The 70,386-nt window shown below is 49.7% G+C and overlaps 4 protein-coding genes across 5 annotated transcripts; 2 read left to right on the top strand and 2 right to left on the bottom strand.

Moving 5' to 3' along the window:
• Nucleotides 1-16,817: 16,817 nt before the first annotated feature.
• LOC119112907 (uncharacterized) lies at nucleotides 16,818-22,823 on the top strand. The gene is made up of 7 exons (XM_037237213.1): nucleotides 16,818-17,611; nucleotides 17,942-18,075; nucleotides 18,502-18,717; nucleotides 19,954-20,186; nucleotides 20,399-20,608; nucleotides 21,028-21,218; nucleotides 22,218-22,823. Exons 1-7 carry the CDS (start codon nucleotides 17,070-17,072, stop codon nucleotides 22,348-22,350), a joined length of 1,659 nt encoding a protein of 552 aa, XP_037093108.1. The 5' UTR covers nucleotides 16,818-17,069; the 3' UTR covers nucleotides 22,351-22,823.
• A 12,481-nt stretch (nucleotides 22,824-35,304) lies between these two features.
• LOC119112080 (histone-arginine methyltransferase CARMER) lies at nucleotides 35,305-50,727 on the top strand. 2 transcript variants are annotated; one of them, XM_037236073.1, is made up of 12 exons: nucleotides 35,305-35,563; nucleotides 42,248-42,370; nucleotides 43,248-43,351; nucleotides 44,442-44,546; nucleotides 44,993-45,103; nucleotides 45,395-45,572; nucleotides 46,404-46,494; nucleotides 46,744-46,916; nucleotides 47,890-48,112; nucleotides 48,736-48,923; nucleotides 49,732-49,815; nucleotides 50,234-50,727. In XM_037236073.1, the coding sequence occupies exons 1-12, from the start codon at nucleotides 35,431-35,433 to the stop codon at nucleotides 50,467-50,469; spliced, it is 1,749 nt and encodes a 582-aa protein (XP_037091968.1). In that variant the 5' UTR covers nucleotides 35,305-35,430; the 3' UTR covers nucleotides 50,470-50,727. The 2 variants fall into 2 exon arrangements, with proteins under 2 accessions (XP_037091968.1, XP_037091966.1); XM_037236071.1 differs by having other exon boundaries at nucleotides 49,729-49,815.
• A 1,684-nt stretch (nucleotides 50,728-52,411) lies between these two features.
• On the bottom strand, nucleotides 52,412-59,178 carry MED8 (mediator complex subunit 8). The gene is made up of 6 exons (XM_037236319.1): nucleotides 59,058-59,178; nucleotides 56,093-56,251; nucleotides 55,268-55,513; nucleotides 54,890-55,043; nucleotides 54,444-54,515; nucleotides 52,412-53,771 (listed from the first exon to the last, which is right to left on the bottom strand). Exons 1-6 carry the CDS (start codon nucleotides 59,067-59,069, stop codon nucleotides 53,695-53,697), a joined length of 720 nt encoding a protein of 239 aa, XP_037092214.1. The 5' UTR covers nucleotides 59,070-59,178; the 3' UTR covers nucleotides 52,412-53,694.
• A 3,362-nt stretch (nucleotides 59,179-62,540) lies between these two features.
• LOC119112903 (uncharacterized) lies at nucleotides 62,541-64,614 on the bottom strand. Its single transcript, XM_037237208.1, has 3 exons — nucleotides 64,533-64,614; nucleotides 63,025-63,497; nucleotides 62,541-62,742 (listed from the first exon to the last, which is right to left on the bottom strand). The coding sequence occupies exons 2-3, from the start codon at nucleotides 63,486-63,488 to the stop codon at nucleotides 62,541-62,543; spliced, it is 666 nt and encodes a 221-aa protein (XP_037093103.1). The 5' UTR covers nucleotides 63,489-63,497; nucleotides 64,533-64,614.
• Nucleotides 64,615-70,386: the final 5,772 nt, after the last annotated feature.

Below are 70,386 nucleotides of genomic sequence, written 5' to 3'. Positions count from 1 at the left end.
TCTCGTCAATCAGAGGCCTTCCACGGATTCTTTCCAGTCACCAGAAAGGCTCTGTGGGCTATAGCAGGGGACCCCCATGTTAACTTGCTCGGGCATTCTCGGTGGCTCGAGGGCCCTTTACGTTGGTTTCGGTTCACCTACCGACACACTTGCGATATGCTCATGGGCCCTCTGCATTGGTCTAGGGCGCTTCCAATTTTATGTCACTTGCTTAGGGCCCTATGCTCTTGTCGGGGGCTCATCTGTTAACCTGCTTATGCACACTCTGTCGGTCGGGGCCCTCGAAACTGGGTCCAGGGTGCTTTCCATTTGAATGGAGGGCTCTGCACACTTGTCGGGGCCCCATCTGTTAACCTGCTCCGGCGCACTGAATTGTTTAGGGGCCCGGCACATTGGGTATTTTAATCTAGGGACCAACGCTCTTGTCAATGCCATCTGATAGTCTACTCGGACACACTCGATCTTTCGGGAGCCCTCTACATTGGGCTTTGGAGAAGCCCTATTTGAATGGAGGCCCTACGCATTTGTCTGGGGTCTCCTCTGTTAACTTCTTTGGCCAAAGTGGATTGTCCGGGACCCTGCACATTGAGTCTTGGCGTTTGAATTTAGGGCCCTGCGCTCATATCGGGGCCATCTGATAACCTGTTCGGGTACACTCCATCTTTCGGGGGCCCTCCGCACTGGATTTTGGGCACTTGTTACTTCAATAGAGGGACCTACGCTCTATGCTCTTGTTGCGGCCCCTCCTGATAAGCTGCTCCGGTGCATCCGATTGTTGGGTGACCTCTACGTCAGGTCTTGGGTACTTGCTTTTTGAGTGGAGGTCTTCACGGAGCCCTATCTGTTAACATTCTCGGGCACCCTCGATCATTCGGAGCTCTCTACATCGTACCGTGGGTATTTCACATTTGAATGGATGGCCCAACACTCTTGTCGGCGGCCCCATCTGTTCACCACCTTTGAATTTAGGGTGCTGCACTCCTGTCCGGGGCCGTCTGGTAATTTGCTAGGGTACACTCCATATTTCGGGAGCCCTCTGCACAGGGTTTCGATACTTCTTATTTGAATGGAGGGCCTAACGCTCTTTTCGGGCCTCTTCTGATAAACTGTTGAGGTGCATTTCATCATTCGGAGGCCATCTGCATTGGGTATTGAGTGGTTCCTATTTGAATGGAGGGCCCTACGCTCTTGTTAGAAGCCCTATCTGTTAAGACGCTCGGACACACTTTATCTTTCGGGGCCCCTCTTTATTGGGTCTTGAGGACTCTATTTGAATGGAGGTCCTTGGGCTCTTGACGGGGGCCCGATGTAATAACCTGCTCGGGAACTGGCCACGCGTTCATGTCGCCCCCCCCCCCCCCCCCATCTGTTACCTCCTCGGGCACACTCGATAAGGAGCTAAATAACTATCTAGTTAAACATATTATCTCGGAGCATTAGTGCCCGGGGTGCGATGGGTGTCATATATGCATGCCTGGGTTTTAAGGGGTTAGCACGTGAAGAAATATGGTTTACGAATTCAAGCGTAAACTGCGCGAAAAACATATGAAGTACATGGGCTATGTTGAGAAGTCCATGCGTCCTACTCGTTTCATTTGTGATGAACACCTGCGAGATGCTCAAAACGAAACAGATAATGAAAGGAACTCTGCGGCGACCATCTTTTTGACAAAACACGCTAAGGTTAAAATCCAAGGATGTACGGACCATTTCCCTATAGAGCTCAAAGGTATCCTCAAAGTAAGGGACCATCCAGACAGGAAAAACGGTGGATCTATTTTTATGAGGTTGGCGATCAGACTTCAGTGTACAGGACTCGTCATGAACGATTATTTGAATGTGACTAGCGTCTTGATGTGTTATGCATGCTGGCTTAAAATCGCGTTCATGTATCAGTGTTGCCTGACGCTTGATACACAATGTCTGTTTAATTGAAATCGTTTGCGTGTAAACGTGATGCGTGATGCGACGTGCCTGTTAACTCGAAATCGTTTGCAGAAGTAAATGATGTGTTATGCGTGACGCCTGTTAACTTGAATTCATTTGCAAATACAGGTATTTTTCGCACATTTTAATTCTCAGTTAGATGTCCACTGTATCGCAGAAATGACTGGCAATTGCTCCTTGTTTAATCCCCTGCATGTTGGTGGTCCGTAAAAACTGTGGCTAGCTGGTTTTTTGGGGGGGAAAAAACTGAAATGTCGGGTAAAATCGGCAGAGAAATTTGAATTTGTTGTTCTTTTTGGTAAACGCACGTAGCCGAAATATCACATTTATCTTTCCATTTTCCTCTATCTTCTTTGAAAAATAAAGTGATTAATGTTGTTTTATCTATACGCATAATGTTCCTCACAAATGCACTTTACAATTTGCGAAGCGCTGCCATCATGTGGATAATGATGGCCGCATGCCTTCTACATAACAGTTTAAACGCAATATCAAGATTTTGTCCGGTCACTGAGGTCAGTCTAGACTAAAGTCATGCCATAACGCCAGGTCGACTTCAGTTACAACTGCGTTGGGAGCTATGGCTAAATGCCTATCCTGTAAATGAATCGTGTGCGGGGTTGATGTGTGGTCGTATATGCAACTCCTGCAACGGGAAGAGCGTTCATTGCAGCTGTCGATGGGCGGGACGGCCAGCATCGTCTCGCATAGGATTACTGTCGCCTGTCGCCTACGCCACCTTTTTTCATTTCTCCTCCCCTTCTTCTTACATTTCCGCCCACTTCTCCTAATCCTTGAGTTCCCCCCCCCCCCCCGCCGAACTCGCCGAATGTGCACCAGCAATACCAATCTCAACAGGAGTGAAAATTCAGCCGCAAATGAGACCAAAGCGAGAGAGCCCTCGATCAAAGTAGAGGGCCTCTGAGCGTCGGGCGTCTCCGTGCCCTATACCTTATAAGAGCCCTAGGAACGGCATAAGGTCCTTCAAGCAAGCAGAAAGTGACTGAAATTTATTTGAAGGGCTCCTGAGCAGCTGAGTGTACTCTGGCACATGCGGCCCAAGAAAAAGTGTATGTGGCCTTTCGGGTCGGTGGGAAGAATCCGTGGAGGAAAACCCGATTGATCAACAGTGCTCAAGCATGGAGGCAGAAAGCGCCCCAACAGCACATTGGACCATACGAAAAAATGGGACGAGATCAAGGGTAACGTGGAAAGCTCCTTAGCGATCAGAATGACGCAGCAAGTGGACATATAGAGACTAGCAGCCAACAGCGTAATGCCTCTAGACAGCGTAATAACCCCCAAAATTTCCCCCAAGCAACATTCTCAGTCAGCGAAGAATGAATTTTGTTAACTTATGAACTCTACTTTTGCTAGCAATGGTTTTTGGTCATCTGTAGGCCCAAATACATCCAATTATGTTGTGCTTTTGTTGTAAGGAAACTGTCTGTCCGGCTGGTTATCGGCCCCTTCGAAGCCTTTAGGTTCCCTCGGCATGGTCCATGGGACATAATCGTGTGCCCCACCCTCTGCATCCGCCATCGGCCCGACCAGCTGAATAAATGGGGTCCGCTAGGAATATGAGGCCATCCATTCAAATAAGAAATACTTACGACGCAATGTGAAGGACTCTGAACGATCGAGTGCGCCAGAACAGGTCAACATATAGGGCCCCGTCAAGAGCTTGGGGCCCTCGATTCAAATAGGAAGTATTCAAGACCCAATGTAGAGGGCTCCCGAATGATCGAGTGTGCCCGAGCAGGTTAACAGATGAGGCTCCTAAAAAGAGCGCGGGACGCTCCACTAAAACAGGAAGTATTCAAGACCCAATGCAGAGGACCCGCGAATGATCCAATGTATCAGAGTAAGTAAACATAGGGCCCGGTCAAAAACGTAGGGCCGTCCATTCAAATAGGAAACACCCAAGACCCAATGTAGAGGGCCCCCGAATGATCGAGTGTGTCCAAGCATGTTAACAAACAGGGCTCCCAACGAGAGCGTAAGGCCCCCCATTCGAATGGGAAGCACTAAAGATCCTAAGTAAATGGCCCCAGAGTGATGCAATGTGTCCGAGTAGCGTATCAGAAGGAGCCTGACAAGAGCGCAGGGCCCTTCATTCAAATAAGAAGTACTCAAAACCAGGGAGCTAGGAATGCTTTTGAACTAGGGTGGGAGTGAAAAATTCCATCGCAAAAAGACCGTGCGGGAGTGAAAAAAACAATTCACAAAAGATGGAGTTTATGAGCTCGTGACTGATGCTTCAGCAAATACAGACATCTATTTCAAGTCGGCGTGGACGTAATATCAGGAGCCTGACAAAACGATTTTGCTTTTTAACACCTTGGACCATTAATGTGAACCAGAATACATTGACACGCGCTCGGGCAACTTGACCCCCCCCCCCCCCGAGGGCTTTTCCCGAATGGTTTCTGAACGGCGCGGGGTAGTTGCGCCAAATTTTGCATAGCTGTAGAAAATTGCATAGCGGATCGTTTGACATACAAATTTTAGATGTACCTTGTAAGGTCGCTGACCTATGACAGGTCAAAGTCAGCCCATGGTTTCAGCGAAGGCAATTTCTAGGGAATCGTTCCATCTGCTACAACAACGGAGTGTTTGACAAAGACATACATCTCTGAGATGCTTTCTTAGGCACCACAAATATTGAATGAGCAAATTACGTTGACCTGAGGTCAGGTATGATGGTCAGACCAAGGTCAAAACCAACCTGATTCATTACTCTAGGGCTTGCCGTATGAAATAGATTCTGGTGCTCATTTCGAATTTATTGACAGCAGGAACCGCACTATGCATCTTCAATTAACTTCTTACAGGTCAGGACAGGTCAATGACCTAAGATGACTCGGGTCGAACGTTTTGTTTTAGAAACATACTGCCTAGCGCAATCTTTGTCGCTTATTCAAATGCAAAACGCAGAGCAGTCTTGTACCATTTTGGTCACCATGACCTTCAAAGGGTTAAACAAGGTCAATGACCTCAAATGGGCTTGTGACCTTTTGCTTAGAGACAGTTGCCTAGGTTCTGGGGGTGCTTTGGAAACCAACCTGGAATTTGACCTTGTTTGACCTTATTCGACCTGAATGTCACGACCTAGGAAGCTGAAACCCTAACCTACGTGAGTTCACGTATAAGTCAAGACACCCTGTAAATTTTGTGTCTCTAGCTTTCTTAGTTCCCGAGATCTCAGAGGGGCGGGCAATGCGACCCCCCCCCCCCCCCCCCGCCCACCCGAGCGAAGGGTATCCAGCCGGCCAACCGGGCGCGTGTTAAAACGTAGTAATGTCATGACAGCATTATGAGCATAACAAATTATTAACACCAATAATTTGATGCTGCACTTTTCAATTCCCTTCCACAGCACTTTTAAAACAAAACGAAGCAAAAAAATTCAATAACAAAATAACAACAGAAAATGCAACAAGCATAAAACACTCAAACAAAAACCTTGGACTCTTACACATCAGCCCATCACCAAGCCAAACACAATAGACATGCTTCTGACTTCTGTTAAGATGGGGCCAGGGAAAACAAACATTTTGTCACCGTTTCTTACGAAATACCAATGCTTATTTCCATGAAAGTAGCCTATGTCTAACCTACAGAGGCCTTACATCATTTTATCCTGTATAACCTGTTTGCATCACAGCAGTAGTTGTGAGTTACTGATTCTTGCACAATTCTTATTCCCACTTGCCATGCACTTGACCAACTTAACCTAGCTTAGAGTAGCCCATATGATGAACATCATCTCAACTCACCTATCTGTTGACAGCAGCACCTGTGATAAAAACATGATATTTAAAGCTAGTTTTTGGCTGGTTTCAACTTGCATTTTTATTCAGTTTATTTGTGTATGCTTGTTGACATCAGACAAAGTTGACAACACACAAATCAAAACACTTGAAATCACTTTGAACAACTTGTTTTTTCATGGTTATTCTATGTCAAGGGCAATAGTGGGTATGCTCGACAAAACAATTTCTCTTCTTCAAAAATAACATAACTTTTACATGACAATGCCGGTATTGCTGCTTGCCTTTTCAGCTGCAGCAAATGCATCCATTTGGGCTTGTTTTTTCATATTTAATGACAAAATTTGAGATGTTGGCTTCATCTTTTATATGGGGTGGTCTGACTATTTGTTGCATATCAATATTTAACTCATGTCATAATTGCTATGCAGCTTAGAGTATCCCTGTGTTAAAAATATAGTGCATACATACATTACAGTCATTTGCCGGTCAGCAAACCATGACAACTATAGAAAACATCTGGTTAAAGCAGCCATGAGGGAACACTTCAAGACATTTGGGGCACATAACCAAGAATATGGAACAAAATAAGCTTGTGACATCATAATTTGTCGTATGGCAAAACTCTATGCATTAAAACAGAAAATAGCTAACTAGTTACCAATCATGTGTTGGAAGCAGGTAAGGTAAGCAATTACTCGGTCCACAGGACTTTCTGGCTTTTTCCTGCTCCCCAAAAACAAAAATTCAGCGCGTTTTGCATGGTCTGCTGGCAGACAGAGTCATCCGACTCACCCCCAAATATAAATTTCAATCATGTCCACCAAACTTTGAGATTACAATGCGAAACAAGTAAGAGGTGTGCAACATAAACATCTCCAGAGCGCAAAATTTTGCCATCAAACACTTCCGCATTAGCTGCGTCAGGTCTGTCCCAAGGCTCTATATGGCAGCCTTGCCTTGCCTTAATAGCCTTGCCAGGTAGCCTGGTGAGTCAGACACTCGAAAGGCTAGGATTTATCATTATTGAGCACCACCGTGAATTAAGAAATCGGTTAACCGAAGGTTTAAGAGGGCAAAAATGTCGGTAAAAATAAGTTCCGTGCTTCAAATAATCTCCTTCATATCCTCTGAATTGTTCACGCTTTGGTGCATATCAAACATGTTTGGGCGGCTGGCGAATTAATCCAATTTATGTATGAAATACCTACAAGTTTGCAGTTGGAGCATCTTGCAGAGAAATTGGTCAAAATTTTAAGCGGCAGATGGTACCACTAAGGACAATCGAAAAGGAAGGAAGAATTAAGTGGTATCACGCTGGTATGCTACCAAGAAAACAAAAGCCGCTAAATAAATATAAAGACTGGTACTTTCTCGCAAAATTTGTAATCAGCTGATTTGACTTAAAATCTATTCATGTAAGTGGTCAAATGGTGATATTCATCTTGTAAGTTTAAATTAGAAGACATTTCTTGAACTGTTCACTCATGCATTTCGGGAGTGATGCAATTTAGTGGTTAAGTTTCCTCGTTGAAAAAATAAATACGTGGATTAAAATTATCTACCAGGCCTTGCTGGCGTTGCACCAGGCTCTGCTTTCGTGGCGTGGTGGTGAGACCCAAAAATAGGGGATGCGTGAAAACCTTGCATTTGGCGCACAGCTGCAGGTTGTGATGCATTTTGTAAACAAACCAAATTTAATGCGTGCAAGCGGCTGGGGTCGCTGGGATTCTTGAGATTGGAGGTACCTGGCGCCCTGGCTCTGTGCATACATAGACATAATTCAGACGTAGGTGAGGCAGGACATAGCCATAGGTGTCCAGGTTCTGCGGAGCCTCGTTTATGTTCGGTGGTTTCAAGTGAGCTCGGTTTTGGATGACATCTGAAAACCTCAGAAAGGAAAATATGTGTTTGGCATATGCGATTAGAAAATGTCAGGCAGGAGTGAAAAATTCACATAAGATATGGGGAAAAGGAGTGAAAAATTTATCCTCATAGGGTTTTGCTTTACACCCAAAGTCGGCAAGTCTAGGACACTGCTCAAAACCCATTGCGGAGGGCCCCTGAAATATGGAGTATACGCGAGCAGATTATCAGGTGAGCCAGACAAGAGTGTAGGGCCCTAAATTCAAACACCAAGACCCAATATATACGGCCCCCGAACAATCCAATGTGGCCGAAGCGGCGAACAGATGGTGTCTCCGACAAGTGCGTAGGTCCCTCCATTCAGACAGAAAGTATCCAAGACACGATCTGGAAAGCCCCCGGATATTCGAGTGTGCCCGAGTGGGTTAACGGATGGGGCTCCGGCAAGAGCGTAGGGCCTTCCGTTCAAATATGAATTACCCACGGCACGATGTAGAAGGCCCCGAATAACCGAGTGCGCCAGAGCAGGTTAACAGATAGGGCCACCGAAAAGAGCGGAGGGCACTCCATTAGAAAAGGAAGTACCCAAAACCAGAGGTCCCCCACGATCGAATGGGCCCGATCATCTTATCAGATGGGAGCCCCGACTGGTGATTAAGGCCCTCCATTTAAATAAGAAGTACCTAAAACCCCATGCGGAGGGCCCCGAAAGATGGAGAGTACCCGAACAGGTTATCAGATGACTCCGATACGGGCAGAGGGCCCTAAATTCAAACACCGAGAACCAATGTGCAGGGCCCACCAGTAATCCAGTGTCGCCGAGGAGGCAAACAGAGGGGGCCCCCGACAAGTGCAAAGGGCCTCATTCAAATGGCACTTGCCTAAGGCCTAATGTAGAGGGCCCCCCGAACGATCGAATGTGCCCGAGCAGGTTATCAGATAGCCCCCCCCCCCCCCCCACAGAAGCGTAGGCTCTCCATTCAGAAAAAAGCACCAATAACCCAGTGTAAACGGTCCCCTAACGACTGAGTGTGCCCAAGCATGCCATTAGATGGGCCCCCGACAAGAGTGTAGGGCCCTAAGCAAGTGACAGAGAATTGGAAACGCCCTAGACCAATGTAGGGGACCCATGGGCATATCGCAAGTGTGTCGGTAGGTTAATCGATAACCACGTAAAGGGCCCCTGGGCAACCGAGAACACCCCGGCAGGTTAAGGTATGGGACTCTGGCTACCGCTCACAGAGCCTTTCTGGCGAATGGAAATAATCCGTGGAAGGGCCCGTGATTGACAAGAGTTTCCCGGCACGTTAACAGGAAGGTCCCCAACAACAGCGCAGGGTCCACTCAGCAAATGCAGGGAAATGAAGGACAACGTGGAATGCCCCGGAAACAACATGGGGTCCCAGACGGTGTCTTGGGACTTTAAATTTCCAGTTCACAACTTTTCCAATCATTGAGTATTTTTTGGGACTTCTCATAGGCGCTTCGCTTTTGCTTGCAACTGTTCTTGGTGGCCTCAAGAGATACTTAGTTTTGTTGCGTTTTGTGTTAAAAAACTGCACCTGTTTGGTCGACTTTGAGCCCCTCGGAGCCAATGGACCCCGAAGGGTCCCAAGGGGGGGGGGCCATGCCCCGTGGCCCCCCTCTCTGCATACGCCTCTGCTTGTTACCATACGTTTTGGGGGGATGCTTTCATTATTTTCCACTTTTTTGCCTCCCTTCCCCCCTCCCCGAACTCAGTTTGTCCTTGATGTCGGACTGTTGTGGGCAGAAAGTGATTAATCCAAGTCTGAAGTGTCATTTAGGTGACCACGACGAAATCTCAAATGGGAGCACCGTAAATCCGATATGGGACTCGAAGGGCTGGCTAAAGGTCCTTGAGGGAGCGCGGGTCGGACCTCAAAACCGGGATTCTGAATGTTTGCACTTGCTTCCCTCTAAGGCTGGCAATCCGCGTATGCTTGACACGCACAACCATCTGAAAGATTTTTGGAGGGCGTATAAGCCAGGTACGTAGCCACCCTCTGTTTTGGAGGATGTATAAGCCCGGTGCGTAACCGCCCTCCGTTTTGGAGGGTGTATACGCGCAGTCTTAAAGTAACCAAGCATGCAAGCTTCCATATCCTAATGTTAGGCACACGGCACGATGACAAGGCTTGTACGAGACATCGATGGCTAGGCTGGAAGATTTCGATGAACTGCATCACAGATCAGGAAGCAGTTTGCTACAGGACATCAGTATTCAAATCAATCAGCAGACAACTATTGCTGGACTTACCTTACCTGAACAATAGCGCCAACAGTTAATGTTTCACGATCGTGCTTGCGAGTTTAACCTCAGTCAAAGTTTACGGATACGCAGCGATTCTTATATCCTTGGTCCGCCTTGTCTTGTGCCGCTGCTGAAATGTGCACTTAAAAGTTTAGGTATGTTATAATGTCTGACATGGGTGCAAGTATGTCGACTGCTTCCTCCCCTAATTGTGAGCGTACGCTCTCCGTTAACATATGTCCCCAAGTGTTCAGTAAACAAGCCTGAGTGCGATGCATTGTTTTTCTTAATGCCATTGCATTGGAAAAAGATCGCAAGACATTTTGTGTACATCCTGTGCGTATAGAACCATACACCGTACATACACAACATACACCGTATATTGTGTATTCTGCTCCATTTTGTGCATTTTACTTTTGGTCCATTGAAGCCATGGGTGTAGGAACAGGGGGGGGGGGGGGACAGAGAGGCCATAGCTCCCCACGCTTCACGCTTTTCAAGGTGGGAGGCCAGCAATGTTGATTGCCATCCCCCCCCCCCCACACACACTTTTCAGATTAAGGTTGCATTTGGCTTACTTTTGCACTACATTAAACATGCATGCCGATTTGCCTAGTTCACCCTTAAGATTCGTCATCTGTTGCAAGAGATGCAACAATAGCCTGCATCGAGGCTGCAGTAATCAGTTATGCCAGGACCTTGAGCATTTTAAGCCGAACATGGGTCAGCCATGTTAATATGAATTAGGAACTCCATTTCATCTACAATCTATGGTCATGGAGAACTCAATATCTCTGAAGCATACAGAAAAAAACACGGAACTGGAGTCTATGTGAGAAATGTTGGACCACATGCGGTGATCAGGGATGTTGCGTCAATGAGGGTTCCTGTGCTGATCCGGGGCTGACTGCGCAGGTCAGAAGGCCTCCTGTGTAAGGGATGGGAACAATGTGATATAATATATTCTTCTAATGGCCTCCGGATCGACCAGGAGATCCCGCCCCGTGTCGCCGGAATGATTGCCAGAAGACACCTTGCGATGGGACGAAATGGCCCTTCAGTCCTTGACCGGAGACGGTAATGTACCTCTGGTGTTCTACTCAAGAGGTCCCTAACCTGGAAGGAAATGAGGAGTCTCATTATTGTTGAGTACAGTGGGGTCTCATTATGTTGAATAAAATGGGTCGAAGTGAGCTTAAAAAACGAGCAAGTTCATGCCATGTTTGCCTGAAAACGTTCATTTTTCCAGAATGTACTAGTGAAGCAAATCACATCAAAAGGCTTGAACACACCCGCCCGCAACCTTGAGAGCAAGGACAAAGATGGTCTGGGTTGCAGCTTCGGCAAAACCGAAAAGTTTCGGTCACTACAAGTTCTACCAGACGTCGGGCGCCATTCTCATCTGTCTTCTGGATAGATAAGTACTTGCAAAACACGGTAAATAGAGATCTTACCTTCACTCTTCCAGTTCAACCACCAGATTCCAGCCCCACTTCGCGGCGCTTTAAGGGTCAATCCGTTCTTTTCATCAATCTAAAAATTGCACACGTGAAATATTCCCTCAGACTGCCTTCTTAATGTAAGATTTGATGTCATCGAGCGTTCAATGATACTTTTTTAGAAGCGTCGTCATTTTTGTTCATTCGTTGGCCACAGCTTAGTATTAGTTGCTAGGTTGACGCTGCGCGGCCCACGGAGACTGCAACGCCTGTGGTCGAGTCTTGTTTCTACGATTTTCGTGCACGCATACTCAAAATTGCATCACATAACTTATCTTACTAGTCGATTACAGTGTTTAAAGGTGATCATTTCAGAAGCGTCATCATTTTCGTCCACTGGTGGGCTCCGGCTAAAAGTTAACTACCGGCTAACGCTCCGCGGACTATGGAGACCGCAACGCCTGGTGTTGAGGTTTTTGCTGCTAAGATTTACGAGTGCGCACGTTAATAAAATCATGCTACATAAATTGTATCACTAATCCATTCTGACTCAATGGCGAGCATTTTCAGGCAAACGTGGCTTGGCCATGTTAATACACATTGTTGACCATTCGGTCTGCAATCAAATTTTCATCTTCAAATTTGGATGAAACACATCGATCTACAATCCACCTTCGCAATGTCCTCAATGCCTGTAGAACCTAGGTAAAAAATCTGACAAAGTTTCTGAACTAAATCGGCTTAGAAAGAGTCAACTAAACCACCGTACATTAAGAGCGCCGGTGATTTATTCCATACAGTCGCTCAACGCTTGATTTCTGCAGTTTATTGACTTCAAAATACAAACAGAATTCAGCTCACGGTAGCTCCTGGTTTCTGTTTGTGTTACAATGTAAAAATAACAATGAAACGAGAAAACCGTGTCCCTTGTTAACATGTAAGCTATATCCGGGATTTTTTTGGGGGGATCACCATAAGATGGGCTTTAATCAACCCTGCGTTCCCTCTTGGCAAGGCTCTGGCTACGCCCCTGCCTTCACACAAAAGCAGATCAAGTATTATACGTTGCATGACGGGCAATGAAGTGTCCGTTGAGGCAACCCATACCCAAGGCGACAGGCTCCCGGATGCTATTTCTCTGCGATGATGTGGTGTGAGAGAAGATAATTCGGAAAAAGGCACTGTTGCCGGTGTCCAACACATGTTTCATACACTATGTAGTAGTAACGCTGATCTAGAAGCATGCAACAAAGCTGCCATACGATCAGTTCGCAGTCAGTCATGTGGGAGACATCCGGGCCAGGGCAGTGGCCACCGACGGCGGGCAGGAGCAGGGCCCAGATAAGAAACATATGACAGATGGGCCTTATGATGTGGCTTGGCTCTTAAGAGAGAATCTGCAATTTTACGGCTTTTTCCACATTGTTTCTGGCAGTTTCAAGCTCCCGATTTTGTTTTCGCCTAAAATACTGTGACAAGTCTTATCTCTTGAAAAGCAGCCAGCAAAGTGAAGGCGTACGAAAAATCTGTCGTGCTGTGAGCCATCCATCCACTTTCAGAATTCTCACTACCCTATGTCCAGGCCGTGTTTTGGCATCTACACTGTGGGGGCAGATGCCTCCTCAATGACTCAAATTGCTTACCGGCTCGTGCAATTTTGCCTGCTCAGGAAAGATAGTGTTAAAATAGACGAATAATCTTGATAAGCTGGATGGCTTTATTTGCCAAATGACAAATGAGTCGAATAGGCAAGATCGTGCACCAATGAGAAACAGCTCTAGAGGCATATTTAACATAGCAAACATGGCATTTGAATAAAGAGCGATAGGAACTTCCATCCCTATCACCCTCCCGCCGGTCATCGGGCTCGCTTTCCAGAAAAAAGCTCCTGAAGTACACCCTGAGGTTAGCCCCCCCCCGCCCCCACTTTTTGAAGCGTTCCCTCGCTTATGATTAAGGTATATATGACAAGTTTGATGAAGGTTTTATGGCAGTCTTTTTTCTATCGATTTCGACAAAAAGCCCTGCATGAGCTAGTTTCATGAACCAAAACGCGCAAATGTCATCGGTATGTCGGATGTGAGATCATGGTTTTATATGGCATATAACTGGAAGAAAAGATTAATTCAGACAGGGCATAGATAATAAAGTCTAACAGGATGACAGTTCAGATACTATCACTAAGCGCAAAAACACTAAACGTGGCAAAGAATACAGCAATTTCTTGCACAACTTCTCCGTTAACAGAAATATGGTCGGTACAGTGAGCAAAATCGAGGAAAACCTGATAGCGTATCATCCTTCGGTATTACACCACCTGAGTGTTCGCTGACGTGGTTTCAAAAACCATCTCGCAGATTTGACAATAGACCGGTACTCTTCGCAAGCTCAGTGCACAACTTGAACGCATAGCTATAGGTAGTAGCTGTGCACCACCCCTAGCTCTAGCATTTGTTTTCATTCAGCAGTCTTTCGAAATGAGGCCTAAATCAAGGTTGTACGTCAGATATATTGACGATTTTTTTTCTAAATCTGAGCCTAGGAGACTGACTAGTTAAATTTATTTGATAAAAATTGAAACGATACCCCCAACATGTCTGTCATACCGGCACAGAGCGCGCAATAAAGTTGGTTGCTTCCTCGACATTTCATTTGAACGCCAGATAGGACCTGAACCACAGGAATACGCTTCAAGCCCATAGTGCCCCGATTATACTACATTTGGCGTCGGCACGCCCATGACTAAACAACCAGCAGCCATGAAATATCAAGCATTAAGAGCGTTGCGCGTTTCTTCTGGCCTTCAGTCGTGTGAGCATAATGTGTTTAAAATCAAATTAAATGGGAAGTGCTCCTCGTTTTCCATGACAATATATACCCGTAAAAACAAGTGTCGGGTGCCGCTTGTATTGCGCCTCCTTGATGTAATTCCTCTTCACGTTAAAAAAGCCGTAAAAAGATGAAGCAAACGCATTCTGCATATGTGGAGCACGTCTTTATAGATGGCGTTATGTGAGAACGGGGATATACTGCGCTACCACTGCACACAGCGGAATGATTACAAACAGGAGCGGATCCAGGATGTCGTGAGGGGGACGCAACATTGTGGGGTACCCTTAAGTTTTGGGCCCCCTCCAAAAAAATAATCTGCCACTGAGTTTTACGATAAAAAGTATATATACGTTACATCGCTAGCTATTCAGCCCAAGTAGCGCTAGCTTTTTTATTTAGTTTTTTAGCTTTTTTGCCCTCGTTTTCTGAGGGCTGAGCAGTGTAACATGAGTTCCAATTCCTATATTATTCCTTATATGTATATATATATATATATATATATATATATATTTCTGTTTTGGGGGTAAAAGTTCGTCATGTATGCGGCAAAGGATAGAAAAATGAGTATTTTTTTTTAAAAACGGGTAAGATATCAAATCTCCGGGTACTTAGTACAGGGACAGTTCATGTGTGATAATCGAAACGTAAGATTTCAGACCGGTTCATTGGACACCACAGTGGCGCACGTATACGGAAGGTGTACGTATCGTTACGAGGAAAGCATGACAAGTAAACATGTTAAGTGTACCTAATGTCAAATTAAGTAACTGGATCGAGTGCGTAGCTTGATCGATGCAGCAATGCACACAAAAAACACTAGCTCTAAAGAAGACATTTTAACGGTAGGAGACAAGTATTCATATATTTAAATCGTTGTGTGCAATCGTCAACTTTGTTCGAGACAACCAGGCATGCAGCATGTTGGGACGTCACGTGAGCAGCGTTTCTCACGTGAAGCACATCTAGAAATGGCGCTTTAGTCATGGCCTTGAATAGCTTGACCTAATACTTGATGTTGACCATCTATGACTTCAAATTTGACCGTTTGTGTTTCGATCAGCTCTCCGCACGTGCTGGATATGGGGTGTTTCTATGATACCATATTGAAGAACATTCACTTCATTCAACTATATTCACTACTAACCACGAAACATTTTGATGATAACTTGCTATTGCTGAAAACCACCCCATAGTAACCACAATGCTGGTGTATGATGCCGGAAACCATTAGTACCCGAACTTATTTGTTATTTAAAATTATTTGAACTTATTAACCATAACTTATTATGTCTGCATGATACTGACAATCGGGCAGTCAAGAGCGGCGATCAGAATTGACCAATGCGAGTGTCGATTTCGACAATTAGATTGTCGGGCATAGCGCGTCTATAATTCCATTTCAAATTCCGCCTGCTCTCAATGTTTTTTAGCAGCCCAAAATGCAGACAAACCTTACCGGGTTCAACTTTGACAATGACTGACTATTTCTCAGGGCGGCACTTTCAGCCGGCTCCATTGCGTCATGTAGCGGACATAGATTTGTCCCTAAGCTAGCAATCCTGTCGGCCAGCCTCACGCGCGTAGTCTTCGTAACGGTGTTGACTGTATGCGCGCGGCCGGCGCTGGGCGGGGCAACGCTGCCTGCCAGTAAGGGTGGTTGTTCATACCCTGGCGGCCGCTCTAGGAACTACTTTGAAAGATTTGGTCTTTGGGCATGTTGTACCTTGGACAATATGTACATTGGACATTCTGTACTTCGGACATTCTATACCTTGGACATTCTGGACATTGAGCATTGTGACACGGACCGCTTCCACTCTGCACCATGTTAGAAGTTATTTCTCCTTTTGGACACTGTGTGCTTTGGGCATTATGAACTTCGGACATTCTCTACCATGGACATTTTGTACTTTGGGCATTCTGTAGCTTTGGTCATTCTGTGCCTTGGACAATATGATACGGACCAAAAAATTGTGGTTAAAAATTTAGATACTCTGAACAGCGTCTCAATACTTTGGTTCATGCGACAACGGAAAAAGTAACGGTCGAATCCTAAAGGCCACCCGCTCGAACACGTTATAGAGTGTACCATATCTACAACAAGTCAAGAGATATTCTCCATTTAGGTTCAAAGCTGTCTGCTTCTTTACACTGACATGTTTTTAATTGTTGAAATAGAAGCATTGCGCTTACAAAGAACTATAGCTTATAATAAGAACGTGGTATTAGGAGCATAAGCAAAAAGGATAGAATAAAATAATAGACCATAGCCCTATGAAACATTGTCGTTGCTGTTGCATTAGCCAGGATGGTAGTATATACGTTTGATTTATCGTTTGTGCAGTGCAGTTTTAGGTGAATGTGTCTTTAATTTCCGGAAATGCTATTGCTACATCAACGCATTATTCTTTCATGGACCATGCACCGTGCATGGCACGTCTTCCGATAGCTTGAATTGTCTCATGAGGTTCAATTCCAGTATTTCTATTCAATGAGAGGTTTGCCTTTTTACTGCTTCAGTTACTGTTTCAATGTTGCTATGGTTGTTTGCAAGGATGGTTGGTATAGATTGCCGCGAGGGTATTCCGCAGCGGAGGTAACGACGTCCTTTGTCCACGTTCGACAAAAATATGAACATTTCGTATAATATCCCTTAAAATCCTTGGAAGAAAGTGGAGGCATGGACAGGTCAATAACGTGGGTACGGCCAGATCCCTGCAGAGACGTCATATAAGTACGCTGTCGATTGCTGCATTGTGAGGTCGGTGTTAATCGTACTAATCAGTATTATTAAGAACTATTTGAATCCTGTCGCAGACGACCGAATCAACGAATTGGCTCGAGTGAGGATTTGAACGACACCGAACCGTACGTGTGAATGTCCGTGGGGTTCAAACGAGATCCGTCAGTGCCTGCTTGGTAATTAAGTGGCTGAAAATCATGGCGGCAACCGCATCACACATGCAAGTCGAAGTAGGCGGCCCCTTCAAGCCGGTGTGGACTGCTTCCCGACAGTTGCGTGAGGGGCGTGACGCTCCCGGTCGTCGTACGGTTCGGAGCATAGTATCCAAGCCCACCATGCATGGTGGCTATATTGATCCGGGCTATAGTGAATTGAAAAGCGTCTTGGTTCGAACGCATGCCGTGATGTTTCGCACCACGGCTGGACAGAACTATGAGAAAGCAGTGGAAGTTGTTGATGATGAGCACCGACCGCGAATGAAAAGCTTTCCTGGAGACTGGTTTCCAGACGCGTCCCAGGTATACGCGTGCATGCGGGACAATGTGGACGCACGAAAAGTCAACCATTTCTTTGACATCCTGGAAAGAATGCCGTTTCTTTTCAAGGCACTGGACAGGATCAAGCTCAGCTGGTTGAAAAACAATTATCCGTTACCGCAACGGATAATGCGAGCACTGGACCGAGACGACTTCGAACTGATCAGCGCTAACTTTACCTCTCCCATCGCGGATGTTAACAGGTTGGTCAGACTCCGAGGCATTAAAACATCCAGCGTACTCGTGGACGTTTTATTTTCCAAAGTCTGATGCGTCGACGTTCTACATTTGTTTGCACCCTTTTTGGGATAAGAACAACTAAGGTCGCAGCATTGGCATTCGGCCTTGCAACATTTGGACAGCCTGGTTGTCTGAGTGGTACCTGTGACGAAACTGACGAACGTGGACCGTTACGCGGAACAGTTGATGTGCATTGATAACCGTCGCATTTGTGTATTTCTCCACGCAGCCTCGTGCAATCACCGGGGATGTAGCAAAGGCGCTAACTTGGAGCCGCGCTCTTATCTGGACAGGTACCCCGGAGCCATGTGGGTTATGAAGTACGGGGACCAGAATTCAGACGAGTACATGCAGCTGTCACGCAGTCGGGACCGGAGGGAAAGCGGACGACATTACAGCAGATGTTTGAGCCGCCCACTCTTTGAAAGTAAAGTCCGGAAAGAACGCATGACTTCCGTGGACATTAAGCATCTATAAGGAAACGTTTAGAAACACGTATTTGATTGTCGTCTTGCTGACTGAGTTATTGTGCGTGTCATTATTTTGATCCATTTGAAAGTATACTATAGTGACGACGAAGGAGCTAAAGACACCGCACCATGTCAGATAACTTTTACTTGGGGTGTTGGCATATGCAAATCATGAAATGGGCAATGGTCTCTTACCTACAGTCTGATCCGATGTCATGAATGAAAACTCTCTGGTGGTTTAAATGCAGTTAGTGCTAGTGTGCACAAGCCTTTACCTTCACTGACGCGCTTGGTTCTCACGAACCTTTCGACACCTAACTGGCGCTCCTGCTTTAGGGCGGGTGTTAACGTCCACGGACGGCTCGCGTCGCCCCCGTCCGCAGGGGGAGTACTGGCCCAGGCGCAGGAGCCGTGGGCCATCTCCAAGAGCGTCATCCCGCACCGCCGCGAGTGGAACCAGCTGGTGCGCCGCTACATGGACGACTGCGCGGCCGGTGGGGGGCGCCAGTGGCAGCGCCGCTCCACCGGCCTGGCCCGCTCGTCCGAGCTCGGACGAGCCCTGTTCAGGCCGCGTCGCCAGTCGACCGCCACCTCCGCAGGTGGGGCGGGCTCGCCGGTGGCGCGCCCACCGGTCGGTGGTCTCGCCGGAACCACTTCAACACTCCGGGATGCCCGCCAGCTCCGCGGTCCACACGCTCGTTGTCTTGAGAACGCTCGGAACAGTTGGGCGACACGCTGTTCTGTAGTTTCTGTGATAATTCAGGTCCTGTCACTGAAATCCTCCGTCCATTGTAGGCACACGCCACAACCCTCAACCTTAAAGGCATGCTTAAAGGCAGGATTATCTATACACATGGTGCTTCTGCAATCCTTCCTTCGTCATACCAAGCGCCAGCTTTCCAACATTCTCCTGGTTTGATGAAATCTGATGAGAAGCATGTGAACATTAGTTTATGCCAACAGCTTTCTGGCTCCCCAGCGGACCTTACACCTACTTGTTGGCTGCAAATTCGATGCTCTTGAACGCCAAACTCTGACATATGACCTGTCGGCCGATTTACCCAATCCAAGGCGCCGAGACCCCGGGTTGACCACCGCCCAGCCCGATTTTGATGAGCTGATCCTGAGCGTGGGTAGGAGTAACAGGCAGTAATCCCCGAGCCGGGGTGGAATGGCATGAACAAATATCCAACCCCCTGCCAACAGTCCACCAAATGTTGTCCCACTGTCCACCCCCAAGATGACCCTGGCTAGTCATCAAAGAAAACATTAGATGATGATGGCCGCTACACTGCATTCCGTTTGGTAAAGACGGCGTTGTACCGCGGCCTGTTGTACCGCGGTCTTTTGACGATGCAGCCCGGCGACGTAGGATGTCTGATCATACGTAGATGACGATGTCACTGCACCCCGCAGGCGGCATGTGACACAGTGCCCTTTATGAGTGCAGGCGGCATGTGAGTCCGCATACCGACATGCGATCCTGCACCCCGGCAGGCGTCTCGGTGTCTTTAACAGTGACACTCTACCGCGGTAGGTGATCCTATTCTCCGGCAGGTGGCGTCGTACCCCTGCACGTCGTCCTGTACCCCGGCGGATGACTTTCTTTACTGGCACGCGGCCCGTACCACGGCAAAGTGATCTTGTACCCCGGCAGGTGACCATGTACGTCATCAGGGGACTCTGCATCTAGGAAACCCTTCACCAAAGGTAACATCTTACCTTTGCTGGTGACCATGTGCCCCGGCAAGGCGCGCTGCATACCGGCAAGTGACCCTTACCTTGAGAGGTGGTTCCGTGAATCCGTACTCCGTTCCTTCACTGACCACCGGTAGGTGGCAGTGACGTCACCTCGGAGGCCGAGCGACCACGGGTGGAGCGGCCGGTCGTCTGGCTGATGGAGACGCTGCACCCGCCGTGGCAGACGGTCGAGGAGTCGGAACTGGGCGAACGGCGTATCTCCGATCTGCACACCAGCTCGGCCGAGGACGCCAAACTCATCATGAAACGCTGCCGCCAGATCAAGCAGACGACGCTCAACCAGATGAACGAGCAGTACATCGCCAAGGTATGTGGTGCAGGGAGGCGTGCTGGGCCGGGTCGCTGCCGGAATGTTTGTCCTGTCGGCCTCTCATCTAATGGTCTGACTAGTCAGAGACGCCCGCACGTCCGCCCGCCCGCTTTGGCCTGTGCTCGCCTAATAGTCTGCCGTCCCACCTGGCGTAAATTGGATGACCGCTGGAGCAGCCGGAGCAGAACGGGCTAACCACTGCCGAGCAGATTCACAAGCTGGAGGACAACCGAGCGAAGCGGTACCGGCGTAAAGTGGAGTACCTGGTGCCGCCGTACCGCACGGCCGGCGCCGACATGCCGGCCATCCGGCGGCGCGTGCAGCGGCGCAGCCAGCAGGAGGACGTGGTGGTGCGCAACGCCGCATGGTTCAACCGGCTGGAGCAGATGGCCTCGCTTATCGGAGCCGCGGAGCAGCCGGTGGGTGAAACGCGGAGCCAGGACACAGTCGGTGGGTGTTGTGTACAGCGGGAACACAGTAGGCGGCGGGTGTTACGTGCAGCCGGGACACAGCTGGTGGGTGTCGCGTGCAGCCAGGACACAGCCGGTGGGTGTTACGTGGAGCCGGGACGCAGTCGGTGGGTGTTACGTGGAGCCGGGACGCAGTCGGTGCGTGTGGCGTGTAGCCGGGGCACAGTCGGTGGGTGTTGTTTGGAGCCGGGACGCAGTCGGTGGGTGTTGTGTGAAGACGGGACACAGTCCGTGAATGTTACGTGGAGCAGGGACGCAGTTCGCACTTAAAATGTACCTTGGCGTGCGGCCTGACTACCGCCTGACTCGTACAGCCCGAAGCCGTCCCGCGGCCTACGCCTCACACGGAGGGGCGTGGGCTGCTGCAGCGCTGCCACCAACTGTTGGAGAGGCTGCAGCCGTTCAGTAGGCTGGAGGGCGCGCAGACGACCTACGGCAAAGAGAAGCTCTGTCTGGTGCTGATGTCCGTGCCGATCTACGAGGCGCTGCAGGACAGTCTCCAGATGGCCGTCCTCTTCGTCCATGTGCATTTCCTTGGCGGCAGCGAGAACGTCTTCAAGTAAGCGTTTGCCGCGTGAAATATCTGATGCTAACAAGGCGCCGCGGCTCAGTCAGAGGCAGCAGTCCTGTGTGGAGACAGTGTGAGTGTGCGAAATGTGATTCCGTTGAGGTCAAAGACCACACAATGTTCTAGAAGCTGGTCAATAGAATCGCTAAGCCATTCCTGGAAACATTGTGAGCTGAAATCTTCGGTAGATAATTTTATGATATATCCAAATTATTTTCCGATACTTTCGTTTCATCAATATTTCCTGTAACTTCGCGGTTTTTTATATAAAAGCTGATAACACCGAAAAGCCGGAAGCTTGAGGCCATTCTTGCTTACATTACTCTCCTGGAGCCGAGCCGACAGAAATTATTCCTGGATGGTCCAGCGTTAGCAGGGGTGTAAGCCGCCTCAATATTTGCGCTGCACTACTCCACATTCGAGTCTGAATGAAATCGCATGCTGTTCTTCAGAAAGCGAATCAAGTTTAATGAACACACAGCCAGGTAGGGCTTGCAAATGTTTTTAGAGAAGAGAAAATCCGGTGAAATATACCAATCTACGTCAGTTTGCTTCTCTGGTGTAGGCTTGGGTGGCATGACCAGCCGATATCCCGGCTGTGAACCTCAGGGTTAGCGAATGAGATAAGCTTCACAAAGAGGGAGTTTCCATCACGTTCATACTCAATGTTACGGTCAGGTGTGTCAGTGGAATGGGTGTTTGCGCGCATGGCAATTGCAGGTCGTAGGAATGCGATTCCCCTCACCCCTGTCTCATTGAGATTTTACGCTGTTACTGCGGTGGTGCATGGAAGGGATTGTTGCCCCCCAAGAGTGTTTGGGCTCACTTTCCAAGAAGTAGCTAGGCTGTTGGCTCCCCGGTGGCGCCTGGCGGCGCTTTCCGGCGCGCCTGGTGCTCTTCTGCCGCATGTTTCGAGACACAATGCAACAGATTGCATCGCATGCCGCGTGCACCAAGTGCAATGCAAAATAAGCCCGTCACCTATTTCAGGCGATGGCTCAAGGCGAGAAATATCAATGATGCAACGGAAGGCAGCCCACTGATCAGCACGTTACGGAGCGCGGATCTTGACTCGCCTTCTGAACAGGACGAATTCGATTCTGAGCATGATCTGAGTTCATGAGAGCTCCAGTGAGTCGGCATATCGCGTCATAGCACTGGTTCGTCGTAATGTTCAGCTCTCATTGCACTATGATGCTTTATCGGGGAGGGCGGTATTCCGAGGTCGTGGATGAATGAATTGTCGTTGGGGTATTGCACGTGGAGGTGGATCATCCCAGCCTCCAGCGAGCCAGAAAGCGGCCAGCGCCGCAGCATGGAAAGAGCGGAGCAACGGGTGGACACAGATGTGAGGGAGCCAATGGTGACATGCTAGCCAACCGTGTGACCTGTTCTCACTTCGCGAATTGAAACGCAAGACCATTTTATCCTTATGGAAGACCGGAGCAAAGGGCGAGTGCGAACGCCAAGGAGCCGCTCGCAGAACGCGATACAAGTGCGCAGGCCGTTTTTCTTACTAGACTGTGTCACTATGCCACGATGCCATCACGAACGATTATGTGGTCTTGTCTCGCTCTGTACGATGAAAACGAAATAAACTCGATGGAAATAATTAAGTTCATAACATGCCAAACAGTCGTTGGTGAAATACTGCAGGTCTTTGCATTATATGTTACGGCTCCTTATCTGTATAAGTTGGAATACATCCCACACAAAGCACGATCATACCAGGAAACGGCAGAACAAAACGGCGCTCGCCGCTTCACCGTATATTGCCAGCCGTGCGCGCGCCATAAAATGAATACTGAGCGTTGAAATCAGCTGGTATGGTAGTAAGAAGGGGGAACATAACCCCACTGAACATAACACACCCTGAACATCGTATCTCCAATCTTTTCTTGACATGCCCTCAATGCGCATACACTGGCGATGCGATTGCAATGCAGATCCATTGCGCGACAGTGCCTTATCCCAAGCGATGGCAGCATAGGCATATTAACACGCGCTCGGAGGGGGGTCAAATTGACCCCTCCCGAAGCTTTTTCCAGAATGCTTTCCAAACAGCGTGGCGGGCTGTAGAAAACTGAATAGCGGATCGTTTGGTGAACAAAATTTAGATGTACCTGGAAAGGTCGTTAACCTAAGGCAGGTCAAAGCCATGCCATGGTTTCAGCGAAGCCAATTTCTAGGGAATCGTTCAATCTGATCCAACAACAGAGTGTTAGGCAAAGCCATACATCTCTGAAATGCTTTCTCAGACAACAAAACAACTGAATGAGCAAATCGCACTGGTGTAAGGTCAGGTATGAAGGTCATACCAAGGTCAAAACCAACCTGTTTTATTCCTCCAGGGCTTGCTGTATGGGATGGTTCCCAGTGTTCATTTCGAATTAATTGATAGCAGGAACCGCATTATGCATCTTCCATGGACTTCTTAGAGGTCAGAATAGGTCATTGACTTAACATGACCCAGGTCAACATTTGGCTTTTAGGAGCGCACTGCCTAGCGTAATCTTTGTCGCTTATTCAAATACAAACTCAAAGCAGTCTTGTATGAATTTGGTCACCATGACCTTCTTAAGGTCAGACAAAGTCACTTATATCAAATGAGCATGTGGCCTTTTGCTTAGAATCAGTTACCTATGTTCTGGGAGCATTTTGGAGACCAACCAGGAGTTTAACCTTGTTTGACTTTATTGGATCCGAAGGTCATAACCTAGGAATCTCAAAATTTGACCTATGTGAGTTCACGTACGGGTCAACATACCCTGTGAATTTAGTGTCTCTAGCTCGACGTTAGTCCTCGACGAGATTTCAGGGGGTCAACTTGACTCCCCCCCCCACCCCACCCGAGCGAAGGGTATCCAGCCGACCACTCGGGCGCGTGTTAATATACATCTGCCTTACGGGATTATTTTAAAAGTAATGGAAAGCTCTCAACTCACTGCATCAGGCAGGTGGTATCTGAACAATTGGGAATCTGGTCTTTTACAGGTCAAACCAGGTCAAATTGGTCACATTTACGCTTAAAAGACACATGCTGGGCATCTCAAGAACTAAGCGCACTACGGGAACGAGCAATGTGGCGTTGAGTAGCTCCTGGAAACAAAAATATATCAGGTAGGCACCGGCGGAAATCGGCACTTGTGAACTGCGATAAGCCATGTTAGGCCCAAGGGATGAAAGTGGTTTTTCATTCGTTAATTTGTCCGTCAGGAACAACTGAATTCACATCAATGACGAGAACAGCATTAGAATGGCCTCCGAAAGGTTTAAGGTATGTGCCATCAATGTCTAAATCGTTATGTGATTTAAGTTCTCCAAAGAGAAAATATTGTCAATAACTTACAGTTCTTAACTTAGATTGACCTTAACCTAAGCTTGAAAAGGTCATGAGAACAACAGTAATGCACGGCAGGGTGATATAGATAAGATGATGGGTCTATATAAACACCTTCTAATGCATTTCCGGCTATAAATAAGCGTTAAATGTCTTTTTTAGTTGCCCTTCTGTGGGCAAACTAAAGTAGGCTATCAAAGGGCCGGGACGTCACTACTTAGGGCGAGCGTGCATTCGCAACGGCCTTGTATCAAAAATGTATGGGGAAAGTAATGGATGTGCACCCTCCCCCAAACCTTTTCAAAAATGGTTAGAAAACGGCTTGAACTAACTTTTTGACAGCTTTGTTTTCTTTGCATGCATCATTACACGCATACGGGTAGTTGTAGGTCCATTTGTTTCAACTCCATAAGACGTCAGTAAAGTCAATGATTGATTCGCGTGTTTTTAGCGACGAGTTCTGATTTCTTTAAAAAATGCGTCGGAAGTTCAAGAGCAGTGGACCTATCGTCTATTTGTGAATAGTCAGTGACCTTGGAAGTAAATGTAATGTCAGATGACGGGGAGCTCCATGTCAACCAAACGTTACCGCCAAATTTTGAATTTTTAGCCATCAGAATAGTTTCAGCCCATAAAATAGCGTCAGTCAAGAATTCCTGGTCCTTCAAGATCAGTCTTCAAGATCAAATTCAAGGTGAAATGATGAGAAGTTTCATATAACTCAAAGGTCACAGGCCGATTTAGGATTTTTAAGCATAGGAAGAGCCTCTAGCACCTAAAACAGCGTCCATAAAAAGACCTGACATTTCAAGATCACTCCTCAGGGTCAAATTCCTCCTCAAGCGAAGGAGAACTCTTTATCACCTAAAAGCTATCGATCGATCAAGATTTTTAAGCATCAGAGTTCGTCCATCAAAGGGGTCCGCCAAAACCACTAGCGTCCGTCAAAAGATTCATATTATTCAAGGTCATCATTTTAGGTTAAGTGACGGGAATTTCCTATCCGTTAAACGATGCCGGTCGATTTCAGATTTTTCAGCACTAGAATGGTCTTCAGCGCATAGGCTAGCGTCAGTCAAAAAGTTCTGACCTCTCAAAATTACCCTTCAAGATGCTTGGTTTTTGCGTTGAAGATAATTCAGCCGCTTGAAAATCCGAATTTGATCGGCATCTTTTGGTTGATGAGGAACTCTGCGTCATTTGACTTTAAATTTCATCTTAAAGGGTGACCGAGGGAGGTCAGGATGTTTTGAAAAACGCTATTTGGTGCGCTGAAGATATATCTGATTCATAAAATTGAGAAATCGAATGGAAACGTTTTGATGAGGTACATTCCTGATTATCTGGACTTGAATTTTGTTTTGAAGGTCACGTGATGTTGAAAAATAGACGTTAGGTTTGGTGTTTTCGTGCAGTAATTGATCATCTAACACGCGTCCATCGAAACTGGATCTCGCCGCCGAACAAAAATCATACGAGAAATCGCTAACCTCACGGAGGTGGGGCGAGGAGACCATTTGTGGTGCGACCACGGAGCCACGTTTGAATTATTCGCGGCCGATGAGTCAAAAACTTTAAGTGAGCAGGCGTAGTGGCATCGCTTGCCTGACTCGCCGTAACAAATCTCCGTCACCTGATTCGCCTGTGATGTCAGGTGCAACGAATTAAAACGAAACCGTTCGACGGCGGTAACATAAACATGTGCACTAAGCACAGCGTCGCAAAGAAATGCAGGTTGGCAACTGAACTCGGCAGTGCGTACCCAACGCGAAGAGTCACCCAAAGAAGCGAGCTGGGCGCTGCAGTTGTTTCGTGCCATTCAATAGACTGACAATGTAAAAAATCAGGAAAGGACCTGGCTGGAAAGGGAGTGACTTGACTTGTTCTCGGAGACCAGTTGCATCACGTAACCTAGTACTGACATTAAGTGACCTAACATTAACTCACCTACGAAGTGGTTAACTCGCACTTTGCATATAAGTGTCGGGTGCGATTGACACGCGACTTGGTTGCAACAAGCTGAGATCGCTTTATGTCAGTCTCATTTAACTTCGCCTAACCGCTATGTGAAGTGATTTAGAGTGTCGATTGTCAATCTGGTTGTCAGTGTTAACCAAAAGCCATATATTTTGGGTGTCTCACAATGAGTCAGGAGCTGTCTGAATCATCTCGAATGTTCTACACCCGCAGAAATTTACATGTTACAGAATGAGTTGGGATTTTCCGTATCTTAGAGCTTATTGATAAAGTCGACGAGGCTGCTTTCTGAGAGAATACGACTAAACTGTTCTTTGATCGGTTTCCACACTTTGATAAAGCCCACTTTCGAGGTATTTCGACCCCTTTACTTGGTGTGTTTTGTACTGTCTGAAACGGTGTCATTTATCGTTGTTCAAGCAAAGTCATATGATTAACATGACCGCACCCCTGGGTCGGTCGCTTACTTCTTCCACCTGTAATCCAACCGGTATGCATATTCAATGAAAACATGTATAGATGTGCATAGAACTTGTACTTCATGCATATCGCAAAACTGATTATCTAGCATCGCGTACGATGTTTGCCTGTTCCAAACATCGATGCTATCTTTTTTACCTGTAGAGGTCGCAGCTTCTGATGCCACAGAAAAGACCGATGATGTCCATGTTATCCTGCATTTTCCACATTACTAGCATTTGGAAACAAAAATCAAAGCGGTGGGGATTTTCCAGGCCATGGGGTTCATTGTAAAAATCAATGAAAAGCTGTATCGGGCTGGAAAATGACTATTTCCAAACATTTATGAGTTTATCGTTTTAACCAAGCGTCATTTCATCATACAATTAATACTATTTGGCTTAGCATTGCATATGCACCCTGGAAAGGTGTTATTGATGTTCGCTTTCGCGTGGTTACCATGTGACCTGACGTGAATCAACCCGAGTTTCAATTAAGCATTTAGCACATAATATTTCAATCTAGCGTTCAGTCTGTGATGCAAGTGGCTCAAATATGATGTTATGATAAGTTTCGATCTACTTTCAATATTTCTCTGCATTCTGCTCTTGTGACGTCGTGTGTTATATTTGAACAAGAGGAATAGCTATCTGGGATTCGGTGATCCCTAGAAGTCGCAGTTTCTGATCCCCAAGAAAAGTCGACAGGTGTCCTCGTTATCTTTTATTTTGATATTTTTCCAGCCTTTAGAAAACAGAAGGGGTCGGGATTTGTCAGTTCGTTGCGCAAGCGCGCAAAACCAAGCATTTTCTAACCATATTAGCAAAGTCTTTCGATTTGTTTGGGTTATTGCTATTTTTAGGACATTTTTGGAATATGTGTAATATCCTCCGCCCCGCCCCAACAGAGAAAACCGCAGTAACAGGTGTGGAGTGAGTGCGGTAAGAATGGTCAGCTATATCCCAGATTCACAAGATCTAACATAAGCACTACGTATTCCATGGAAAGAGCCGGCGGACGCCTTGCGTTTGTGTCCAGAACCCCTCAAAGGAGTTATCATTACCGGAAGCAATTTGGCCCAAGGCTGACAAACCCCAGGGTAAAATGGAAGATCTTATTTGTAATTGGACGTCACTTGCGGGATGTCATGTTCGTCATGTTCGGAACTATTATACATATTGCGTTGACCCGCCGGTATGATTGGTCACTTTTTACGTAGTCTATTTTCTCTAGCTCGCATTGGCAACTGTTCATGTAATTGACTTGATCAGAGTGTAACCCAGAAGAACTGTCTCAAGCATGAATGCAATTTATTCCTCGTTTTCTTGACAACATTTCGGAACATATCTACGTTAGCAAAATTTCAACTCACGGACGTGGACATGAAAAAAAAAGATTGGAAGCATGCTTTGTTATTTTACGGTGTGCAATGCATTTTGTTTATTTGTCTGTTATTTTATCGTCATTAGAGAAGCATTCCAATAACAGGCAAAGGCGTTTCAGTAAAATACAATAGATGCACAGCGCACAGTAGTGTGAGGATAATGAAAGAATAACCCTCAAATCTTAGTGGATATGCTACAGAGTTAAAACAAGACTGATCACTTGAACTCTAAAAAATTTCAAAACTGTTATGAAAAATATCCGCGCTGGTGTTGCTCGCTGAGAAAGTGCTCCCAACGCTTAGCAGTCTGCAGAACAGACCGTTCTGTGCTGTTTCCACACAAGCGCGAGGCACAGCGAGCAGAGTGCGAGTGCGGATCGATCGAGGCGGCACAAGCAAGGGGAAACAGATTAGCAATATTTGAGAGTCCAGTTTACCTGGGACGATGTTTCTCAGAAGGAGTAAATCGTGCTGCACTCTTTGTGCTGATGGATATGGATTTTGAAATAAAGCAGAAAGCTGTCATAAAAAAGAGAAGCTGTTTGCCCGGAGAAGGTTTGAGTAAGTAACCAAATAAGAAACTTATGCTGCACTCGATCGACCCGCACTGAGTGGGAGTTGGTCGCCCCCGTCCAGACCTAGCTGCAATATTCTAAAACCAATTACACGTTTGCAAAATACGTGGCCATCAAAGCGCTTCGGTTGAATTTTGACCAGCTGGTACCCACTTGGAAGGATCGGATAAGGAGACCGAGTGCTCAATTGCCCCTATTGACTTTGGCGGAGACATGTGCAGCAAATATCAGTTTGGTATCTGGCGTTACGCCAAGGTACCTGATTTTACACACATGTTCAAGCTCAATTCTTTTGAAATAATATTTGGTCTGGACGAGAGCACGTCTGAAGGTTATTATGAGCGTTTTACATTTTATAAGGTTTAGGGTCATCCCCACCTGACCGATTACGCTACCAGATGATCGAATTATTCCGCGGCAGCAGTCCATCAGCTGGGGAAGTAATTTTGCGAAATTGTTTACGCCATCGGCGTACCAAAGACAGCCGGAATGAGTGACACACAGAAGGTCGTAAATGAACAATAAAAAGATATGAGGGAAGCCAACAGTGATCTTTACAGGACATCTGAGGTCACCAGCTTCCAGTCGGAAGTTTTTCCGTTGGAGACAACCCTCTGACGTCTGTCAGACAGATACGAGACAAACTATTGTAACACAGATTTCCTATAGTGGTATGATTGCTTTACCTTGTGCATCAGGAGCTCATGGTTAACGTTCTGAAAAGCAGGCGAACAATCAGTGTAAATGGCATCCGTCTGGTATCCGTTCGATATGACCTCTCAAGCCGATTTCATGTAATGCTTAAGTTAGTGTCGCACGAACGCTTAGGAATAAAAACCGTGCTGATGATGGCACAACGCAGGGAAGACGCGGCGGAACAGCTCATCAAACGCAACTCGTTCTAGTTTCTTTCTGAAGAGAGAAAGCAGGGATTTCATGCTGTAATTTGCCGGCTCCTTTGGCGCATTTCTTAAAAATTGGTATGTTTGTCTGCTTCAACCTCCCGGGAAGACACCAAAACTCAGAGAGAGAGGTTGCAAATCCTGGTGAGCGGAGCAACTAACTCGTCCGCGCACTCGGTGATTATGCGGGCACTGATATCGTTAGTACCACAGACCTTGTTGGGACCGACCATATTAATCGTGGATCGCACGGCTACATCTGAGACTCGCAGCTGGCTCAGCGACTCGACTGGGTAGCACGACACATCTGGAAGATTTTGCACACGGATGTTATCAAATTTCAGGGCGAAGACGTCATTCAACGCGGCAGCGCGAGCCATGTCATCCAGCACGAGAGTGCGCTCAGAGTTATACAAGACTGGTGATATGCATGCCTTCTTCGTGACACAGTTTAAACACAACCAGCACTGCTTCGGGTTGGTCTTGAAGTCATCGGTGAGTTTATTGAAATATTGAGAATACTTGGATTTTGACACGGAATTAAAATCACGCCTTACGTCCGCAAACTCAGTGGCGGTCGCCGCACCGGGGTTTCCCCGCAGTCGTCGGAGAGCTGCCTCTTTCAACCGAAGAGCAGCTCGCACCGCGCAGTCGAACCAGGGGACAGTCGGCGCCGGAGCATCACCATGGGGGCGTGGTCGGCGATGGCCGACGCAAGCAGTGTGTAGGATGTGTCCACCGCTTGGTCGACTCCGACGGCATCCAGCAGCCCCCACGGGAACAGGGAGAGACTTCATCGCAGACCGTCAAAGTCAGCTTTCTTATAGTTGAACGCAGTGCGCCGATTGACCACAGGCCGGCTGCTTGCCTGCACATTGAGGGTGGCGATGGTCTCTTGGTGATTTGAGTTCAGAAGATCGTCTTGAACATGGACCTGTGACGATATGCGTCGGGCAGTACTAGGTCCGGAATGTTCTCACCTCTACTGGGTTGGCAGATACACTGACCCACCTGAAGTTTCAAAACCGGCTCCCCGCTAGTTTTCTTTCATCTTATTTAATTCAAGACAGGTGCCTCGCTTTTGAACGCTCGGTCCCGTACAGAATGCATACACCCGCCGCGACTCCGATCTCTGCCTGAACCGTTTCAAAGGCCTCATCGAGCGTGAGCTGTCGGTGAAGCAAGGTTTGCACTGTGTGTGAGGAGAGGGGGGCGGCGGATTTCGCTGTTAACTGGGGGAATGGGCAGTCACTGGTGATGATTACAGCCCAAACCCCCTCCAGTTGACATGTTAAACTAAGACCGCCTGTGGGTAGCTATTGCTTTTGTGATGTTGCGATGCCATCACCTTCATATGGTAGGCCAGTCTGCAACCATGTGGCAAACAATTTGAACAGGATGACACCTGGATTTAGATTTAAAAACAATTGACTGCAATATGTGGTAGCTTTTTAAAGTACAGGGTGGACCAAATAAAAGATATAAGTCGTGTTTCCCCCAACAGTGGCATGTGTGATTGTCACACAATCGTCATAATGGTGGTATTCGACTGCCCATTGAATGGCAAAACACGATCAGCGACAGTGAGAGTCAGCAGTGGTTCCACATCCGTCAAGCTCAAGATGGGGGTCAAGCTCATACGTAACCTTTTGGCTCGTTAACTTTCCGGCCATCTTCAGGAGTCATTGTGGTTTGAAAGAGCTTGGATGGCATTCAGATTGCAGCCATTATGCGTTACAATGCGAATATCTCCTTGGATTTGCTGAGGTTCGAACCGGGATCTTTTGTTTGCGAGTCGGCAGCGCTCTTCCATTGAGCCGAGCACGTACATGAAACATTGTGCACATACCGACGCATCAAACGAGTACAGAAGTCTGAACAATTTGTCCGTCGGCAACACTAATATCTGGTCTCAATCATCCGTAAACAAAAACAGGCCAGTATTGTGCTGCTTGTTTTTTACCACATCAAACGACTACTGCATTTGCTGTAATTCAAGTTGTGTTACGAATATGACTTTAGCCATGCATAGCACATGCGGGTGTTACCGATGGAAATTAAATACACCGCGTTGCCGGTGCGTAAAATTGTCCTGGACACTTGCATGCAAGACTTCATGTAATCATATGTCTGCGTCCAAGCCGTCCAGAAAAATCGGTTTCTGCATGACAAATTTCGAATTTGTGTCTGAATGAATATATATATATATATATATATATATATATATATATATATATATATATAGGAGTGAAGAGTCCTCCACAAATGAGACCAAAGGGTAAGAGCTCTCGATCAGAGTAGAGGGTCCCTGAGCATCGAGTATCTCCGTGCCTTACCTTATAAGAGCCCTGGCAACAGCACAAGGCCCTCCAAGTAAGTGGAAAGAACCCGAGACTTATATCAAGGGCCTCTGAGCAACTGCGTGTACCCTGGCGTATGGAACCCCGGAAAAAGTGTAAAGAGCCTTTCGGGAGAATGGGAAGAATCTGTGGAGGAAAACCTGATCGATCAAGAGTGCTCAGGCATGGAGGCAGATGGCGTCCCAACAGCACATTGGGCCCTACGAGAAAATGCAGATTAAGGACAGCGTGGAAAGCTCCTTAGCGATCAGAGTGTGATTGATATCCGGCAAGTGGACGTATAGGGCCAAACAACCAAGCATGCCTCTAGACAGCGTAATGAACCACAAAATTTCCCCAAAGCAAAACTTTCTCAACCAGTGAAAATTAACCTGGTTTACTTATGAATGCTTTACTTTTGCTAACAATGGTTCTTGGTCGTCTGTAGGCCCAAATGGATCCAATTTTGTTGAGTTTGTATTATAAAAAGCTGCCTTCGTCCGGCCGGTTATGGGCCCCTTCGAAGCCTATAGGTCCCTTCGGCATGGTCCATGGGGCATGATCCTGTGCCTCCCCTCCTCTCTCCTCTCTGCATCCGCCACCGGCTGGAGCAGCTGAATAGACGGGGCCCGCCAAGCATACAGGACCATCCATTCAAATAAGAAATACGACACAAGGTGTAGGGCTCCGAACGATCGGGCGCGCCCGGGCACGTTAACATATAGGGCCTCCGTCAGGAGCGTGGCGCCCTTCATCCGTATGGGAAGCACCGAAGTCCCCGTGTAAATGCCCCCAGAATGATGGAATGTGCCCGGGCAGCTTATCAGAAAGGGCCCGACAAGAGCGTAGGGTCCTCCATTGAAACAAGAAGTAGCCAAAACCCAGTGCGGAGGGCCCCCGAAAGATGGAGTACACCCGAGCAGATTATCAGGTGGCCCAGACAGGAATGTAGAGCCCTAAATTCAAACACCAAGACCCAATAAGTGGGGCCACGAACAGCCCAGTTTGGCCGAAGCGGCGAACAGATAAGGTCCTGACAAGTGCGTAAGGCCTTCCATTCAGAAAGGAGGTACCCAAGACGCGATGTAAAGGGCCCTGAATAATCGGGTGCACCAGAGCAGGTTAACAGATAGGGACCCTGAAAAAGTGGAGGGCCCTCCATTCAAAAAGGAAGTACCCAATACCCGATGCAAAGGGCCCCCCGAAAGATGGAGTGTACCCGAACAGGTTATCAGATGACTCCGATGGGAGCAGAGGGCCCTAAATTAAAACACCAAGAACTAATGCGCAGGGCCTCCCGAGCAATCCAGTGTGGCCGAGGAGGCAAACAGAGGGGGCGCCGACAAGTGCGTAGGGCCCCATTCAAATAGCATGCGCCCAATGCCCAATGCAGAGAGCCCCGAACGATCGAATGTGCCCGAGCAGGTTGTCAGATCCCCCTCCCCCCCCCCCTACAACAACGCAGCCCCCCCCCATTCAGAAACGAGGTACCAAAGACCCAGTGTGGAGGGTCCCCCGAACGACTGAGTGTGCCCAAGCAGGCTATCAGATGAGCCCCCGACAAGAGTGCAGGGTCCTAAGCAAGAGACAGGGCATTGGAAACGCCCTAGACCAATGCAGAGGGCTTTTGGGGGCATATCACAAATGTGTCGTTAGGTTAACCGATACCCACGTAAAGGGCTCCTAAGCAAACGAGAATACCCGACAGGTTGAGATATGGGACCCCGGCTGTAGCTCCCAGAGCCTTTCTGGCGAATGGAGAGAATACGTGGAAGGACCCGTGATTGACAAGAGTGCCCCGGCACGCTAACAGGAAGGACTCCAACAACGGCGTAGTACCCTCCGAACAAATGCAAAGAAATGAAAAGCAACGTGGGATACTCCTTAACCATAGTAATGATCCTGAAAGTGGGCATAAAGGTCCCCCGGAAACAACATGGGCTTCTAGACAGTGTAATAAGGCTTAAGATTTCCATTTCACAACTATTCCAATCATTGAATAATTTTTGACTTCTCATAGGCCCTTTACTTCCGCTTATAACCGTTCTTGGTCGCCAGGAAATCCAGACGTACCCAGTTTTGTTGTGTTTTGTGTTCTAAAAAAACTGCACCTGTTTGATCGGCTGTGCCCTCTCCCCCCCCCCCCCCCCCCGGAGCCAATGGGCCTCTTCGAGTACCAAAGGGGGCCATGGCCCCATGCCCTCCCTTTCTGGATCCGCCACTACAAGTGACGATTGCGTTCATTTTGTGATGAAAATTTGTGAACATTTTGTGATGAAAAGAAATTGAAGTCATGAGCGAACCCTAGTACGAAGCACTGCAGGCATTGGGGCGAGGGTCGCTGCTCGAGTTTTAACCTTTTGGATATTGTGAATGCCGCTGAGGGTAATCGAATAGTCATGGCGTCACTCGTGGAATATCCGTGCTGCCGGCAGAAAGATGTGGCAGACACAGTCAAACGCCGGTTAAGCTGAGCTATTCATATCCAGCGCTATTTGGCCAACATTCATGGATGCCGGCTGAAACAAGTTATCTGAGATGCTCAGGATTACCGTCTCATTTAAATGACTCCTACGAAGCCCGTGCCGGCTCAAGGTATCAGGGAGTGTGGTGTCAAATGCGTCGCAAGCTGCTTGCACACCAGTTATTCGTGATATCTTGAGTATTGTGATATCTTGGTTACGCAGTTCCTGCCGACGCCTGGATAGGGACCAGTCAAGTGAAAACCTACCAACATTGGCAAACCCATTAACCAACTGCACCACCGAAGAGGTCAGGGCGAAATACAATATACGCTTGGGATTTGTCATCAGGGTATAGACTCTAGTGGTGCATCTCCAGTTTCAAGGGCATTGAGCCGTATTACTGTATGGAACCCGAACATCTTATGCCGTTAGATGGGAAAATTATGCCGTGTAATTTTACTTTTAAAATTATTTGAGAACCCCAGTTAAGTTTTGAGGTTTTGGAAGCGCCAAAATCGCTCAGAGGAGTAGAAATGACGTCACGGGCAAATTTCTCAACGATATCGACCATTTCGACGTGTCAACAAATTGCAAACCTTGATTTGTCGTGCGTGGCGGCGGCGTCTAGCTGCGACATTGCGGCGCGGCGCTCCCGCTTGGTGCTGCAGTGAGGGGGCATCGCGAAGTGTGTCGGTGTTAGACAAAGAGCGTTTCAAAAGTTGTACTCAAGTCTGGGTTTGCGACGGAATATAGCGCGCAAATATGGACGCTGTGTACGAAAACGTGTCTGTGCATTTAGTCTTAGATACTGGAGTTACAAAACGACACATTGAAGATAAAGCGAAGTTGTGCCTCAGCTATGATCCAGCCGGTCTCAGCGCAAAGATCCACCAAGGTTCGTACATTTGTTAACGTAGGCACTAACGGCATGTGTCATAAAATGTGAGACAAAAGTGTGGGCTGCAATTAGAATATTTCACAGGCCAGATTGCAACTAATCCGTCGACTGTGCCGGTCGTTTATGTGGCAGCGGCGCGCTGCGCCCGGGGCATGTGTGCGTTGAGCTGGAGTCAAGCCAGAGTACGCCGAAGTTGTAAATTGTTTTTGTTTGGGACAATTTTTTAGATATTTTGTGCAATGGTTTTGAGCAACATCATAGTTTTTGAAACATTGGAGTTCATGAGCTGTAATTGGTGATGACCAAGCATCAACTTCAGGGCTCTTGGTCATGCATGTGCTTGCACTGAAATTGTTACAGAGCTGTTGCTGTGCCTGTCAGTTAACATGTATTTTAGTCAGTATTGGAAATTTGAAAAATGCCTGGTAGCAGATTACAAATTTTATATAATTGAGTACAAGATTATCCAAGTGCTGCAGATCATTACATCTTTATTTAGGTGATCTTTGAGAGCCAATGGTACAATGGGTGGCACTCAACAGAAGTGCCACTTTTCATATGCAGCAATTCAGGTAAAAACACTTGAAATGAAAAAAATATCAGTGGTCAGGGTATACATTGCTACCTCATGTTAAAAGAGAGCATTGTACATCAATTGTCAGTTTTAAGGCAGAACATATCATAATGAATCGTAAAACAGGTCATCTAAACTCTTACCTTGGGACTTAAATAACTATGCTAGTAAACAACTGAGTGCTGCAAACATGGCAATTGCAGCCCTGGGGCCATTGCTATGCATGATCACAACATTACTGCCACAACATTACTGTGCATCAAGAATCATAAAAATGTAGGGGGACAAGCTAGCAAGAATCCAATGAAATACGTCTCTTGTGTATCCAAGCAGTCTGCCTCATCATTTGTAGATTGGTTGACATTGTGGGCAAATATGGCATTTTTGGGTGGGAATGAAAAGCCAAATGAGAATATGGTGGCTACACAAAACTTCTTAATATGGTACATATATATGGCATGGAACATGGATGCCAATGGGACACTGGTTGGAAGGGATAGGGTGGGGAGGTTAGGCTAAGTTAAGTTAGGTTATGTTAGGTCGGGTTGGGTTAGTTAAGCTTAGTTTAGGCTATGTTCTGGACTTTTCTGGCTTGTCTGTTTCATAAACGTACCTACATGCGATAAGAAGAGTTTTTCATTGCATTATTATTGTTACCTTGGCCCCATACATTTTTATGGTTCTTGATATGCAGAAATATTGTAACCACACAGTGATAAAGCAGAAACGGCGCTGGGGAGTCGAGGCGGTGGGGTGTGTGCGGCTCTGGGGAGCTCGCTATCGTAGTCATGAAAATTTGAAGGTAGGAGTAAGAACCTACCTGTTTGATAATTATTTATGATATGTTTTTCCTCAAACATGGCAAATGATGTACAATGATTTTTCTAACATTAGGTACCAATGTGTACCTACACCACATCAGTATTAAACATGGTACACTGAAACAGCACAGTCTCATACTCTGTACTATGAAACACATGTGCATTTACATTGGTTTGCAATTAATGAAAGGTTCTGTGGGTACACACTCCAAAGCAGAGGATAATTACGCATCAGGCTTATACACTCCAAAATGGAGGGTGGCTACACACTAGGCTTCTACACCATCCAAAACAGAGGGTGGGTACCATACACTCAGTCAGACAAAAATGGTACAAGAAAATGCAAATGAGCATGCCGCAGACGGCCACCTACTCACGCTCCACCACGGTCACGCTACTCACGTTCCGTCAGTTAACTGGTTTTAAAAACAGTTAAACATTCATGCCCTCCACCTTCCCATGCGGGGTCAACACGCAAGGCCCTGCACATCCCAGCCGAACCATAGATAGGCAGTACTCTTAATGGATTTACGGAGCCAGTGTAAGTACAGTGCCTGACAGACCCGTGCGGGCCGGCCAAAAGGGATCGGAGTCAGTCACTCCGCTGACTTTGGCGGCGGATAATGCAAGGTATTTATGGATTTTAATGCGCTCTAACCGATATCATTGCGAAATATGATACTTTATGTTGCAAGTTATTTATGTTTTTGTCCTAATAAACCCCCCTGCTTAGTTTGCCGGGTCAATGTTATGGGTTCACGTTACTCTGGTGTCCTAATGTTTTTGCCAGAGTGAGATGACTGTTTCCGAACAGTTTTTTTGGCCATTTATAGCAACGTTTTATGACTTCAGAGGGCATTTTTGTAAAGCCCGAATTGCCAGCTTTACTTTGACACCCTTAAGTGACAAGTTTAATGTGGTTTAAATCTACAGGTGCCATAACATTTTAGTACTCTGGATACCAGGAAGTGGCCAAAGTCCAACCACGTGGCGGTTCTGGATGAGCACAAATAAGTCCTTCATAATCATGATGCCCATCGCTATACAGCTTCCCTACAAATGTTAACAAATTTGTTCAAGGCATGATCGCGAGCAGAATATTTATGCTCTTGAATCAGCCATGAGGAGGCAAAGCATTAAAACCAATTGGAGAGTTTTGCTGTTTTCAACCTCCAACCTTAGCTGGAAGGCAGGTGCAAGCCGCTGAATAGTTAGACGTTTCGGACGCTGAATTGCGAGTGATTCTCTTATTTGCATTGCCCATGACACAGTGTTGGCACATGGGTAGGCGGCCGTCTGCGGTAGGTGATTGGGTGTGCGGTTTTCTATGGATGTTTTTGGCATCCTGGGCAAATAATGCTGTTCGTCGTCAATGGTTGGTTAAGTCTTGTCCAGTCTTGAGTTAGTCTGTGTAGGGCATAGGAAGTGAGAGCATTGCTAATCTACAGACCGGTGTGATTTTGGTACTTGTTTCTCATTTCCCAGTATTGTTTGAAGGTTGATTCCATTCAACCATCATATGCTTTATTTTTCACATTTCCATACACGGTTTATCATACACCTAGGTGGCAACACAGGCTGCTTGCTGTTGGGCATCTTGGTCTGGTGGGTGCAAGATTTGTGCTCTTGCAGATATTAATACATGGCTCCTGATGTAAGCAGCATGGTTTCAAGCTGTTGCACCCTCTGGTTTCATTTTGTCCTGACACAAATAGGCAGAATGAGTATTTCCAAAAGCTGTTCTTGTTGCATCATGATGGAGTACAAAATATTTCATTTTACATAGTCACAGTCCTGGAGTATAAAATCTTGTGGTATACATTATACCAGGAAACATCAAGTTTTCCGACACCATTAACAGTAGTTCTTGTTTGATCATAATAATTTATCAGGTACTCAGCTCTTACATGGTTAGCCAGAGATTGGAGAGAAGATTGGCAAATGTGATAAAAGAGTAGTACTCGTGCAAATAACGTTCAGATGCAAAGGAATCATTGTACAAAAATACTAAACACTGAAAGATTACTGGGGTAGCAGCACAAACTCAGGAAGAGAATCATTGTATTTTCCTTTAAATGTTTACTTTATGTACATACAGCTACTCAACTCTGGTCATATTGATTAGTCTCTTGCATCAGAAAACTGTTCTCCTTTACACTCACAGAGGCATGGAGGCATGGTTTTGTCTGAATTTCAGCAGTGAGAACAGCAGCGGTGTGTGATTGGCCTGACATTATGAAACATAAAGTGGAGCCCACCTCTATTATCAGCTTGCATATGATATTTAGGCATGCAATCCATCACCTTCAAAGTGCATATGAGCATATCTTAGCAGTGCATTGTGACATGTTATCACATTACATTATCAGTGTTATATCAGTGCTTTCCTCCTGTCAGCAGGAACAGGTGTGCTGCTGTTGCACCTGTGTTTTGTGTGTGCTGTTTTTCATAATACTGGCGTTCACCCGTAATGGATATGCATCAGATGCATGCACAAGATATAATGCCTGACATGCCAATAAGTCACATTTCCATCTTTGGACATTTTGGTGGTGTTGAAATGACGTCCATAGAACAGCTGATTGAAGAGAGATGCTCCAAACATTGTGCTTCCAGCATTATGTGTAATGCATAATACCATTGCGAGATGTGAATGCATGTGAATGCCGGCAAACGTGTATCGGTGTGCGGAGCCGGTCTTGCGCTCCGAGTGCAACACAGGTTTGGTCGTCTTTAAGACTCGGTGTTCGGCCTCAACAGTCAGAGCACAAAAAGATATTTCAAACCACCTACACCGCGTAGGCGAAACTGCCATCTTCGTCACTTTGTAATATAAACACTAGGGATTATCCGGCGGAGGGGTGTGCTTCGAAAGCAATTTCGATCTTGGTTTGCAGATTGGTGAAAGATACCCGAGGAGGATAACTGTTTTTTTTCTAACTTCAAAAATACGAATGTACTGTCCAGAAATCCCCAAGTGGTGTCAACACTATCAGACCCATGCGTGCGCCGGTCACTAATTAAAAAGCAGTCGTTGTCGCTCATCGTTGGAAATTCTAAAGAAATCCTGGTAGCAGAGTACAACTTTTTCAAAGTGGAGCACACAATTCGCGAAGTGGTGTCAATCATTTACTTTTATTTAGTTTGTCATTAGATTACAGTACAATGGGTGGTACTTAACAGAATGGCCGCATTACATATACAGTAGTTCAGGTAAAACCACTTGAAATGAAAGAAAGCGTCAGAATTTAACACGATACCCGGAAATGACAATCTCAGGCTCGGTGACGTGAAACTTATGTACATATAATAAGGGGTAATCTGTGAAACAAAGCTCACCATCCCCTGGATCTAGGCGTCTACTTCTCCCAAACTATTGCTGTGAATAATAAACATGACATGCGACTCTCCCACAGCTACCAACAAGTCGCTTAGTGGGGGGCGTATTTCGCAAAATAAGTTGGGAACTGACTGGGGGAAAATGGCACAACAAAATGCCGATGAAGAATGTACCACAGACGGCCAACTACAGACGCTCCACTACAAACACGCTACTCAAGCTCCACGATGATCACGCCACTCACGCTCCACCATAATCCCGTCACTTACGATCCACCATGATCCCGTTACTTACCATCCACCATGATCACGCTACTCACGCTCCACCATGATCACGCCACTCACGCTCCACCATGACCACGCCGCTCACGCTCCACAATGATCACGTTACTTGCGCTCCACCATGATCCCATCACTCACGCTCCACCATGATCGCGTCACTCACGCTCCAGCATGATCACGCCACTCACGCTCCACCACGGTGGGCGTGGGTCACTGAATGGTTGAGACTTCCGACACTGAATTGCGGGTGATTCTCCTATTTGCATTGCCATGGCACAGTGGTGGAGCGTGAGTAGGTGGCCGTCTATGGTAGGTGCTGGGGTGTGCGGCTGTTTGTCACCGTTCGTTGCATCCTTGGCGATTAGTGCGGTTCATCTAAAATGGTGGGCTAAATCATATCCAATTTTGAGTTGGTCTGCACAAGGCGTAGGAAGAATGAGCTCTGTTAATTTGTAGACCGGCACGATTCTGCTTCTCGTTGCTCATTTCCCGGCATTATTAAAAAACGACTCCATTCAGCATTCACACGCCTTATTTGCCTCATTTCCATATTTGATTTGTCATATAGCCGGGTCGCAATACAGGCTGCTTGCTATTTGTCATTCAAGTCTGGTGGGTGCAGGATTTGTGATCTTGCAGATGCCAATGCATGGCTGATGATGGAAGTAGTAAGTGCCAAGCTGTTGCACCTTCTTGTTTCATTTGGTTCTGAAACGGAGGCAAAATGAGTTTTTCCAAAAGCCGTTTTTGTTGTGTTATGGCGGAGTACAAAATATTGACGTTTTTCTAATCATAATTCTGGAGTACAAAGTCTCCTGGTATGTATGATGTCAGGAAACATAAATTTTTCAAACACCGTGGCACTTCTCTGAAACTGGCTTCGAATATACCCTGGTATGGGTTAAGGCGAGGGAGGTCGGATATGAAAGGTGTTCAAGTGTCACGCAAGTGGTGCTGTTATTTGTAACCTGCAGCCAACCAAATCTTCATGATTTTTGCAATGTTTTGGTCGCAGCCGCCAGGGCCAAGTCACTGCGGTGTACCGGTTTCATCGTCGGGAATCACCAGGTCTGGTCGGACTCACGGTCTGTCAGTTTGCCGGTTCTGGTCGGACTCGGTTAGCAGGTCTGGCCGTACTCACTGTCTTCCAGTTTGCTGGGTCTGGCCGGACTCACGTTTCGCCAGTTTGTCGGTTCTGGCCGGACTCACGTTCTGCCAGTTTGCCGGTTCTGGCCGGAGTCACGGTCTGCCAGTTAGCCGAGTCTGTCCGGACTCACGTTCTGCCAGTTTGCCGGTTCTGGCCGGAGTCACGGTCTGCCAGTTAGCCGAGTCTGTCCGGACTCACGGTCTGCCAGTTTGCCGGTTCTGGCCGGACTCACGGTCTGCCAAGTTGCCAGTAGCATTACTTGTGAATGAGCGCGTGAATGCTGCATGGGTGATCCCCTACTGCTGGGCTGCCATGAAAGACGTAAATTCCTGGCGCCACGATGAATAACTTCACGTCTATTGACGGTCTCGCTTGTCCCACGCCGTCGGCTTATTTTGGGTTAATGACACTGTGGGATAGACTATTTCATTTGCATGTGAGAACTTGGCACCTCTGTGACATGTATGCCGTGCGTAACATTTACTGAAATGAGCAATTGCGCTAAATATGTTTTTCAGGTGGGCAGGTGCGGCTGGAATTCCCCATTTCGAGGACGACGGATTTCTGCAAAGTGGGGAGAACATCGTACATGTTCTCCCTGAGCAGTGACGCCTTTCTGATCGTCTTCTCCAGCACACCAGGTAGGCAGTTGACGCGATCGTCAACAGCTTTAAGGCCACTTGCTGGGTGCCTTAGTCGTAACTTTAAAAAAAAATTGTGGAATATATTATGCTTTCTGATATTCTGCAGTGCATTGGTGGAATGGATTTCGCTGAATGTATCACGTTATGCCAGCCCTTTGTGGCACGTTTCTACAGTTTCAGTTGCTATTGTCTGGACAGATAGCACAGGATGGCCTGGGCAGGTCCCTCCCGTGTCATGTTGATCATGTTTCGCTGTAACCCTTCGTCTCTCCCCTCCCCTGACCCGCAGTTTGTCGACGTTTCCCGTCGTTTCCCTGCCTATCCGAGGTGCCTCGGTAGTGCATGTGGTTGTCAGCACTTGTCCGACGCCATGTCGGGGTCAGGATTTTAAGACAAATTATTCTCAGTGGTTTGTATGTGAATAGAATCGTTTGTGGAGAAATTAAAAAATTGGAGGAGTTATCAATGGTAAGGAGGGTCCAGTTATCAGTCTGGTTTGGTCCAAGCCATCATGGTGTTTTGATTTGGTTGTTGTTGATGAAGTCTAGATAATGTGATATTTATATGCTGGGCTAATGAAGGCTTAGAGTACAGAAGTGAATGGAAGGTTACAAAAAAGGCAGTCTAAAGGTGGAAAATTATGATGCTGGGTGGTATTCACTGTGCACCATTTTCAATTGTCCAGATGATGCGGCGCTAATTCTAACGGTCGCCTTTGGTAGCATTCTTCTGAAGGTACAGACAACATATGATTTCCGATTTTGCTTGCAGCATTACGTGCAACCTGATTATTACCTGCAGTATCTTTGAGACGGCAACCATCGGAGCTGGAATCTTTGACCGCTGTTATTCACAGTTGCATTGTGTTCCACAGACTGTCAGAGGTTTCACTCCTACATGCAAAAGTTCAAAGCCGGTCAGGCCGTCTCCGTCTTCTCGGAAAGAACTGAGGAAGCGTCGGCTACGCAATACTTCCAGGTAAGTCTGGGTAATAACCCGTCTCATGCTCGTCTCATGCACGCTCGTCAACGCCCGACCATCTTGATCTGTCCAGGTGCGGCTCTTGGTGCTGCACGCTCGCGGTCAGGAGCCGCGCTGCAGCCATGAACCAAACGCGCCGGGTGGTTTGAGCTAGTCGGCTTGTCACTGATCATCGCCGCGAGCATCCCATGTTAATGACTAGCGGCGTTCGTGTGTACTACCAAAGCGATGATTTGCGTATGACGGCGGCTGTCCAACTGGTCATCGTCATCGCATTTCTCACGTCTGTAGATCGCTCACAGACCGTATTTTTGTACTGGAATGCGGGTTGACCGGACGAGGATCCTGAACGGGTCGTCTGGGACTCTCCTCTGACTCACTCAGTGAGCGACTGCCAAGAGCCTCATGCCGCGCAGCAAGAATATCCCCGACCGCGAGCCGCCATCTTGTTTGTTCCATCCCTCGATCCCGAATGGATATTGTATGATCGTTGAACCGGAGAACGTTCGGTGATGAACGGGAAAATGTTCACTGGAAATGAACTGTCGGTGACGCTGCAACGCCAGACTCATGTAAACTGATGATATCGCATGGGGCTTTAACGAGTGTAGCAGTTGTTTGCACCGACAAATAATCGCAGGCCGATTACCCAGTGATATTCGCCGTAGGTATCCTGGTTGACTATTTGCGAAACCTCAGGTCTTTGCTGGCTGCCACTGGAGGGCGCAGTATAGACCTGTATGTTAAATTGATGTGTGCTTTGCAATGCTGTATGGGTGTTTGGCATATGCTTGTGACTCGTATGATTTTAATGGAAACAGGGCATGTCATTCTGAAGTTCATTCGAGAAGGTGGACGGTTCTCGACAGTGACGTGGCTAGTGTTGGACAAGAGAAAACCTATTTCGTCAACAAACCTTTTTATCGCTGTCGGTGCCGAACTGGACGATGTTTATTCGTCCCCCATCCCCCCCCCCCGGAGTTTACCCGATCCTCGCCCTGTCGTACTGACCGGCTGGCTGGATGTTTGCTGGCGGCTGGACAGGACCGTCCATGAGGTCAGCTGACTTCGGTCGCCCTGGTGGCAGTTTTACAGCTACCTGTCGCAGCAGCAGAATATGATGCAGGACTACATCCGGACGGGCACGTACCAGCGGGCGATCCTGTCCAACGGCGCCGACTTCCTCGGCAAGGTATGGCTTGGCTCGACGGTTTGGCCAGGCCCTGCCAGCGGCAGACGTGACCGCAGAGACTGCCGCACGCAGGCCATGCCATATCTAGTGCTAAGCTTGTCGAGCTATTTCGCACGCACGTTCCGTTCGTTTTCTGTGCACGTGGCCATTCTGCGCGGCAGCATGTCCGATGTTGGGTACACGTAACGTCGGCCAGTGGAATCATAGTGTACCCGCCTGATGGCCCGGTTGGCTCTTCGAGCCGGATCGGAACAGAACGGACCTGACGAGGGAATCGCTGGATTTGCCGCCCGGTTTCTCCCACCTCGGCCGGGCTGGGCTTGGGCTGCCGTTAACCAACGGCGTCGTGTGACCGTAGCCGCCTGCTGCCACCCCGGCGCCCGTCTTGGCTGTGACCCTCCGGAGCCGCCGCTGACCTGACGGTGACCTTCCCTCCCCTCTCCCAGGTGGTACTGGACGTGGGCGCCGGCTCTGGCATCCTCTCGTTCTTCGCGGCCCAAGCCGGTGCCAGGAAGGTGTATGCCGTGGAGGCCAGCTCCATGGCTGAGCACGCCACCGTGAGTCCCGTCTCCGCCGCCGCGGTGGCAAGCGCCGCGCGCCATTTCCCTTACCCCTTGCGGTTGGCCGGGCTAGTCGGCAAAGGTCACCGTGATCTTTCGAGTTAGCGCGAACATTTAATTCCGGCCGCGTGCTCGCTGTAGCTGACTGCCCAGCGGGCGGGCTGTGAACGCAGTGCCCGGCTCACGTCCGGGCCCGCACCGGCGTGACATGTGCAGCTGATGGCCCGGCCGCCCCGCCGCCCGCTGACCGACGCGTAACCGCCCGCCCGGCTGTCTCTTCGTCCCCAGAGGCTGGTCGAGTCTAACAACCTGCAGCACGTGATTCACGTGATCTCCGGCAAGATCGAAGAGATCGACCTGCCCGAGAAAGTCGACATGATCATTTCAGAGCCCATGGGTTACATGCTCTACAACGAGCGCATGCTGGAGACGTACCTACACGGCAAGAAGTGGCTCAAGCCCGGAGGTGGGTCGCATCGGCCTTGCGTATATCTGTGTACCTTATTGCTCATTGTTTTGCGTCGCTGTTCTTGCTGACTGCAGTGATGTCCACGCGGGCAGCGCCGGTGCGTCGGAGGGATCCGTTAGTAGCATGGCTTCCGACCTAGCGTGCGGGGTTGTGGGGCCCGATGTAAGTGGAGTAATGGGTTAGGAGTACGTCATTACTGAAAATCACGTAGTGAAATCCCAGGTTTAAACATAAGCCAACAAGTCGCAGCGGTTCAATGCGAAATTCCATGAATGTCAAGCCACCTGGTGTGTTCCACGCGGAGTCTTGGTGCCCCATTTATTCAGTGGTACCTACGCTGTTATCTTGGTACCTAAATTAATGTAATGATCCAAGTCATAGTTCGCGCGGAGCCCATCACATCGCGGTCCCGAGGCTGTGAACTGGTTCGGGAGCGACTTCTCATCTGTTGAGTGTCATCACTGGATGGCGGGTTTCCTCGAGAACCGACAGCGATCAGACGGGTTAATGTCTCTCTCGGGGCTCGGTTTGATGAGTCTAACCAGAATCGGCCTCTGTGCGCGGTGCCGGACCGGAATGAGCTGATCTCAGATGGCACCGACTTGGCATTTTCCACTCCCGCAGAGCAACAGTCGCGGCGCGTGCGCGCGCGCGCGCGTGCGTGCGTGCTTGCGTGCGTGCGTGCGTGCGTGCGTGCGTGCGTGTGTATGTGTGTGTGTGGTGCATATCAATCAGTTCTCGGCTGGGTTTGTGGCCTAGACGGGAGCCATCTGGCAGGACAGGCCCGGACGGACCGCGTGACTCATCCCATGCCGTGACGGGTTGCAGGCAAAATGTTCCCGGGCCGCGGAGACTTGCACATAGCGCCCTTCCAGGACGACGCGCTCTTCATGGAGCAGTTCGGGAAGTCCAATTTCTGGTAGGAAATCCCGAGACTGGTTTTACGAGCTACGTCGTCTGGTCGCGTGACGTCCGTGTGTTCTTGTGTCCTTGCGACCTTCGATCATTAACCCGATCATTGATTGTGATTTGCCCTGGTGCACGTAAGGATATCCGGTAGGTGAATGTCATCGGTGCACGTGCGGCGCGTTAAGCCGCTTCAGGACCTATGTTCTATGGTGGAACCGCTTCCCCTCCGCCATCCATGATCACCGGCTGACCGCCGCAGGTACCAAAACAACTTCCACGGCGTGAACCTGACGGCGCTGCAGGAGAAGGCCGCAGAGGAGTACTTCCGCCAGCCGATCGTCGACACGTTCGACGTGCGCATCTGCATGGCCAAATCCGTGCGACACGTGCTGGACTTCGAGCAGGCCGAGGAGCGCGAGCTTCACCAGCTCGGTACGTGGCCCGCCGGCACCGGCTCAGACGGGCGGCCCGCCGGCACCGCGTGGCGGACCGCCTGTCGCCTGTGAACTGCGGTGGCCCTCAGACGGGCGCGCGGCTCGAGCGGGTCCGCTCCTGGTGCCGCCTCTAGGGCAGGCACCGGGCGGACGGGCGCTGCTCGAGGGGGACGTGGGGTGGCCGGCCGGCGGCGGTCGATACGGTCCGGCGCCCCCGCTCACGGCGCCGCTCTGTCGGCCGGCACGACCCCTGGGACTGCCGGCGCCGCTGCCGGCCGCCCACCCGCCCACCGCCGGAGCAGGGAGGGTGGCGGTGGCCGCAGCCGCCCGTGCGGTGTCCCCGGGGCCGCCAGACAGGAGCATTTGGGCGAGCCGCTTGGAGAAGCATTGGGCTGTGGACTGCTCTGCTACGAGCTCTCCGAAGACCTGTTGAATGTGAAACGGGCCGGATGATCTGGGATTAAGTGCTACTATCCGCATGCTGGCATCTGGCCAGATGGCTAACTGGCCGTCACTGCAACCGGTTCCAGCAAATGAGAAGCAGAACCGGCGGTCGGTGTATTGGCCATGCAGGAGTTGTTGAGTGCGCAGTAGCGTGACCACAGGTCTCGTCACGTAAATACGAGCTGGTGGTCAGTGCGCAAATGGCTGCATACACCGGCAGTATTGTGTGTGGCCGGAACTTGTCCCGCTATCCACCGTAAACCCAAGTGTTTCGCCCCCTAAACGTGGTTGCATTCGTTCAGGCGCACGTACCGATTCGGGTTTTGTGTTTCTGATTGTTTAAACTGACCGCTCCACTTCATTGAGTCACGTTGTTACGTCTACAAGCGCTGTCATCGAAGCAACATGGCGCAAGAATCGGCCATGCCCACGAACATTTCCGTTAGCCTACTTCCAGCGGTCTCTTCCGTGTGGCCGGGCCCTGGTGCGAGGGGTACACGTGTTAACCCCCTCCCCCCTTCCCATAGACATCCCGGTGGAGTTTCACATGCTGGAGACGGGCACGGTGCACGGCCTGGCGTTCTGGTTCGACGTGTCGTTCTGCGGATCTCAGACCACAGTGTGGCTGAGCACGGCCCCGACCGAGCCGCTGACGCACTGGTATCAGGTGCGCTGCCTGCTGCGCGACCCGCTGCCCGCCAAGGAGGGACAGATGCTCACCGGCCGCGTCGTCATGAACGCCAACCAGAGGTGTGTCAACGGCACGGTCACGGTTACCGACCAGGGGACGGGTCTCGATCGTTGACCTGGGGTGAGGTTTGATCACTGCCCTGGGGACGGCGTCGCGATCACTGACCTGAGGGCAGGATCACGGTCACTGACTGGAGAAGGGATTGTCAATGACACCAGCTGATGGGTCACGAGCACGGGTTCGCTGATGAATGCAGGCCAATCTCACTGATGGGTGGATGTGGGTCACTTTAGGGCTGTGACTAGCCGGAGGGAGCGGTTACGCTTCCCGGAAAGCGAGAGAAGGTGGGGCGCAATGTCCAGAGGGCAGGGAAGGTTGCGTCACGTCCTGTGACCGACAGAGGGGCGCACGGTCGCTGACGGCGTGGGTGTAGCCGTCGGCCAGGAGCCGTCCTGACTGCCCCAGGTGTGGGGCTTCTCGGACCGGGTGACGTGGAGGGACCGGAGGACCAGACCCCGGCCGCGCACCACGATACAGCCATGGTGTCGGGCCGTTGTCCACTCCTCCCTCCGCGGCCGTCGTCTCCTCAGCGCCCGCGCCAGCCTTGACAGCTACAAGGCTGGCGCTGGCGCCGAGCCGCTCCGGGCCGGTCGACTGACCGCGCCGCTTCCCTTGTCCGCAGACAGAGCTACGACGTGACCATCACACTGCAGGTCGAGGGCACCGGCGTCTGGAGCACGGTCACGCTGGACCTGAAGAACCCGTACTTCCGGTACACGGGCGGCCAGCCGCCGCCGCCACCCGGGCACAGCTCGGCCAGCCCCAGCGAGCTGTACTGGTCGCAGCTGGACGCCCAGGGCGCCAGGCAAGGTCCGTGCCGGCCGGCCCCGGTCAGGGCCCCGGGACGGTCCGCTGTGCTGAGCCGGCGGCTCGCACGGCCCGAGTGGTGGTCTGTGGCGCAGACCGTCCTCGACACCGGTAGGTTCAAGGCGTCCAGGTGGGCCGGCGCGGGTGTACCGTGCTGGGCTCTCAGGAATCTGGCAGTTGGTTTGTGTAGTAAATTCCTGATGGGCCGTAGTGTAGCAATGGAAGGAACGCGGCCTGCGAAAAAAGAGAGCCCATCATAGTTAGTAAGTTAGTTATTTGGGCTTTCGGGCGCTCCGACCACGCGGTCGTATAGCGCCCACCCATCATTCATGCCCAATGTTCGTTCGTGTGTACGAGTGTACTGCGAAGAGAAAGATCCTGTCGCGTTGTGTACAGGATCCTAGATGGTGATGGTGAGCATGTTGGCGCGGAGTATACGGCAAATTGTGTCCTCCACAGCATGACTTGGCGGGAATTTATGAGATCATTGAAATTTTCCGATGTGCGCTGTGATTAAGAACGCCACGCTACGAGTGCATGGTGTGTGTGTTTGTGAAGTTTCGACACATCGGCGACGTTGCGCTAGCATACAACTTCGCCCCAAGGATTTTCTGGTGTTCACTTTGGACCTCTCGCTAGCATACAACTGTTTCCTAGCGTGTTTGTGGTGTTCACTCAGATTTACGTCGGCTGAAGTACGGCGCCTGTGCACCACTGGGCCCGCGTCCGGCTGGCGGCGCTCCGGTGTCTCCCGCCGCGAGGCCGGCCGGGTGCTCTTCGGCTGGCACTGACCTCTGTTGTCCCGCAGCAGTGAACATGCTGAACGGAATGACGGTGAACGGCCTGGGCGAGGTGGCCATGGACATGACGGGCGCACCGCACGCTCTGGTGGCAGGTCAGTCCGCCTCTCCTGCTCCCTCACCGCCGACGCCGGTGGGCCGCCTATTGCTCGTGATCTGCTATGCGTGGTTGTAACCTGGTACTGAATATGAGTACCATGCGCCACCCTCATTGTGGCTGAAGGGCGATTTTGTTCTGTCCGTGATACTTGCCGTCGGCGCGCTGTCCTTCGCCCTTACATGCACTGTGTGCCTCGTCCCTTCTATTTGGTATCACGACACAGGCGTGAGGATGTTCAGTATCAGAACCGTGCTTTTCGCACCTTGCTGCCGATTCATTAAACCGAAATTGCATGCTGATCGTACGTCTAAGCTCCTGAATTACTGAAGCCGCACTAGCCTGTCGTCGCCATGTGCCTCCGCCGCCCCCCGGCGCCGACCGTCGGGTCACCCTGCGTCGTCTCCGTCCGGCAGATGGCCTGGTGAACCAGGCGGCCATCCACCCGGGCTCCATCCCGACGGCGCAGGTGAACGCCGCCAAACGCTCTGTGGCGCCCACCATGTCGTCGGCCAGCCAGCTGATCGGCGGTGCCATCAGCCCGGCGCTGATGACGCAGAGCCAGCCGTACCCGGTCAGCACGTCCTTCATGATCGGCGACTACATGACGCCGGCCGGACCCTTCACCACCGCGCCGGCCTACAAGCCATGAAGGCCGCGTGTCGCGAGCGCGCTTCTGTGAAGCCGCCATCGTCGCGTCCCTGTCTCGCTCGCGCCCCGCTGCACTCATTGGACGCTTACGATGTGTTTGCCTGCTCTCATACGGTCGTCGGTTGCATTCGTCTCCTGTACAATTCTCATCGTTTCAGCGGGTAGAGTACGCTAACGTGCATGTGCTGTGTGCGCATAGGGGCACACGCGTCGTAATCTGGTGACTTGGCTCGAATACAGGCTGTCTGTAGACCCGGCAGACCGGTCGACCTCCGCGGGCGGACGACGGTGGGCACCGTCACGCGGCCTCCCGACCGGGGGCGCGGCCGACGTAGTGGAGAGGCTTGCGTCTCACGAGGCCGAGCCGCGCGACGGAGGACCCGACAGAGGGCTCAGTAGGTCCGGCGCATACAAACCGCAGAGCGGTGCTGGCGCCGGTCCACACTTCTGGGCGCGAGTGGCACTGGGACGGCAGTGGATAAGGTGGCACATATATATCCCCGGAACTCGGCACGGCTGTGTGGGGGGCACGCGAAGGGCGGTGGTAATCCAATGCCCTGCCGCCGGGGGGCGTGGGCGCGCCCTCGACACCAGCTTCGCTTCTCGCAGCGAGGATCATTGCCGTGGCGTGATGCTGTTGCTGGTTACGACCCGTTCTCACACGCAACGGAATTGCCGGGTCATTGCCATCCAGCCGAGTAATCAGCATATCGGTTTGGAAGCCTGGCACGCGACGAAATTCGGCAGAGCTCGGGTCCCGCTTCTTACCACGCCTACGTTATCGGCGGGATTAACTGGCCGCTCCAGGCTACACCGAAAAACAACTGACGGACGTAATCCAGCGCGTCCGTTAACGCCAACGGTTTTGGTCTGTCTGGGTGGCGGCCTCATCCTTGGTCCATCCATAATGGCCCGAGTTCGAGACCCACGTGGGAGAATAATATTCGGTATATGCGGAAGTGGCGGGGCGAGCCCATGCGAGCCAGTGCGTGGCTCGTGTTCCGCCCTGTAACAAACGGAATTGACACGGAGTGAAACGCAGCCAGATGTCTGTGCCTGGAATCCGCACGGCCGGCAACCGGCTCACTCCAATTTACGAACCTATCAGGCCAAATGGTGTTGTCAGGTACACGGATGATGTATCATGACCATCCATTGCAGAACTGACAGTAATATGTGATGTGATTGGTGGATCTGCGCTGCTGAACATCTCACGGCACCGCAAAGGCTGATGCTCATGAGCTGGTGACACCTGGCGCACAATTATGATGTATACCATGTGACGCAGGCGTCCTGCACATTTGTAGGCGGAACTATGTGGCGCGACCCATAATTCCTTCCTATGACATACTGAGAACATTGATCCACGGAACTATTCAGAAGCGTGCGCGAAGCACGATGACGGTGCAGAGAGAGTACCCACAAGTAGTGAACCGGAAGTCTCATACGAAGCAACCCGATTTCTATCACGGGGCTCGTAGCTCCGCAGAATCCGAAGGTTGTCATCGCAAAACCGCCAATGCTTCGCTGACGGCGTGCATCGCGCGAGGCGTGGCAGGCCACGCATGCCGGAGACGCAACAGCACGCATGTTACTTCACTGCATTACCAGCGACATTGATCCCCATTGATAGCAGCTTACCTCGGTGCATCACGGGCAGGCGTACGGCCGGCATTTGACTGGCGGCGGCGTCTAGTTCGGCGAAATTCAGAAAACGAGACGCTTAAATATTTGTCCGATTACGAAATTCTCCACATAGGCCGCGCTCGACCTGCCGGCAGCACGTTTGTCAGCACCAATCGCGGTCCAGTATTCGCCCTCCGCCACGTCTTGTGACCACGAAGTCACATCGCCTTTGGCGTCACGCGCCAGCTGGCGATGAAGCCCGGATTTTTATCAGCCCGTGAGCAAGGATGGAAACCGCTACCAGATTAAAAAGTCACTGAAGCGGGCGTTTTATTTGGCGAGTACGTTGGGTGGAGTGGTGGCAATGTCCAATTCGGGGGGAAATGCGACACGACATAGATGAGGTAATTAAAATCCCGAGAGCAGCAATGAAAAGGTGAGTGGCAATGATTGGTGTGGCGTTTGGTTGCATTCCCCAGAAAATTAATAGCGTTAGAAGTAAACACTGAAAATGGGAGGGAAGAAATTGAAAGGAATTGGAAATGGGAAGAAGCACTCAACAAAAGGATGGAATGGATAATGGTAATACCGGAGAAGCCACACTTCCCAACACCACTTTGCTCGTGTGTCGGCGGTAAGCCAGAGTTAGTGTGTGGTCTGAAGTGAAAGGTAAAGGAAGAAGGACAAGTAAAGTTTAAAAAACTTCACAACCCGTCAGCCCACAAATCGAGAAAAAAACGTCAGCCCACACATCGAACGCACATTCAGCACGTATGACGGCACGCATTCCAGCTGACAATCGTGCTGACGGCAGATCGAACGGTGCCCTAAGCACATGAATCCGCTGACGGCAAAGCGAGACAGGCCTAATTTACGGTCAGATTATCCTTCCGCGTGCCATATTGTCTCGTCGGTTGAGGACAGGCCTAACCAACAACGCAAGCTGATCATAACGGAAAAGATGACATGATCATGTTCTAGCCGCACAATTATTGTCGCTAGCCCTGGTACCTAAATCACGTTGGCAAAATAAACATTGGCTAAGTACCATCACGTATGTATGTGAAGAGCTGATCATGTTGCTCGTAGCTGGAATCCCACTAGAAACACGTGAAAATCGCTTGCAAACATTGTGCATCAGTGATGACTCGGCCGAGTTTCCAAGAGATGCATGAGTCTTCCTCCATCAAGGGCACAATACGCAGCCAAAGGCTGTTACGATATACAGCAAGACGATACCGAGGCACACGGATTCAACACAGCAGCGATCGGCACCATACAGGACGGGACAAAACTTGTGCAGTCAACGGTCGAACGGCACTCCCCTCCGAAACTACACGTGTTCAAAATTTCGAATGATAAAAAGGTCGGCCACTGAACGACAACGGTCACGGGGCCATATAGGGTCAAACTGGTATTTGAAGCCTCTTACTGAAGATGCAATTCTGAAATTATTTTAGCAAATCTAAATGACTTGTGCCGAGTCACCGTCTTATTGCGAAAATTGGGGACTGGCCCATAGGCCGCCTCTCAGCCCTCTCTCGCAGAAGCCCACAGGAAGGAGAGTCCTCATTCAGTAGGGGATCGCCTTCTGACGGGGCTACTTGTACGGGTGCACTTGAATGTTGGCCTTGATGTTGGTCTTGATAGAGCTGGGCGCCTTGTTCACATTGGGCACTGAGGGAGACATCAATCGTTATAACAGTAGAAAATGATGTTTGCATGCTTGCTTAAATGGTTGGCCGCAGGCTTATACATACGATAACCAGCGACTCACACTTGACTTGGGAGCACGTCAAAACGTGAAAACAAAACGATGGATAGTGTGGTGAAACACATGCCAGGGTAGGTAATTCCGCGACCCCCTGCATCGCTGTCGCTGTAAAAGAACATTACTGCAGTTATAATGCAAGATCTAAGGTTACCAGCAGGCCTTAGCTCATGATGAGATTACACATGCGTTCCAGCATGCGTAATCATCATGAAGATCGCTAATCTGTCATTCGTCATAGTTCCCACAGCTTTCCAGGACAATTTGAGTGTCAAGATGGAGTTCCTCGATCGATTGTTAGCCTTTCTCCGCTACCGGCAGGACTGGCATAACGAAACCTCCATCACAAGCCTTTTTTGGTTTAGGATGCCACAGGATGGAGCCACTCAGCCCGCCATGCTGGCGGGCGATCACCAACCACTGCTGCCCACTCCAGCGGCACGCCACGCACGCTGTCATACACAAACCCCCCATTGCCGCAGCCATATCCTCCACAACCGGCACCCATCCCAGCTGAGCCGTCTGGGCCGACGGGCGGGGGCGGCGGCGGCGGCAGGACACGGCCGGTGCGTACTCACTCTGCACGGGCGCCGGGGCTGACATGGAGGCCGGGGCGGACCTGCTGGGCGGGCCGCTCTTCAGGCCCTTCCCTGCGGTGCGGAGGGCTCCGGTCAAGCGTGCCGCCAGCACGACAACGTGGAGGGGCACGGGAGAGGCAGGCTCAGGCCGGTTCCTACCGCACCACACGTACCGTGGCCAAACACTGCCTACTACACGAAATGGTATTACGATAACGAGCTGAGTATGGCCAGATCATACTGGTGAATGCTGTGCATGCTCAAGCTATTTGCAAGCCCGATGCTCGGCTGGCGGCCGGTGTCAGCCACCTCTGAACTCCGCGACGTATTCGACGTTCGGAGGGCCAGTAGATGCACCACATCCCGCAAGTCGAACGATCGCGCCGGGACTGACACCGTCCCGCTCGGAGGCAGTCCCGTGCCGCGCGGGCCGGGCCGCCCCTTACCGGTGCCGACGGCGGCGATCAGTGCCTGGGTGTCGGCCACAGACGACGTCTGGCCCAGCTGGGCGCGCGCCGATTCGCTCTCCCAGTCGTCGCGCGCCTGCGTGATCGAGTCCAGCAGATTGTTCACCACCTTGTTCATTGCCGTCACCTGTTTCTGTGAATATGAGCGGTCGGCGTTCAGTAACGCGCACCACTTCCAGTGTTGTAACGGCTCGCATCTGATGGCACTATCCAAATTCAAGTGTGAACGCTCCTCAGCACAGCCGGAAAACTCGCCACAGGAAACAAAGCCAGCAGCCTGCTTCGCATGCCACTGCAGTCCATCCCCTTCACCACGACCATCACCGGCTTCCTAGCCACACCGTTCGCACCCCTCACCTGCGAGGCGTCGGCGCTGACCGTGGAGGCCTTGGTCTCGACCTGCTGCAAGCGCAGCTCCACGTGTGGGTCGTGCTTGGTACGCAGGTAGTGTGGCACCAGGTCGTGCGCGAAGGCCGGCACGCGGCCCTCGGTCAGCCGCACCAGCTCCTCATCACGCTCCGGCGACAGCAGCAGCGGCAGCGTCACGCGGTTGCGCAGAAGTGGCGTCTTCTCGTGCTTCAGCACGCGTAGTAGGTTGTTCAGCTGGCGGCCCGGCGGAAGGTCAGGTCGTCACGTCACGTCACGTCACGTCACGTCACGTCAGGTTGGGTCAGGAGTGGTGGCCGGCGACCGACAGGCGACGACACTATGGCGGGTTATGGAGGGTTTCTGGGCAGTTAAAGTGACCAGGATTGCGGTCACGGCTGCAACACGCAGGCTCGGTCCTCAGATCCCGCCGCCTCAGCGTCCCTAACCCACGAGCAAACCTGTTGCCAGCCATGTGCCAAATAATGTCTGCAATTGGCTTTGGGGCCCTGAGGCTTCGAGGCTTCATAAATTGTCGGTTTTAGGTGGTTTCACTACCAATAACGTAAAATGGCTCCCGATAAGCTCGGGAAATTCGTACGTTTTTGGTGGGAACGTCTCTGAACATTCGTCTCACACGTGTAACACCAGCTTAAGCTGCACCATGAAACTAGCAGTCTTCATAAACCGCTGTCGATCCGGCGAAATCTACGCCGTTGTGGGTGCGTCTCAGCACTGCAATATAGCAGGAAGGGAGCACCAAACAGAGCAAAAGTCATACACTGTCATCCTACTGACAAACTGTCATGAACACACCTGGCCGGAGAGGAGCGCAAAGCTGTCCAGGAGGGAGGGCCAGCTCATGTGCTCGTGCCCTGTCTCCAGCTTCTGCAGGGTCTGGCCGATTGACTGCTTCAGGTCGGTCAGACGCTGTGAGAAGGCATCCAGTGCGGCGTCCAGCGCCTTCTCCTCACGCTGCCATCAAGACGCTTGTGTGTCATTGCGGCCCTTTTTCAACTAACCATTTGCAAGGAGAGCATAACACTAAGATCATATACCACATGGGATTGCAGTCATATAAAACCCACAATGCAGCATTTAATTTTGCTCCAGCTCATTGATGACTCCCAGGTGGCAGCCAGACAATGGTTAAGAGGTCTTATCTGATCATTGCTGTGTAACGATTTGTTCACCCAGTAACACTGGTTTCTGACCAAGCCCCAGCCAGTCAAGATGCTGGCTGGATCACACAATTGAAATACTATAGGAAAAGACCCTGACATCAAAGATTTCCTAATCAATATTTATTGAATCCCTGAAAGCATTAATCAGTTAATGGAGCAGCAAACAATCTTGTACAAAACAGGATATAAACAATCATGTTCACACAGAACAGCTTGAGAATGTCATTTGAAAAATGGAAAGCATGGTTAAAATAGGCCAAGAATGGACCCATCAGGCAAGGATCATGAAAAATTGTTGGCCATTTCAACTGGTGTTGTACTTGCAATCAGTGTGGTCTAGGAACTAACGATACAGGCCTCCATCCCCATACTCAGCAGCTGAACATGCCATTATTTGCAGCATATTAGCAAATGTAGGTCATTCTGGAATTTGGAGAAGTGTGTTTGTGTTGAGAGCTGTCATTGAGATATGTTGCCAGGCCCATGAACACAGAATATAAAAAATAAAATTATCCAAATGTTTAACTATCTGTGAGATAAAGAAACATCTGGCTTCATGTTGTTTACATATCCCAGCTTTCTAAGGACCCATTTCAAAGTGAACCATTTGCAGCACAGAACTAATTCCAATCTGGTACAGAAACTTGCCAACCAAATGCAAAAACACCTGAGTGCTGTCAGATAAAATAGCAATCAGGCCTTTTTGCCTTTGAATGGCAGAAATGTGGGCAAATCTGAAAGGAATAATATGGTGCTCTGGTCAACATGGCATTATAGAGTTGAGTTACCAATGCTAATGAAAATGGAAAATAGAAATAAATACTCCCAGCAGTAATTCTATAGCCTTTCATGCCTAGCCTGCTCCATGAGAACATAAAATCGGGTCACATATTTGTGAAGCTGCTTTTCTTACATGATACTCCTATACTGAATTTTGTCAACAGAAGAACATGAGATCATGCAGACAGCACAGATGTTACTAAAAATGGTGATATAAGTAAACACACTATTACTTTTTCTCACCATGCAGCTTATATTCTGATGACATTTTGAATAACTAGGAAAAGTGCAGATTTCATGCTCACAACTCCCAGGTATAATAGAATGAAGATGATACCTATGCCACATAAAAACACAGCAGCCTAGCCACATAAAAAGCAGCTTCATCAATACAACTAAGCAAATCAGCCTCAGGTAATAAATGGTCCTGAAAGATCATAAACATCTTTTTTAGCTGAAAATAGCATAACCATTACACAGCCACCAAGAAAATTGTTGGCAATGCCCACACCATGCAAGCCCCCACACAGGTGTGGGTATACATTCCTGCCTAACATTAGAAAAATCATCGTACACCATTTGTCGTGTTTAAGGCGGAACATGTCATAAATAATCTTAAAACAGGTAGATTCATACTCCTACCTTCAAATTTTAATTTTTTTACTTTTTACGATATTTACGATAATTTTATTACTTACGAGAGCGAGCTCCCAAGAGCCGCACGGACCCCACCGCCTTAACTTCCCAGCGCCGTTTCTGCGTTGCCATTGTGTAATTACAGTATTTTTGCTTATTAAGAACCATGAAAAATTATGAGACAAAGGTAACAATAATGCAATGAAAAACGTTTCTTATAGTGTCTGGGTACGTTTATGAAACGGACAGGCCAGAATAGCCCAGAACATAGCCTAACATATTCTCATTTTGCTTTCCATTCCCATGCAAAAGCATCACATTTCCCCACCATGTTGATCAATCCACAAACAATATGGAAGACTGCTTGGATATGCAAGAAATACATTTTAATGAATTCTTGTTACCTTGGCCTTGTACATTTTTCTGGTTCTTGATAGGCAGTAATGTCGTGATCACACAGTAATGCTGGGATCACGCATAGAAATGGCGCTGGGGTTGCAGTTGCTGCGTGCTTGCCCTTGGGTGTGCGCTATGGCAGTTACATAAGTTCCAAGGTAAGAGCTTAGATGACCTGTTTTATTATTAATTATGATACATTCTGCCTTAAAAACAGCAATTGATGTACACTGCTCTTTCTTAACATGAGGTAGGAATGTATACCCTGACCCCCACACATGATGTCAAGCACAAAATGTTTATCACATCTTTCTAAATGCTTTGCACTGGCCCCAAACATAATTCCTGGAAACATAACCAGAAATTGTTATCACCCCTACCCAAATAAATAATGTTGACCTTGTACCCTAGCAATACAATGCGGTTGACATGGAAGGAATTCAGGGTTACCTTATTAAGTTTTAAACTACATTAGCACAGATGTAACATGTTCCTGGAAAGTTGTAAATGCTGAGGGAAGGGATGCACATCTCAAAAAGCTTACCATTTAAGCATCATATGTTGACCTGACTTCTGTGCTGCTTAAATGGGACTTTTTGATAGCTGAAGTCAAAAGACTTTGCTACCAATCAAAATGAAGTGGAAATTGGGGCCAAGCGCCAAGTGGCAAATAACGTTACCATTCCTTTGGCACGTCCCCCCACCACCCCCACCACCATCAACTGCAGAAAGTGAAGCTCCTGGTACACGTTCATATTCTGCCTCCCACCAGTGTAAAAACTGACCTGCATACTCATTATCCGGTTACTCAGCAGTCAACACTTCAGCCAACAACGCCCCGACTTCCTCTAGCAGTCTGTACGCCCGCAGGTTAACACAAGGCCTCCTGGTCTGTCCCAGGACATTGGCCGCTCACAAGGCTATCTGCGGTAGACCAGTAGAGACTACCCGGCTGGCGCCACAAGTGTATCCGTGCATCAAGCAGAAAGTGTGACATTTGTGACTTGTCATGAGCTGTGACAAGTACTATGTTACGAAAGCAAGCTGTGTCAAAGCTGCAGATGTTTGAAGCGTAAATTTGAGAGGAAAAGGCATTCACAATAGCCTGAAATGCCCTCCTCACAGCGCCCTCCAGAGGGCTCGCTCCCTAACATTGGCACAGGTAGGGGGGGGGGGGGGGGGATTGTCAGGTGTGCGTGCCTCTCGTGGGTCCCGATTCGAGTGCTGGAAGGGACCAAAAGGTAGCCTGGAAGTCGTATTTAGGCGCCAGGTCCGCTGAGCCGGGCACTCCGATGCCAGCCGGGTAGTGTTTTGCGCATATCGGGGCCCCCTGAATCGATAAGGGCCTTAAGGTTGGTCAGACACCACCAGTACCGCACAGTTAGCTCCTTGTTGGTATGGGCCTGAGGTATCATTTTCCATCCAGGGACAAATCCGGGGCCAGCAATTTACATCGGTCGGGCCTCAGTGCGCGTCAGAGGCCCACAGCGCCACGCAAGTGGTCCTGTGTTGGCAAGGGACCCCCAGGCGGCAAGAGGTAGTGTTCGAGGAGGTCCGAAGAGAGCTTGGGGAGCAGTGGTTAATGGTCTGATTGAAGGGTCTAAGGGCACGAAGGACTGATCGAGGGGGCTCGGCCTACGGGAACAAGCCCTCAAAAAAGCAGTTAGAGGGCCATTTGCACCAACCAGGGACAGCCTGAGCCCGTATGGGTCTGCGTGTCGGTCAGGCGTCACCAGTACCGCACAGTCGGCTCCGTGTTAATATGGACCTAAGGGCTCGCTTTCCAAGCAGTGACAAAACTGGGACCAGCGATTTACGCTGGAAGGGGCCCCTCTATCCGAACCTGTCAGCGGCCCACAGGGAGTAACAGGGTTGGCAAAGGGTCCCGAAGAGCCGAAGAGGAGCTGGGAGGGACCTTAAGACCCCTCGGGACCAAAGATGAACGGTCCGATGGAAAGGCTGAAGGGTCCGAAGTGACCGAAGCACTGGCAGTAGGTCACATTAAAAGCTGCCCCCCGGCCCGGGGGCCGTGACCTTGAATGTCAATCAGAGGGTCTCTTGCATCGCTTTCGGATCCCTGAGGCAGTGCGTTCTTCTATTTTGGCTAGAGATCGCCAGCACCGAACAGTCGGGCCCGTGTTCCGTGTCTGAGCTCAGGGGGCCATCTCCCAAGCAGGGACAAGGCCTGGCCGCGATTTGCATTGGTCGGGGACCCTGTAACATTGCGGTGCTCCTTTGTCGGTCAGGAGCTCACAGTGCCGCCCCAGCACAAGATCAGATGGCCTGACAAATGCTAACCTCTCTGATCCCCTTCAAAATTTCACAGGTGTGAGACATGCTAGGTTGCGTAGGCAACTCCCGACTTCGCGCTGGGCTTTGAGAGCCGTGACCTCTGGAGGTCATCGGAAAACAGATCAAAATCAGACACGGCCAATTAAACCATGTGAAAGCCGAGTTAGCAAGGTGCGCTTGACATACCGAAGCCCGTCTTAACTTGTTCTAATAGAATTCGTTTATCCATCGCATCAGGGTATCGAATTCCAAGACGTTAGATGACCAGATGCCTTTAGAATTCCCTGATGATCGACTAACCAAAGACGATGACCGACCTGATGATCAACCTGATGACCGACCAAAGAAGCGAGGTCAGATCAGGTCATTTGATGCAGTTGAACTCCTAGAGCAGCCCCGGATACTCCTCTCCTAGCCTGCCCCTGTGCGCCGCCCAGCTCGTACCCTTGCGTGGGTCTCCGCGCTGAGCACTGAGCTGAGCTGAGCGCTGAGCTGAGCTCAGCGCTGAGCTGACCTGAACGCTGAGCTGGGTGCTGAGCACACCCTACCCAGTTGGGTGGCCACCTTGCGTCTCCGTTCGGTGTGCTCGACCCTTCAGCTGGCGTATGTCTTACCGCCGTCGAACGATGTCGTATTTGTGCCTCTCGCCTGATAGCTGAAGTGGATTAGGTGGCCTGAGTGTGTTGGCTTGAGCCAGGTCTATCATGGCACTACGCCGATTCTGTCGTAGATCTACGACTCCTCGGAAGTACTTACGGCTGGGTATTGTTGCCGTGTAAGCGGATCGGGCTCGGTTGTCTCATGGGGTATCATATTTTTGGCCCCAGTGACTAGCATTCGGAGACGTGTTTGCCCAAGTGAGATGCTTCCACCTCTGTCGGTGCATGACAAGACCGTGAGTCAGATATTGTCCAACTGTTTTACGCAATTGAAAGAGGAAATATTGGCATATGCTTTAAAACACAATAACCTAATGCTTTCCCGTTCGCTGGGTGCTGGGACATGTCTGAAAATGGAGAGATCTATGCCTATTTCGTTGAGTGCATTGGTGAATGCCAGCCGCGCTGGACGCAGCAGGGATTTATCAGCACACCCTAAACTGCGCGCCTCACGTCACGCGCCGCGCCAAACGCAAGGTGCACTACACCATTATGTAGTGTGGCTGCCCCTCAGTTGCTCATTCAATGCGCAAACGCAGTTTTTGCATTTGAAATGTGTCTTTTTATGGGCAGTGCATAACTCTTTCTCAACGCAGTGTTAATTGTGAACGATGCCCCCTACTGTGCATTTATAAAATTATGGCGTAATATCTTACGGTCTGCATTGAGCTCTGTGTTACCGGGATGCAACCGGACGTTGCTTGGATTGCTTAGAGAAACATTATGCGGTACCGGCGATACGAGTGAGTGAAGGTGAGCTTGGAACATCGCATGTCTCATGCTCGACACGAAAGATGCCCCCTATTCACGATGATTGTGTGTGGACGGAACGACTGTATTACGAACAATCCCGTGACTCGCAGCGAATCGGCTGCGAAATAGCACCGCACGTTTGCAGCATAACAATCCACAGGAGATCCCGTTGCCCATGAGGTAGATAATAACACTGGCCAGAGCGCAGTCTGAGTCCCAATTCTTCACATCAAGTGGACAATGCCTGGTCCTTCACGATTTTCTCATTGTCACTCTTACATCATTAATGGAATCGCCTTCAATCATTACCGGAATGCTTGGTCTTCCACCACACTCGCCCACAAACATTCATATCAGCGCAGCATTCGCATAGAACAGTAGTGAGGCAATTAAATCGCGATTAGCACGCTAACTGGTAACATGCCTCACCCTCCACCAACCTCCTTCACACGGTACCCGTATCATTTCCCACACTGTGTACCTGGAGATGCTCTGGCCGCGGTCGCGGATGACAACAACAAACCATGCGAACAGCTCGGTCGAGGCAGAAGGTTGCATAAACGTTCACTTCTTGCGGCGGCCCTTGGGCTTGACTTTGGGCGGCGGCAGAAGTCCCAGATCGCGCAGACGGGCCTTCTCCATGACAACACGGCGCAGAACGCGCAGCGTCTCCGGGCTGGCGCCCTGACCCTGGCGCACGTGCTTCCCGGTCAGCGTGCGCGGCGCGCGACGCCGCTGCTGCGGCTCGTCGGCCGTGCTGGGGGTACTGGGCGTGGGTGGTGGCGTGGCGGCTGGGCTGGTGGCCGAGCCGGTGGAGCCGGGCCGCCGCGCCGTTGCCGCCGCCAGCGGCGCTGGTGACGGTAATTTGGCCGCCTGCTGCCGTCGCAGCGCCTGCTGCAGCTGCAGGCCCTGCATCATGGCGCAATACTGCAGGTAAAACAGCGACGGGTAGGCCACGGCGTCGGTCTGCTGCAGCAGCAGCATCTGCCGCATCAGCTGGTGCGGCATCGGCGGCGGCGGCGGCGGCGGCGGTGGAGGCGGCGGCGGCGCCTCCGCGTCGACGGATCGCCGGCCGGTCTCCTCCGCGGGCCGCTCGCTCTGCCAGCGGCGCTCCGGCTCGCCGCCCCCCTCCCGTTCTCGCAGTAGGCTGACGGCCTCCTCCAGGCGCTGCTTCTTCAGCCGCGCGCGTGAGCCCTTCTGCGAGTGGCGCCGCAGCTTGTGGAAGGGGATGATGCTGTGTGAGGGCCGCACGCGGAGGTCCTGCACGCCCAAAGTGAGACCGGCGGCCTGCCCGGGCGGCGGGCCCATGGCGCGATCCATCAGGACATTGCGGCCGAGCGAGACGCTCACGTCGGGAGACGGCGACCGGCGCCGGCTTAGGTCTATCGGCAGCTCCTGACAGCCGCGTACGCCCAGCTCCGCGTAGCCACGCCCGCTCAGCTCCGGGTAGCCGCTCACATCCAGCTCCGGATAGCTGCGGCCGCTCAGCGCTGATTGAAGAGTCAGCGCCATAGTGGAGCGCTGTAGTGGGAAACGTCACGTCACGTCGTGCCATTTTCAACTGTCCATGAAATGCCACGAATGCAACCGAGCCGCGATCTTAGTTGATGTTGATTGGGGTTTTACGGCGGCTATTAAGAAGCGCGCATTCCCACGGATTAATGTTATAGGGCGATTGCTCGGTGCTAGTGATGTGGGCGAAAAACGATCCAACCGTGTTAGCAAGCTAACAAATTATCCGAATGTGCGCGGCCGAAACCGTGCTTATCCAATCCACCTTACTTGCATCCCAACCTTAAAGATAGTGAACCTCATCACCCAGCAAACATAGCTCGGCCACACCCCGTGAGGGCTCATTTGACATCGGCTGGTATCGTTAAAGCTGTGCTGGACAAAATTATGTTACTTTAAATAAATGCACTTGAGTCTGATGATAACTGACCACGCTAGATGCACCGTGCACTGGGCCGGAGGACACCGAAATCAAAACGTGCATCTATGTATTTGGAATAAACACAGAAGAGGTAGTCACAGCTAGAGCGCGGGCTGAAAATTTCCCTAATTGAGTCGCAAGTTGTTTTGTATCTTTGTTTTCCCAATGCATTGGCTGTCTGTTTTCATAAACTTGTCCCAACTCTTTCTGTTGCTACTGGTTGGAGTCTAGCCAATGGCAACCAGACAGTTGCAATGGAAACATTTCTCTGCTTCAACCCAAAAACTGAATAGCTTAAATAAAACTTACTCTTCGCAAATTCATACGTGTTTTGTGAGAACATTTAAGCAAAGATGTGTGTTTTGTTTGCAGGAGAATCTTGTTTTCCGGGGAAGCATGATGACCATTGCCTCGCATCACACAAGATGCGATCACATTCGCTGCGCAAAGATTACCGAAACTACCACGTATTTAGCAGCTGCACAACAGTAAAAAAAAACAGTCCAATTATCATTGAAAATAATCTCCCTGTGGCTTAAGAGCGGCACTCTCCGTTTAGACGCACACAGCCCACTGCAGAGCACAAGAGTCGTGCGCTACCAGTCGGCAGAACCGACCCTCACCTGTGCTGCGCGACGGCGTGGGCGGCACCGGCAGCCTGACCGGACCCGTGGAGCGCTCGCCCGCACCCGGGCCACTGCTTCATCCCTACTGGCTACCCCCACCAAAAAACAGGCGGCTCCCACGGGCCGTGCCGCCCGGGAGCCGCCCAGCGATTACGCCTCACCCCTTCAGCCAATCAGGCGCCGGCCGCCGAATTCTCTCCGCTTCAGTTACTTTTAGCTTTTTACCCACGGTCCCACACCGTACCGGAGCCCCTCCGCGGTAAACAGGGCCGGCGAATCGATACAGGGGTCAGGGGCCGCGGCCGCCGCCTGTTCCGCTCGCTGCCGCTACAGGTTGTTTGTGGCTCGGCCGGCCGCCAAGTGTTGCGTTTTGATAAGGAGTTGGGAAGGTCAGTGGCCGAGGAGACGTCGTCGCACCGGGCTCGGCCGGCTCGGAGGACTGGCCGGCTGGCCGCCCGCTCGGGCGCTGCCACCGCTAACGCCCGATCACTGTTTGCCGGCGGCGTGATCAAAACAGGCATTGTTTCGGTCGTGGGCCCCTGCCGGCCGGCCGGGGCGGGCCGACAGGCTTCGTCGCCGCCGGCAGCTCGCCCTGCAGCCAGCTCAGGGCGGCACGGGTCCGCTGCGGGCGACCCCACCCTTCCTGCTACTGTGCAGGCGGCATTTGGTCCCCGCCAGCGATGACTAATGGCTGAGGTTTTCCGTGTTATTTGACCTGCGGCGCACCCCCAGCGCAGGGTCTGTCAGCGCCAAATGACAGAGTCGCTCGGGACGGCACAGCGATGCTCGTGGGCTCGTTATGATGTCTGGACCATACCAGGTCTGTGCTTTCGGTGAGCGAATGTAAACTGAAGTGACCTATACCCACTTGCAATAGCGCGACAAACCCGAAAGACTGTTTCGATCCAGATGAATGTCGCGTTTGTCTAAGCCTGACAGCTCTGTCGAAGACTGGGTTAGCTTCGAATTGTTACATTTGATGCCGCACAAGCTTTGTTTCAAAATTTAAGCTTGCAAATCAAGAGGGCTAGATAGCAAAAGCATTAAGCGATTTAGGAAATGAGGTGTCTTCAACGAAAATCAATTTTTTGCCCGCTGTTAAATCACGGCAGATCGATGTTGAATGCTGCTTGAAAGCTGTCAAAACAATTGAACAAAATGCATTGTGAAGGAAGCTATAAGTGCCGAATTTGAAACGGAAGTCAAAACTGAAAAAATATGCGATCTTAACGGAGTGCAGCACAAACACCTTAAACAACAGAACACGTATACTGTTAGATGTAATCGCTACATAAGGGCAATCGCCGCAGTAGTGCAATGCTGCAGTGGTGTAAACATACGATGACATAGGGCTAGGCAGTCGGTCGATGCGGACCGGTCTGTCTTTTCTCATCCTATTTGTTTGGTATCGCCTCGTCTCGCGTTTTCTCGTATCGCAGAGATCTGGGATTCTCTTCTGTTGACCTTTGCTGATTACGATAGCCTTGAAAAGCTTTTGTTTGTGCTCGCATGATGTTAATATAGCACACTTGCCCCACAATAGGCACAAACGGCCATCATGGGGACGCATGTGTCGGGTCTGTATGTACATGTGACCTTAAGATATGCTGCTATTAGTCTTATATGTATGTCATGACGCAAACAGACGCAAACATTACGGTAAATGGCAAGGACTGGAAATGACAGATCGGCGTCTAGGACATAAGGATGCATTTGGGCATAATGATTCTGTATACTGTAGTAGCTAAGCTGTTTATAAAACACAGGTGCTGCGCGATACCCCTTTGCCACTCGACTAACACGTAAGTATTCTAAATGAAAATAAGATAATCCAATTTGATTGATTTTGCGGACATTTAATAACCGCGACAAACAATCGGCGTTTTATGACGGCATTGCGCATTGTTCTCGAGACACTAACGGCAAGAGATAAGAGCGATCATTTGAAAGTTGTTTTACCTACCAAGTTCTCAGCTATATTACCTTGGCACGTGATATGCTATTTTCTTTCTTGGGGATGACAGCGATGCTGTTGGAGTTGGCATTCCGAAAAATGTTCTGCTCATCTAGTGTTTTTCCAGTGTTATAACTAGCAAGTACATCTTGCTTTTCATTCGCTCATTGTGCTGCGATTAGCAACAATGTTTAACGATGCCAGCAGCTTCCTGAGCCGATTGATACCTTGGAACAACGCAGGCCACCTACATTGTTACATGTCATCACGCAGAAGTACGGAGGCGCTAAATTTCCCAACGTCGCGAAAGTGACGACTTTGGGTGTTGCATGTAACTAATGCCTGTGAAACCCTTGATGCCGCGAAAACTTGATGGTCGTTCGGTGGGGCATTCGTTGATGCGCAGCAACACCCCGCAATTATGTAGCTGCACCAACCTCCCCCGAAATCAGGGGGAAAATTCACAAGTTGCATGTGATCTGATCATTGATGATCAGACCACATGCAAAATATTCACATCACCTGACATACCCATGGAAGCGACCGATATACGCCTGCGTTCGGCCGCTCCAGGCGAGGACGGGCGACGCGCGACCGCCCGGCATTCTCCCCTGCCGTGGCGCTATATTTAGGCCGTGCGCTGCTATTTATGCCGACCCTGCGTGTTAGGCCACCCGCAGTACCTTGGTGTATGGCGGTGCAGTCGACACTCCACCGGCCGGCTGATCGGCCGGCGCACCGATTTAGCTCGGCGAATCGAGGCTTCCCAGCGCAGCCATTCCATTCAGGAATACCCAAGTCGTGACGTACACGTACGGGGGTGCATGCGAAGGCCGCAAACAGGGAATGGGAGCATCTCCTGTATGGCATCTTGGGCGAAAGAATCTTTGCATAATGCCCTTCCCGAAATAGCATTATGCCCGGTTCGGGGTGTCACGTCATCGCACTGAATCTCTCTTGTCGGGGTTTCTATTCTCATGGCACCTGCCGGCTCCTGGCTAGAGTGTTCAAGGACGGATAGGAAATCCGGAGGGGGAAGAGAAAAAATCAGAAGCAAACTCTTTCTCCTTCTTTTTTTCTCTCTCCCTCGCGTCTGATCATCTCCTTATCTCTCTCTCTCTCTCTCGAGAGAGCTCTCTCTCTCGCGCTCCTCGCTCTGTCTCGCCTCTTCTCTTCTCTCCTTCTCTCTCCTCTCTCTCCTCTTCTCTTCTCTCTCTCTCTCTCTCCCTCTCTCTCTCTCTCTCACTCTCTCTCTCTCTCTCTCTCTCTCTCTCTCTCTCTCTCTCTCTCTCTCTCTCTCTCTCTCTCTCTCTCTCTCTCTCTCTCTCTCTCTCTCTCTCTCTCTCTCTCTCTCTCTCTCTCTCTCTCTCTCTCTCTCTCCCCTTCCCTCGCGCCCTCCGTCCCGTCCCGGCCACGCGTACGCGGCGGGTGGTTCGTGACGTCACTCGACCCCGCTCAGTGGTTGGCGGTCGGCCGGCCGGTCGTCGACATTCCCCGCTGTTTACGCACAAAAGGGTTCGGCGTTGTTTACCAAAAATTCTACCGTTGGTAACTTGAGGGGGCCGCGCTCAATAGCGTAGTTAGATAGGAGGTAATTTTACAGTGGGTTCAACGGCCGCGCGTAACCCCTGCGCCCGGGCCGGAACGGTACATGGCGGGGCGTGTGCGTGCGCGTGTGTCCGATACGCAGAAGGGAGGGGACACGCGGTGGTCACTCCCCGTGACCACGCGGAAGCGAGGGGTGGCCGGCTGTGGCTGGCTTCTGTGAGAACGCTGGGCCCGGGGCCATTACCGACGATATGCAGATGACGCGCTAGCAGGCGACAGGTGCGGGCGAGGGCAGGGGTTGTGGTTGATTCGGGAGCAATGTTGTGATGGGTTGGTGGAGTAGAGTGGCAGGGATCAAGTGGTTTACGCTTATTTTGTGTGAGGCGGGTTGTAACGAAGGAAGCGTTCAAGCACAGTGTGTGTTCATATTGGAATTCTAGCCCAATTTGTTTCATGACATAATGGAAATAAGTTAGGTATATGATATCAATTATCGTGCACCGGATATCTCGGCAGAGTAAGAGGCTTTGAACCATTTTTGGGCGTGTGATGTGTTCATGGCACAGACCTAACACGTAATATTTGAAATGTTAGGAGCGTTCACTTTCTGGAGACCTCCAGCCCTGGTTATATGTATGGGGTTTGAGGTTGTAAACTGAAGCCCGTGCAGAGTATGTAGTTCATCCTTCTAATACTGTCAAAGTTGAAAGCATGCACTAGCCCTAAAGACAGGGCTGCACTCAGATTCGGTGTATCTTGAGTGCACTCCAAGATAGCATTGCTGCTGGCAAACGCATCAAATTTTTAGCCTTCTTCCATGCATCAGCTCCTCGCTTTTAATACTGTATGAATAACTTGGATGTTCATAGTGATTCCTTGACTTGTCGAATCTGCCACAATTGAACATCATCAGCAGGGAGAACAGCTGCAAATAAGCAAACGTATGTTAGCGGTTGTGTGGTCTTTTTACACACAGGGAGGTTTGAAGCCATCCATGTACTAATAGTTGCCCAGGTAAGTGGCATTATACGTTTCAGAATGTCATAACATGATCACATACTAATTTTTCTATAGTGCCTTCGCACTTAAGATGTGACGATCCCACCATCACCACACACCCAGCAGTTGGTCTCGTATTTTACATCAGTATTGTAGTGAAATCAGCAAGATGTGGGTTTCGTAACGGTTAACATTTAAATACAGCCTTGGAACGACAAGGATGCGCCGCCGCAGAGTCGCATGTCTTCAACGGTGGGCCTTTCCCTTGTTCAAAGAATATCCAGCTGTCTCAGTCCCGAACTAGAATAGATTACATCTTAGAAAATGTTAGTAATAGGTCGCGCATGACTTCGACTACCATAAACTTGGTTTTCACGTGACCATGCCGAAGATTTTGGAAGTTATTCCGTGCATTAGCAAGCAACATTAGTCACATAGATAAGACAGCAGTATTAGCCTTATTCCTCGAGAAAAAAAAACAGGAGAATGGAGATGAAGTTTGGTTGATATTTCATCAACACGCCTTTATCGAAACAAAAGCAGAAGTGGATTTAAAATTGTCTGCGGATGATCCGACCCGATTTTCCAGGTTTTTTTCAGAGCCAGCCACACTTTTTGGAGGACACCAACATTCAGGGGATTAAACAAAGAACGACTGTCAACCATTACCAAGCTACAGTGCCTGTCTAAGAATTAGAATGCCCGGGCATACGTGTACGTGCAAACGAATTCAAGCAAATAGGCATCACGCATCGCACGCCATTCGAACATGCAAGCGAGTTGAAGCAAACAGACATCACACATCGCGCACCAATCATACATGCAAACGATTTCAATTGAACAGGCATCGCTTATCACGCGTCAGACATCACTTACACATGTCAACGATTTGAAGCCATCACACATCGCACAAAGTCAGTTATGATGATGTCATCAGATGCCATTTATGCAGTTCTGAGTTTCAAGGAGCTTGCACGCAAAAAAGCATGGTTTGTGAAGTCAAGTGTAAACTTTGTGAAAAACATGGGAGGGATATAGTCTGTGTCGGGGAGTCTATGCGCCCTATTCGTTTGAGATATAATGAACACCTGCGAGACAGAACGCAGAACACTCAGGCTGAAATCGAGGGAAGTATGGACCCTATGCCCCTTTTGGAGCTCAAAGTCATCTACATAGCACGGGACTAGGACTACCCAGACAGGAAAATAAGTGAATCTATTCTTATAAAAAGTCGGCGACCAAATTTTAGCGTACAGGGCTCATCATGGCCGATCATGTGAACGTGGTATGTGCCTGTGTGTGATGTGTGCTAGCTTAAAATCGTTTACATGTGTAAGTGATGCCTGACGC

The sequence above is a fragment of the Pollicipes pollicipes genome, unplaced genomic scaffold (genome assembly GCF_011947565.3).
Source record: "Pollicipes pollicipes isolate AB1234 unplaced genomic scaffold, Ppol_2.1 Scaffold_7261;HRSCAF=8764_pilon_pilon_pilon, whole genome shotgun sequence".
Taxonomy (NCBI): Eukaryota; Metazoa; Arthropoda; class Thecostraca; order Pollicipedomorpha; family Pollicipedidae; genus Pollicipes; species Pollicipes pollicipes.
Note: the sequence above shows the minus strand (reverse complement) of the source record. Positions and strands in the feature narration are given on the sequence as shown.

Excerpts from the sequence above, each read along its gene's own strand:
- LOC119112907 (XM_037237213.1), top strand. The coding sequence starts at position 17,070 with ATGGCGGCAACCGCATCACACATGCAAGTCGAAGTAGGCGGCCCCTTC. Across the intron at positions 17,612-17,941 it reads CCCATCGCGGATGTTAACAG|GTACCCCGGAGCCATGTGGG; the intron begins GTTGGTCAGACT and ends TTATCTGGACAG. Across the intron at positions 20,609-21,027 it reads TCGGAGCCGCGGAGCAGCCG|CGCTGCCACCAACTGTTGGA; the intron begins GTGGGTGAAACG and ends GGGCTGCTGCAG.
- LOC119112080 (XM_037236071.1), top strand. The coding sequence starts at position 35,431 with ATGGACGCTGTGTACGAAAACGTGTCTGTGCATTTAGTCTTAGATACT. Across the intron at positions 43,352-44,441 it reads CGGCTACGCAATACTTCCAG|TTTTACAGCTACCTGTCGCA; the intron begins GTAAGTCTGGGT and ends CCCTGGTGGCAG. Across the intron at positions 45,573-46,403 it reads GAAGTGGCTCAAGCCCGGAG|GCAAAATGTTCCCGGGCCGC; the intron begins GTGGGTCGCATC and ends GACGGGTTGCAG.
- MED8 (XM_037236319.1), bottom strand. Across the intron at positions 55,514-56,092 it reads TTGCGCTCCTCTCCGGCCAG|CTGAACAACCTACTACGCGT; the intron begins GTGTGTTCATGA and ends CCGGGCCGCCAG. Across the intron at positions 53,772-54,443 it reads AGCCCCGGCGCCCGTGCAGA|TGCCCAATGTGAACAAGGCG; the intron begins GTGAGTACGCAC and ends TGTCTCCCTCAG.
- LOC119112903 (XM_037237208.1), bottom strand. The coding sequence starts at position 63,488 with ATGGCGCTGACTCTTCAATCAGCGCTGAGCGGCCGCAGCTATCCGGAG. Across the intron at positions 62,743-63,024 it reads CGATCCGTCGACGCGGAGGC|TACCCCCAGCACGGCCGACG; the intron begins GCCGCCGCCGCC and ends ACCCACGCCCAG.